The sequence below is a fragment of the Phalacrocorax carbo genome, chromosome 9 (assembly GCF_963921805.1).
Source record: "Phalacrocorax carbo chromosome 9, bPhaCar2.1, whole genome shotgun sequence".
Classification (NCBI taxonomy): Eukaryota; Metazoa; Chordata; class Aves; order Suliformes; family Phalacrocoracidae; genus Phalacrocorax; species Phalacrocorax carbo.
This window is the reverse complement of record NC_087521.1, coordinates 32,987,474-33,047,756: the sequence shown is the minus strand read 5'-3', so window position 1 is coordinate 33,047,756 and position 60,283 is coordinate 32,987,474. Positions and strand designations below refer to the sequence as shown.

The following is a 60,283-nucleotide window of genomic DNA, read 5'->3' as shown; positions in this document are numbered from 1 at the left end:
TGAGTTTTGGCTCCGGGCCCCAACATTTGTTGCGCTACACTAGATTGCATTGGTGACGTTTAACTATGCATTCCCTGAATCAACCCCTCCGCCTCGCCTGCCCTGCCTCTCTCTCCTGAAGAGCCCGTAAGCGTCTGCCACGTCACGGCACACCAGTCACAGGACTCATCCCACCAGCTTTTGCGTACGCCGATGACGTTCTAGCTCTGGGACTGGGCCAAAGCTTCTAGCTCCTCTTCTTTATTCCTCCTGCTGTGCGCATTAGCGTAAAGATATTTCAGACGTGCTCCGCTGTACTCAGCACATCAGTCAGAGTGGTACGCGATGGTATCTTCCCCAACACCCTTTTTCCCTTAACCTAATTTATACTATTTTTTACCTTTCAGGTGGAGCTTGAGTGACTCTAGTCATACGCACCTTTATTATGATTGGTGTAAAATTCCCTTGCTTTGCCCAGTGAGGGGTGGTTGCATCTTAGAGGCAGGTAGTGAAAGGACTAAACCCCTGACAGTCCCTGACTCAGACCTAATTGTACGCATCCTTCTTGTCTTGTGGCTTCCTCCCTTGCAAAGATAGTGTTAGGTATTTGAAGAATGCCACTTGGTGCCTGATAGGATTAAAAGGACCTTGACTAAGCTCGTAAATTCATCGATAACATAGACTCGGGACATCAGTGCCGAGATAAGCATCAGCCTCTTGTGATAGTCCAAGGCCAAAGGACTGATGAGATGATTCAGTGACTATATATAGGCAAAGGAAACCCAAAGTTCAACCATCGGACAGGTGAGGAAGACCATCGGAGACCACTGGAGGACCCCCGAAGACCACTAAAAAGACAACTATGCACGCGGATTGAACTTTTCCATACGTTAATGAATCCTCGGGAACCTTATGACTATGCATGACTTTATAGCATAATAATCTGTGGAAGTTTACCGAATCACTGGAGCACTCGTGGTGGAGCAATCCCCAGTGCTGCCCAGCGCTGTAATAAAGAATGCCTGCTTAATAGTGACTTTGTTGCTATTGAGTTTTATTTTGGGAACTTTCTGGATACGCCGCTTCCTCTTACGGGGAGGCTCGGACCTTGAAGGATAGTATCCGCAAACTTTTGTAGCAGTAGCTTTTGGGACGGAGGTGTGTTTTGGTATTATAATGATAAAAAGGACAGCATTTTGTCAAAACCATGACAGACTGTTGGCTCGGGGTAGCAAACGTGCAGTGTACCAGCTCCGTGGTCACGGAGCCTGGGCAAATGTGCAGTGTACCAGCTCCGTGGTCACGGAGCCTGGCCATGGTGTCTCCACACCGTTCCACCCTCCGGACAAATCCTCCTAGAGTCAGAACACCAAGTTCTCCTGGCATCGCTGACATCTAAGGTTACGAGCCTAGGGGACTTCCATGGAATGGATTGCTCACCTGTCAGCCGCACGCTACCCTGCAAGACTCTTCCATGCTGTACCTTTTCTAAAAACATAAGTTTAATTTCTAAGTCACCCCCACCGATTATTCCACACATCTTCCACTGGGTCAGGTTGCTCGGCGCCCTGTCCAACCTGACCTTGAATGTTTCCAGGGGTGGGGCATCTACCACCTCTCTGGGCAACCTGTTCCAGTGTTTCGCCACACTCATAGAATCTCCAATTGCTAATACCTGACGTGCTTTCCTGGTGGCACCGGTTCTAATGCAGGTGATGGCTCAACTTTGCCCGCTTGAAGTTCCTGGATGCTGTCCGTTACTCCCGTGCTCTGAATTCTCCAATCCCACACGGTCACATCTGCATCCAAGCCCCTCTAACAAACACCTCTGTGAAAGCCTCCCGTTAGCTGGCGTCATAGATAAGTACCTGTAGCAAGACCAACTCCAGGGTCGTTTAGATCCAGAAAGAACAGGTGGATGGTGATGCCACAGAACGACGGCTGCTTTGCAAAATAGTAGTATGTGCGTGTTAAGTAGCGCTTGGTCAAATCACGTTGTGCCTGAATGCTAGAGAAAGGTATAAGAACCTCGTGTAAAACCACGTTTGGAGTGCCCCAGTTTGCATGGGACACCTCATGCGCATGAATAAAGAATTTCTCTTGTAATTCTGTACTTTGCACCCTAGCCTCTCTCCTGAGTCGGTGCGGGACAGTTGCAAAAGTTTCCTAGCACTTCCAAAGGTTGGAAGCGGTTGCGGGGACAGCCAGCACCGCCCAACTCTCCCAAGACCTGCTGCCTGCTGGCCAGGGCCTCCCGCGCGCAGCCCAAGGCCGTCAGGCGCACAGATGTTGTCCGAAAAGCGGATTCGCTGCCCGGTGTGCAACGAGTCGATAATCACACCCTCAGGAGAGACATTGCTAATTTACTTCAGGGTTGCGCAAGCCTGGCTGCTCGGTGGTTTTCCACAAATCAAGCATAACGTAGCCGGCTACCTCATTATATTTATACAATAGGTCCAGACATATTCTACCTATCCAATACCTACCCATTCTCATCTACAGAGGCATTTGCGAAGCAGTATCTCAGATGCTGTGGCAGGCTTTCATTTCCCAAAGCCCTTCTGCAGGATGAGGCCCATGGCAGGAGCACGGACAGGGCGGGCCATAGTTAAACAATCAGCGAAACCAGAGCCCACTGCATCAGCTCTTCTGCAAAATGCTCTCTAACTGCGCCAGCTGAGCAGGGAGCACCCCGTGCCCATGTTCCCCAACAAAGTGGTGCACAGACACTCGCAGAATCAGCGTTTATTCAAAGACACGATTTATTGGCACCTTGGCACAGAGTAAAGGTCCCGGAGGGGACAGTGTCTCTCACAGAGGAAGGGCAGTCACCGTCCAGCAGGCAACGGGTGTCTCTGTCGCAAGCCTCCTTGCAACGGCCCCTTCAGCTGCATGGGGCCCCACTCCCCAGGGCGTGCTTCTTCTGCGCAGGAAAGGCGCAGCAGCAATTCCCACAGCTGACGGAGCTGTGTGTTCTCCGTGTCCAGCGTGCTTGGTTCTGCAGGACCAGCTCCCCGGGGAGTGCCGCCACGCCTGGCCCTGTGCGTGAAGATGTGCACCTCTGCCATAGCACAGCTCTCTGGCCACGTCCCGCTGATGGTAAGCCTGGCCTCTGCCTACTCGATGCTCAGGAAGGTGTCCGAGTCACCTTGCTGCACCCCAAACAGCATCTCAATCAGGAGGAGACTATCAGAAGCATCCACAACCCGGAGCTTGCAGGAGCGCCTGGAGGGCAGCACTGTGAGGCGGCTGTGTCGCGACCGAGGCAAAACCTGCCAGGCTGCACGTACCAATGTCTGGAACCAACGTGTGGTTTTCTCCACGTCTAGGTAGGGGCCGGTGCAGAGGGTGCCTAGCAGGCTGGGACCCTGATTTCTCCTCAGCTCCTCCTTGGGGTGGTGGAGGAAGCACAGCATGTCCTTCACCAGCCGCTCCCTCGTGCAGGTACACACCAGCTCCACGCGGAGGCGGGAGTTCCTTGCCGGCATCTCCTCATCAGTGCCCAGCTCGAGGTGGAAGGCGTGCCCGTGGGGGGCCTGCAGGGGCACGAGCAGGCGGTAGACGGCGTCATCCTCACGGGGACTCCAGCCTTGGCAGAAACTACCCTCCCCAATGGCTGGCATCAGTCGCGGCATGAAACTATTCCTGCAGAGTCTTCGGCAGGTACGCAGAAGTTCATCCACCAGCTCCTCCACCATGACAAATGATTCTGGCACGTCCAGAAGGCGCTCCGCCAAAATTCTGCCCACATCCAGAGCAACACTGGGTTTTCCTTCTTGCTCCTGCCTGTGCCCCTTCTTTCTGCAACTGCCTTTCTTGCTGCATGTGTCGGTCTCATGGCTCCTTCTGCTGAGCCACCACCAGAGCCCAAAGAGCAGGACCAGGACTCCAGCAATGGCCCAGAACTGTCGCTGCTGCAAGGCAGCAAAGAGCAGAGCTCCCCAGGCCACATTGCTCTGCTCCTGGCTGCTCTGCTCCAGCTCCTGCAGCAGCCGAGACATCTCCAGGCTCAGCAGCTGCGCACGTTGCTGCATGCGCTCACGCGTGGCCTCATCCAGCTCATCACCGACCTTCTGCGGGTACCAAATGGTCCCTAGCAGAACCCGGATGAGGAATTCTGTGGCAGCCATGGCCTGCGGGAGGAGGGAGAGAAGGGGTTGAGTGTGGCTGGAAGGGAGGGAGGTGGTGGCGGGGGGAGCTGGGGGCAGGGAGGAGAGGGGGCAAGGCAGCTGGGAGGCAGCAAGGCCTGCGCCCACCCGCGGCAGCGGCATCACCGTGCCCTGCCCAAGGCGCTCCCACGAGCGGCTGTGCCCTCGATGCAGGGTGAGAACCCACCCCACCGGGGGCGCGCGCTTCTGCCCCGGCCCTCGTCCAGCCCAGCCTCTGCCTGCGTGCGCACTCACCGCTGGCCCAGGCTGTACTGGGGCAGGGCGTCCTGCTGGCGCCCCTGATAACCGCCCCCATTGTGACTCGTCCCCTCTGCTGTCACAGGCGCCAGAGCGCATCACGGGCACGCCCGCCGGCCAGCCCCGCCCCTCAGCCCCACCCCGGAGCAGCAACTCACAGCTGCTTCAAGCATCCATAGCTTGATAGCCCAATGGCTCCCCTTACAAAGCAGACAAAAGACCCCTGAAACCCTCACCAAACCTAAGATCCGGTGACATGTGCCATGGATACTGTCAGTGGTTGAGCACAGCTGGGCACCAGGTCTCACCAAACCGCTCAATCATTTCCACTCCACATCACTGCAGGAGGAGAAAATTACAACAAAATGCAGTGCTTTTCGATAAAGACAGGGAGATCACTCAGCAATTACCACCACTGGCAAAACAGTGACTCGATTAGGGGAAATTACTTCATTAATTTATTACTTTATTACCAATCAACTGCATTACTGGAATCCCTAATGTATACGATGAACAAAGAAAGAGCCAGCACAGATCCCCAGATGAGCTATTAGTGGTGGCAGGTATACCCCTGAGGAAAAGGAGGTGCTGTTTACAGTCGCTAACACTGAGGCCAGGAGTCACCCAGCATTGGGCAGTTTTCCGTGCTAGGCTGCCTGGCACAGCGGCCCATACCTCCTGCATCCTAGAGCTCTTATCTCAGTATCAGCCAGCCAGCAAAGGCAAGCGACCAGCTTCAGCATTCTCTTTGTTCATGGAAATCAACCTATTTCCTTGACAGTTAATAGTTATCAGCAGGAATTTGGCTTTGCAGTTCTTAAATAACAAACCAGGAAGTCCGAGGACGTCTGTTGCAGAAAGCTTTAGCATAAGTGTTTAACAGCTTGGCATAAGATCACAGCATAAAAACCAAAATGACCTGTGTTAGAAGACTGAACATTCTGTCCGCAGTTTTGAGTAACAGATATCTATAGAACTGTAAGCAAGTGTAAAAACAAGGCTCGTCTAATGGTTTCAGCCCTAAGCACAACAGGAAGTACAACCACAATCACATGGTAAGGCATTTCCATGGCAACTGATAACCTTTTCCATTAAACTGGAGTTAATTTCAGGCTATAATCTGCCAAAGGACAGGGAATGCACAAGGACGAAGCAAGATAGCTAACACCATATGTAGAAAAAGGAAATGGCTGAACTGTGGGCGTGATGGGAGTGGAAAGGAGCAAGAGCAGGACTCGGCATAAGAAAACCCTGTCTCAGCGTGTCATGTCACAGGCAGGAAATGCTCCCTGCACTCCATTGCCACTGGATGTCACTACGTGGGTTTCCCTGCAATCGACTGTGTAAATAACGCACGTGCAAGAAGTCTGCATCGCTTCGCTTTCCCTGGTCCCTAAACGGTGTCATGGGTCTCTCCTAGCTTAGGAGCAAAAAGTATTAATTAACTGGCTTACGAGATACGCTGCCTCCATGGTTGCCAGGGCCCTGACCAGCCCCCCCAGGCCTTCCCTCCGCCCTGTCCATGGCCCAGAATCCCCCTGCAGCTCAAACCAGGGCTGTCAGTCCCTGTCAGAGCGACACTTCAGGTTGTCAGTTTCCAGCTTCCCCCAGCCTTGCCTGGCCTGGCCATGGGCTCCGTTGAGCCAGGCCCACCAGTGGGCCACTATCCCAGCCTGGCCTCGGCCTGGCCTTGTCCCCACAGCCCTGAGCTGCAGGTTGACTTCCTGGCCTGAACTCATCCTGCCTCATCACCGTGAACCTGCTTGATGATCTGCAGGCATGAGTGAACCTGCCAAGGGTCTCCAGGCCTGCCCCACTACCTGGGTGGAGGTGGTGGGACAGGCCTTTGTCTTAGCACACTCAGCTCCTGACTTCCAGGCCCTGAGGGAGCGGCTGGCCCTCGCTGTACCCTGGCACAAGTGTCCAGAGTGCCATGATGCCTAGGTTCTGCTGTAAGTCCTTCCCAGGAAACTGCACCCCAACCCCCCACAATCCTCTGCACCCTAATAGATCCTGTTGTTGCGGTACCTGAAAGCTACAGATTAAGTGGCCGTGGGGCAGTCCCAAAGGAAGGTTGAACTGGACCACCAGAAGCCCTCCTGTCAATTTAAGAGCCGTGGAGAAGTGTCACTGCTTGATAGCTGGACCTGTTGGTTTCCCACAACTGCAAACTACAGTGATGATGCCTTACAGCCACTTCTCCACATCCCTCTTGAGGAAAAAGCAGCATTGAATAGGTCTACCACTCCAGCTGGCCCAAGGTCACGGGGAATGTGAGAGAAGAGCTTCCCTAACCAGCAATTTGTTTTAATTAACTAGCGTTCCTTCCTGGGAAAGGTTGAGGGGTTCAGCTGTTTGGAAGGCAGGGGGCAAGATGATCTCCTGGGGCATGTTCTCATTGCCAAAGAAGAGGTGGTCAAGGCGATTCTCCTCCAGGCAGCAGCGCAGGTATCTCATGGTATCCTGCAGCCGCAGCAGGAAATCCCTCCTGCGCCAGCCTGACAGGGGTATGGTGGTCAGGAGGGGCATCACAGCTGTCATCAAGGTGTCGGTGGAAAAGCCTGCGCCCACCGTGATATCGACTTACCCAAGTGAACCGAGTTGATTGTCAATAAAGTAATTTCCCCAAATCGAGTCACCCGGCCTTGTCCTGCCGGGTGGGTCTGCGCTTTCTGGCTGTCAGGGCTCTGGCTGCCTGGGGAGCTGTGAGTTGCTGCTCCGGGGTGGGGCCGAGGGGCGGGGCTGGCCGGCGGGCATGCCCGTGATGCGCTCTGGCGCCTGTGACAGCAGAGGGGACGAGTCACAATGGGGGCGGTTATCAGGGGCGCCAGCAGGACGCCCTGCCCCAGTACAGCCTGGGCCAGCGGTGAGTGCGCACGCAGGCAGAGGCTGGGCTGGACGAGGGCCGGGGCAGAAGCGCGCGCCCCCGGTGGGGTGGGTTCTCACCCTGCATCGAGGGCACAGCCGCTCGTGGGAGCGCCTTGGGCAGGGCACGGTGATGCCGCTGCCGCGGGTGGGCGCAGGCCTTGCTGCCTCCCAGCTGCCTTGCCCCCTCTCCTCCCTGCCCCCAGCTCCCCCCACCACCACCTCCCTCCCTTCCAGCCACACTCAACCCCTTCTCTCCCTCCTCCCGCAGGCCATGGCTGCCACAGAATTCCTCATCCGGGTTCTGCTAGGGACCATTTGGTACCCGCAGAAGGTTGGTGATGAGCTGGATGAGGCCACGCGCGAGCGCATGCAGCAACGTGCGCAGCTGCTGAGCTTGGAGATGTCTCGGCTGCTGCAGGAGCTGAAGCAGAGCAGCCAGAGGCAAAGGAGCCAGGTTCAGACGAGCCAAGAGCCAAGCGTCATGACCTGGGGAGCTCTGCTCTTTGCTGCCTTGCAGCAGCGACAGTTCTGGGCCATTGCTGGAGTCCTGGTCCTGCTCTTTGGGCTCTGGTGGTGGCTCAGCAGAAGGAGCCATGAGACCGACACATGCAGCAAGAAAGGCAGTTGCAGAAAGAAGGGGCACAGGCAGGAGCAAGAAGGAAAACCCAGTGTTGCTCTGGATATGGGCAGAATTTTGGCGGAGCGCCTTCTGGACGTGCCAGAATCATTTGTCATGGTGGAGGAGCTGGTGGATGAACTTCTGCGTACCTGCCGAAGACTCTGCAGGAATAGTTTCATGCCGCGACTGATGCCAGCCATTGGGGAGGGCAGTTTCTGCCAAGGCTGGAGTCCCCGTGAGGATGACGCCGTCTACCGCCTGCTCGTGCCCCTGCAGGCCCCCCACGGGCACGCCTTCCACCTCGAGCTGGGCACTGATGAGGAGATGCCGGCAAGGAACTCCCGCCTCCGCGTGGAGCTGGTGTGTACCTGCATGAGGGAGCGGCTGGCAAAGGACATGCTGTGCTTCCTCCACCACCCCAAGGAGGAGCTGAGGAGAAATCAGGGTCCCAGCCTGCTAGGCACCCTCTGCACCGGCCCCTACCTAGACGTGGAGAAAACCACACGCTGGTTCCAAATATTGGTACGTGCAGCCTGGCGGGTTTTGCCTCGGTCGCGACACAGCCGCCTCACAGTGCTGCCCTCCAGGCGCTCCTGCAAGCTCCGGGTTGTGGATGCTTCTGATAGTCTCCTCCTGATTGAGATGCTGTTTGGGGTGCAGCAAGGTGACTCGGACACCTTCCTGAGCATCGAGTAGGCAGAGGCCAGGCTTACCATCAGCGGGACGTGGCCAGAGAGCTGTGCTATGGCAGAGGTGCCAACATGCCAATAAATCACTTGTTGAACACACAAGCGCTGCGTCCCTGAGGTTCCATGCATCACTTTGCTGGGGAATGCAGGCGTGGGGTGCTGACAGCTCAGCTGCCACACAGTCGGCCAACATTTTGCAGAAGAGCGGGTGCAGTGCCCTCTGGTTTCAGTGATTCATTGGGCCTTGCCTTCCCAGGTGGTGCAGGCTAATCCTAGTAGGCAGCTTGGCATCACGCAGCTGCTCAATCCCTTGCCAACAGTGGGCAGGCTGAGTGCATCAGCAGGGTGAAAGGGGGAAGACTTGTGGGTTGAGAGAGGACAGTTTAGCAGCAAAAGCTACGTGGCCAGGTAAAGCAAAACAAAGAAGCCGTTCACTACTGCCCTGTTCTGCTGAGCAGACCTGCCTTTACAGGAAGCGTTCACCTCCCTGCGGCTTGGGTTACCAGGAAACTTGCTAGCCTTGTACAGCGGCCCTCAGATTATTGTCAAAGAGCCATAGAATAGCTCAAGTTGGAAGGGACCCATAAGGATCATTGTGTCCAACTCCCTGCTCCTTGCAGGGCTACCTAAAACTAAGTCATATGACTAAAGAGCATCATCCAGACGCCCCTTGAACTCTGGCAGGCTTGCTGCCGTGACCGCTTCCCCGGGGAGCCTGTTCCAGTGACCAGCCACCCTCTTAGTGAAGAACCTTTTCCTAATGTCCAATCTGAAATTCCCCTGACGCAGCGTCAGTCCATTTCCTCATGTCCTAGTGCTGGCCAGCTTGAACTCTAACGGAGCTTTGGCTGCACAGATTTTCCCCCTACAGTGGCAAGCCCCATCTCTGTCGTCTTCTCGTGTCGCCTCTCTTTCCTTGCTTCCAGTGTCCGTACACTTTCCTTCTCCACCTATGTTCTTGAAGAGGATCCCTGTTCAGCCAAGCCGGCCCTCTGCCCCACTTGCTTGACTTCTGACACCTTGGAATTGCCTGCTCCTGCGCTCTTAAGAGATGGCTCTTACAAAGTGGCCAGCATCCATGGACAGCCAATACCCGTGAAAGCAGATTCCCAGGGAACCTTACTAACTAGCTGCTTCAGCAGCCCCAAGTCACCTCTCCCCGCATCCAGGCTCCAAGTTCTGCTGGCAGCTTTCCTCTATCGCCAACGCCTGGGAACTCCGTTACTTCGTGGTCACTGTAACTAGTGACCAAGACAGCCACCAATCACCACATTGCCCACCACTCCCTCTTTCTTTACAAGCAACAAATCTAGTGTAGGGGAATAGACAGGGATCGGCGACCGGAAGATTACGGGATGTCACGGAAAGATAGACTCCTCCCCATAGGAGTGGCAGGAACAGGAACCGCAAGAGCTATATAAGCGTGTGACGCAGCCAAATAAACGGACATTTTGTATCCATCATGTTGATGTCTGTGCATCACTGTCCCCAGGGCGGGCAGAGCCCTGTGTCCCGGAGGTATGCGGCCCAAGATAAGTTCTCCCGTAGAAGCGTACAGCTACAAGTGGTGACCCCGACGTGATTAGCGGGGAGGCTTGGCAGGTTCGCCGGGGGGAAAGAGAGCTTGGGGCACGCAGGGGCGGGACGGGGAGCCGCAGGTCGGCGGGCGCGCCATGGATTCAGTCGTGAAGGTACTGAAGGGATTGGGGAAGGAATATGGTACTTCGATATCGAAGGCGCCTACCTCAAAGGCCATCCAATGGATGATTACGCAGGGGCTCATACGAGGTCCTGCAGACATATTTGATACGGATAAGTGGGTGAGGATTAAAGAGGAGTTAGCCGAAAGGGCTATGATGGGGAAACCCCACTACATACAGGTCTGGGGAAAAATACACGGATTACTATTGAAAGCTCGGGATGATCAGGAGACGTGGCGGCAGGCGCGGCAGTGCCTGCACGGTGTTACGGGCGACAGTAGCCCGGAAAGAGACCCAGGAGGGGCAGTGGGGACGCAGACAGGGGCAAGCATCGCGGGGGGTGGGGAAGAAGGGGAGAGTTCGGACGGAGTAGCCTGGCCAGCGACTCAGTCTGAGGCTCCCAAAGAGGTGGATCGGGAAGTGGCGGTGTTCCCTGTTGGGCCAACAGGGCCTTTTGAGTCCCCCCCCGCATACCCCTGGGATGATTTGGTACGCGCGCGGGAGGCCGCGCGCGGGGAGGGTGACGTGGCAGTAGACGCAGCGGGAGTGACGGAGCGGAAGGAGGAAGATGACCGGCGCCGGAAGCAGCGCCGGCAGCGGCGCAGCCCTCTGCCCGACCCTCGAGACTGGCTCCCGGGGCAACCCTTGAGATGGGAGTCGGACGAGGAGGGGGATTGGGATGCCTGGAGGGGAGGGCAGGGGGAGTATAGAACAACTTCGAGCAGCAGCGAATCAGAAATTGGGGGAGAAACCGATGCCCATATGTGGGAAGAGAGAGCAGCTTGCCTGCGGCGCGCAAAAAAGAGGCATAAGGCAGCAGAGACTCGGAGGACCAATCAGAAGGAGGGAGGAAAGGGACCGTCAAAAGGGGAGGTCCAGGGTGCTGCAGCTCCGGAGGGGTCTGCGGAGGACGTGCTGCGGCAGCTGCAGCAGGTTATGCGCGCACTAGGGGAAGTAACTCGGCAGCAGACAGGACTTTTAACGAAGGGTGCACCCCAGCGACAGTCAGTTGAGTTACCTAACTGGCGGCTGATAGCTAGAGATTGTAGCCTCGATGGAGTAAGGATAGAGATGCCCGGGATCTTCCCTGTCCGATTAGCTCCAGGAGGAGGAGTGGAGTGGACGCCGATAGATGCCAAACTAGTGCGAACTTTATGGCAAGAAATTAAAGAAAAGGGGCTGAAAGATGAAGGAGTAAGATTGCTGCTGGACGCTGCGCATGCAGCGCCATTGACCCCCTCTGATGCTAAGCAGTTGGCAAAAGCAATATTAGCTCCCACAATGTACATACTTTGGAAGGAGGCAATGCACAGTGCTTGCCACGCCCTTGTACAGCAAGCGGTGGCAATTCCGAGCCACCCGCTGCGGGGGACCACCCTTGACCGGCTCACTGGCAGAAGTCGTGGGCTGGAAACCTCGCAGTTGCAAGCAGCAGAATTAAGGGGCAGGGAGCTACAAGCGGTAACGGAGAGTTCCCGCAAAGCGTATAGTGAAGTGGGCAGGTATGAGAAAAAAGCAGAACCTTGGCAAAAGATACAGCAAGGTCTAGCAGAGCCATTTACAACGTTTTGTGATAGGTTGCAAAAAGCTATTATGGAATCAGACTTGCCATCAGCAGCCAGGGAGGCAGTCCTTATGGATTGCCTCCGAAGTCAGGCAAATCCGCAAACACAAGATATCCTCCGCACCCTGGCGGTAGGGGCGCCATTGGGCCAAACCATCAGGCATGTCTTGCGCCAGGAGGCGTTGAACCAGCATGGCGGTACGGGAGCGCACGTCTGCCAGAACACTGACTGTGGAAGTGAAGAAAGGGCAATGGTGCAAGCAGCCGGGGTGGGGCCGATATGTCACTTGTGTGGTCGGCGAGGGCACTTTAAAGCTGGGTGCCCGCTAGCGGAAAGGGGAGGACGTAATGGAGGAGGAGTACGCCCAGTAGGGAGGTGCTGGGTGTGTGGGAAGCCAGGACACCTGGCAAGAGATTGTCCAACTACGAGGCCGGGAAACGGCCAAGGGAGGGCGAAGCGAGGGGGATTCGCGCCTCCTATGAGTCAAATGACCCCCATCACGGTGCCAACGCCAGGAGCTTGGCCCACCGTAGCGAGCCAAGGGGGAGTGAACCGTCACGCAGGGGGGCAAGATTTGCAGGTTACAGCCCCCGCGTGGCCTTGGTCATAGGCTGTGATGAGAGACCCATGGCAGCAGTGATGATTACCCCGCAAGAACCGAGTTACCCGGCACGAATATGCCTGGGAATGTTAGTGGATACCGGGGCAGATGTCACCATAATGTCACTCAAACGGTGGCCATCAACTTGGCCCCTCGCCATGGGAAAACGTATAATAGGGGTAGGAGGAGAGCAACAGACGAGAACAAGTACTTGCCCTGTGAAACTCGAAGTCATGGACGAGGACGCAGGGAAGCTCCTCACGGCTGTAGTGACCATATTAGTAGCAGATGGGGTAGCAAGCCCCTTGTTAGGGCGAGACGCCCTTGCCCAGATGGGGATCGGGTTGAAAAATTTATCATAAGGGCCACTGCCTCAGAGAGGCTTCATCAGCACAAGTTAGTGTGGAAAACCGAACAGCCCGTCTGGGTGGAGCAGTGGCCCCTGACAACAGAGAAAACAGAGGCTGTAAGAGCTATAGTAAAACGAGAGCACGAAGCAGGGCACCTAGAGCCCTCAATGAGCCCGTGGAACACCCCTATATTTGCTATAAGAAAGAAAGATAAAAACCAATGGAGGATGCTGCATGATCTTAGAGCAGTAAATCAGCAAATGGAGGACATGGGGCCTCTCCAACCTGGCCTACCAGATCTGAGTGCTGTCCCAAGAGGATGGCAAGTTATTGTTTTAGATATCAAAGACTGCTTCTTCAGCATTCCGCTACATCCAGATGATAGAAAGAGATTTGCCTTTACTCTGCCTGCGGTGAACCGCACAGAACCAGGTAGTAGATGGCAGTGGACAGTACTTCCGCAGGGGATGAAAAATTCTCCAGCGATCTGCCAGAGGTATGTGGCTTCTGCATTGCAGCAAGTAAGGCAGCAGTATCAGGAGCAAATCTACATGATCCACTACATGGATGACGTCCTCATAGCTGCGCCCACCGAGGCGCTGTGTGAACAGGTCTTTGCAGACGCCCAAAGGGGCCTTGCGGAACAGGGCCTCAAGATAGCTGAGGCAAAAGTACAGCGAGGACCAGTGTGTGGATTTCTGGGTGCTAGAATAGAAGGGGATTCCATACGAGCTCAGCCTATTAAACTTACACCTAAGGTTAAAAATTTACACGATGTCCAGAAGCTGGTAGGAGCACTGCAGTGGTTGCGGACATTCGTGCGCGTCACCGGTGAGGAGATGCAACCTTTCTATGCGTTGCTGAAAGGGATCAACCCATGGGAGCCCAGGAGTTTAGACGCTGAGGCAGTTCAGCAGTTGCAGGTGATAGAACGTCGAATGCAAAAGGAAGGAGTATGGCGGTGGGACCCCCAGGAGGAATTAATTGCGGGTTGGATTCTGACCGCCTGTGGCGGGTTAGGATTGCTATATCAAATACGAGCAGGGGAGGAAAAACCACTGCGATGGGTATATCAGAAGGTTCCCAAGGATGCATTCTCCACAAAAGTTAAGGTAGCCGGGGGAATGATTTGGCGGCTGCGACGGGAAAGCAAGGTAATTTTTGGGAAAGAGCCAGATAAGCTGACAGTGCCGTGGAATGGGGAGAAATGGCAGAAGGTGGTAGAGAGTGAAGAAGATATCCAATTGGCAGTATACTCATACCCAGGGAAAATCGTCACAGGCACAGTACAGAGGTGGGCCGAAACAGCCAAAGTGGTAGATTTGAGTGTGGATAGTAGAGTTTTGGATACCCCTCACCCAGGACCAACATATTTCACAGATGCTTCCTCAAAGACAAACAGAGCGGCGGTAGTGTGGAAAGAAGGGAATAGTTGGATGCGACAGACGTATGAGGAGCAGGGTAAAAGTGTGCAGTGGCTGGAGGCGAAAGCGCTAGAGATGGCCCTGCGAAAGGATATAGATCGGCATATAAATGTGTGCACAGACTCCTTATATGTGTATAAGTTAGTCATGTCCATGAAACGAGAGGGTGTACCACACACGGAAATTGCCTTGATGCTAGAGATTGCTTTATCACGGCGAGGAGCAACGGTGACAGTAATTCACATTCGCAGTCATCAGACAGGGCCTGGACCACTGATTGAGGGGAATCGCATGGCTGATGAGGCAGCCGCGGGAGTCTGGACCTTGGCGGAGGCAAAGAAACTGCATGAACAACTGCACCTGGGTGCTAAAGCCTTGGCAAAGGAGTGTGGCATCTCAATAAGAGCAGCGAGAGAAGTAGTAGCCACCTGTCCTTACTGTCAGCGCTCGCCATTGTGGGAGGCAGGAGTCAACCCTCGAGGCCTGGAAGCAAATGCTGTCTGGCAGACTGACTTTACTGAATGCCCACAGTTGGCCCCCGGAAAGCACCTGGCAGTTACAATTGATACTTATAGTGGAGTCATCATGGCTACTCAACATCGGAAGCAGACCGCAACGCACTTGACTACGCATTGGACCACGGTGATGGCGTGGCTTGGAAAGCCTACCGAGATAAAAACAGATAATGGCCCATGCTTTCGCGCTCGAAATACCCAAGAATGGTGTAAGGCTTGGAATATTATATTGAAACACGGCATTGCTTACAATAGCACAGGGCAGGCTATAGTAGAACGCGCTCATCGCACCTTGAAGGCAAAAATAATACAGCTTGGGGAGGGGGAGGGGTATAAGGGAACTATACCCATAGCAGCTCAGCAAACTATTTTAATGCGTGCACTATATTCGCTTAATCATTTTATACGCGGGCAGGAGCAAGTTACAGCAGTGGAGAAGCACTTTGGCAAAGCTCAAGCAGGCGAGCGCTATCCACAGGTACGAGTAAGGTTCCCAGGCAGTGAGCAATGGGAGAGAGGATGGAAACTGAGATGCCTGGGGAGGGGCTACGCCGCGGTTGAGAATGAAGGGCGCATAGAATGGGTGCCTGCAAAGTGTGTGAAAGCAGAACTGTGCAAGGATGTACAATGAATAATCCCTTTCTGAGTTGTCTCTTGCAGGGTCTGCTGACATGGATCCTCATGCTAGCCGTACCATTGGGAAAAGAAATGAGCTCCTTGACAAGATCACAAGCAGTATTGCAACGAGAGCGACACTGGAAAGGGCGGCAAAAGAGAGATATAAACTGGAACTGGATAGTAATAACTGGGGGATCTTGTTGTGTGTAGTAATCATGGTTACTTGTGGGCTACCATTGTTATGCTGTGTTATAAGACAAATCAAAGAGCGCCTGCGAGCGTTACATGAATATAGATCTGACCGCAATATGTATCCGCTTATGCAAGTAGCTTCGTAGAATTTTAAGTAGCATGGGGAGGGGGAGATGTAGGGGAATAGACAGGGATCGGCGACCGGAAGATTACGGGATGTCACGGAAAGATAGACTCCTCCCCATAGGAGTGGCAGGAACAGGAACCGCAAGAGCTATATAAGCGTGTGACGCAGCCAAATAAACGGACATTTTGTATCCATCATGTTGATGTCTGTGCATCACTGTCCCCAGGGCGGGCAGAGCCCTGTGTCCCGGAGGTATGCGGCCCAAGATAAGTTCTCCCGTAGAAGCGTACAGCTACAGTCTAGGAGGGCACCTTTCCTGGTCGGCCCCCCTTAGCACCTGCTAAGATAACCAAGAAGTTATCTTCAGTGTGCTTCAGGAATTTCCTGGACCTGTTTGCGTCCACTGTACGATATTCCCAGTTGACGCCTGGGAAGTTCAAACCACCCATAAGGAAGAGGGCAGTTGATCCAGAGATATCCCTTACTTCCTAGTCCAATAATTCATCGGTGGCATCGCCCTGGCTGGATGGTCAGTGGTAGGCTGCCACAAAAGCATCCGCTTTATTTGCTTTCCCCTTCACCCTTAGGCGGCGGCTCTCAACCATGCCGTCCCCAGCTGCAAGCCCTGTGCACAGTCCAGCCCCTCCTTTCCACCCAGTGCTACCCTGAGGCGCGGAAACAAACTCTACAACTCACGGAGAGTTATAAAGCAGGTAGGTTTATTGCAGCCCTGGGTGCAAGGGGCGTCGCTCCTCCTGACTTGCACACTGCAAGTCCTGATGGACAAAGCTTATATTGCTCAGTTATATACATACGCATTAGATTTCCTGGCACTAATTATAATACTTGCCTCTTAATTACGCATGCATTTTAAGTCCCTTCTTCCACATATGGTCGGTCATGAGTTGGCCCATCCAGTAATCTTGCCAGTGTATTGCAAGGGGTGTTGGTTTCAACGGGTGTTCTGACTCTTATCTAGATGGAGATGTCCTTAGCTCCTTTTGTCTTGGTTTTGAGTGGCACCTGCTGCTAGGTTGTTTGCATCCCCCCCAGGATGTTCCCCATCAGGCTTGGGAAGATTACATCCTTGGGTGCATTCTTGCCTGAGGCCCCTTACAGCAGTGGCAGTCTGAGGCTGTTGCCTGTTTGTCCCGGGTGCTTCTGAGGGGAACCTCAGGGATCACGGGGTGGTTTCCAGACAGGAGTTTGGTAGTTCTGCAGCGTCCTTATAACTTTGTTTAGGCGCTTCTTGTCCTGACGCCCCTCTGACTCCCCCAAAGCAACAAGTTTCCGTCATCGTGCAAGCTCTGCCTGTTACCTTACAGCCCAAGGCTACCTCGTTATCCTGGCTGAGTTTTGGCTCCGGGCCCCAACATTTGTTGCGCTACACTAGATTGCATTGGTGACGTTTAACTATGCATTCCCTGAATCAACCCCTCCGCCTCGCCTGTCCTGCCTCTCTCTCCTGAAGAGCCCGTAAGCGTCTGCCACGTCACGGCACACCAGTCACAGGACTCATCCCACCAGCTTTTGCGTACGCCGATGACGTTCTAGCTCTGGGACTGGGCCAAAGCTTCTAGCTCCTCTTCTTTATTCCTCCTGCTGTGCGCATTAGCGTAAAGATATTTCAGACGTGCTCCGCTGTACTCAGCACATCAGTCAGAGTGGTACGCGATGGTATCTTCCCCAACACCCTTTTTCTCTTAACCTAATTTATACTATTTTTTACCTTTCAGGTGGAGCTTGAGTGACTCTAGTCATACGCACCTTTATTATGATTGGTGTAAAATTCCCTTGCTTTGCCCAGTGAGGGGTGGTTGCATCTTAGAGGCAGGTAGTGAAAGGACTAAACCCCTGACAGTCCCTGACTCAGACCTAATTGTACGCATCCTTCTTGTCTTGTGGCTTCCTCCCTTGCAAAGATAGTGTTAGGTATTTGAAGAATGCCACTTGGTGCCTGATAGGATTAAAAGGACCTTGACTAAGCTCGTAAATTCATCGATAACATAGACTCGGGACATCAGTGCCGAGATAAGCATCAGCCTCTTGTGATAGTCCAAGGCCAAAGGACTGATGAGATAATTCAGTGACTATATATAGGCAAAGGAAACCCAAAGTTCAACCATCGGACAGGTGAGGAAGACCATCGGAGACCACTGGAGGACCCCCGAAGACCACTAAAAAGACAACTATGCACGCGGATTGAACTTTTCCATACGTTAATGAATCCTCGGGAACCTTATGACTATGCATGACTTTATAGCATAATAATCTTTGGAAGTTTACCGAATCACTGGAGCACTCGTGGTGGAGCAATCCCCAGTGCTGCCCAGCGCTGTAATAAAGAATGCCTGCTTAATAGTGACTTTGTTGCTATTGAGTTTTATTTTGGGAACTTTCTGGATACGCCGCTTCCTCTTACGGGGAGGCTCGGACTTTGAAGGATAGTATCCGCAAACTTTTGTAGCAGTAGCTTTTGGGACGGAGGTGTGTTTTGGTATTATAATGATAAAAAGGACAGCATTTTGTCAAAACCATGACAGACTGTTGGCTCGGGGTAGCAAACGTGCAGTGTACCAGCTCCGTGGTCACGGAGCCTGGGCAAATGTGCAGTGTACCAGCTCCATGGTCACGGAGCCTGGGCAAATGTGCAGTGTACCAGCTCCGTGGTCACGGAGCCTGGCCATGGTGTCTCCACACCGTTCCACCCTCCGGACAAATCCTCCTAGAGTCAGAACACCAAGTTCTCCTGGCATCGCTGACATCTAAGGTTACGAGCCTAGGGGACTTCCATGGAATGGATTGCTCACCTGTCAGCCGCACGCTACCCTGCAAGACTCTTCCATGCTGTACCTTTTCTAAAAACATAAGTTTAATTTCTAAGTCACCCCCACCGATTATTCCACACATCTTCCACTGGGTCAGGTTGCTCGGCGCCCCGTCCAACCTGACCTTGAATGTTTCCAGGGGTGGGGCATCTACCACCTCTCTGGGCAACCTGTTCCAGTGTTTCGCCACACTCATAGAATCTCCAATTGCTAATACCTGACGTGCTTTCCTGGTGGCACCGGTTCTAATGCAGGTGATGGCTCAACTTTGCCCGCTTGAAGTTCCTGGATGCTGTCCGTTACTCCCGTGCTCTGAATTCTCCAATCCCACACGGTCACATCTGCATCCAAGCCCCTCTAACAAACACCTCTGTGAAAGCCTCCCGTAAGCTGGCGTCATAGATAAGTACCTGTAGCAAGACCAACTCCAGGGTCGTTTAGATCCAGAAAGAACAGGTGGATGGTGATGCCACAGAACGACGGCTGCTTTGCAAAATAGTAGTATGTGCGTGTTAAGTAGCGCTTGGTCAAATCACGTTGTGCCTGAATGCTAGAGAAAGGTATAAGAACCTCGTGTAAAACCATGTTTGGAGTGCCCCAGTTTGCATGGGACACCTCATGCGCATGAATAAAGAATTTCTCTTGTAATTCTGTACTTTGCACCCTAGCCTCTCTCCTGAGTCGGTGCGGGACAGTTGCGAAAGTTTCCTAACACTTCCCATGGTTGGAAGCGGTTGCGGGGACAGCCAGCACCGCCCAACTCTCCCAAGACCTGCTGCCTGCTGGCCAGGGCCTCCCGCGCGCAGCCCAAGGCCGTCAGGCGCACAGATGTTGTCCGAAAAGCGGATTCGCTGCCCGGTGTGCAACGAGTCGATAATCACACCCTCAGGAGAGACATTGTTAATTTACTTCAGGGTTGCGCAAGCCTGGCTGCTCGGTGGTTTTCCACAAATCAAGCATAACGTAGCCGGCTACCTCATTATATTTATACATAGGTCCAGACATATTCTACCTATCCAATACCTACCCATTCTCATCTACAGAGGCATTTGCGAAGCAGTATCTCAGATGCTGTGGCAGGCTTTCATTTCCCAAAGCCCTTCTGCAGGATGAGGCCCATGGCAGGAGCACGGACAGGGCAGGCCATAGTTAAACAATCAGCGAAACCAGAGCCCACTGCATCAGCTCTTCTGCAAAATGCTCTCTAACTGCGCCAGCTGAGCAGGGAGCACCCCGTGCCCGTGTTCCCCAACAAAGTGGCGCACAGACACTCGCAGAATCAGCGTTTATTCAAAGACACGATTTATTGGCACCTTGGCACAGAGTAAAGGTCCCGGAGGGGACAGTGTCTCTCAGAGAGGAAGGGCAGTCACCGTCCAGCAGGCAACGGGTGTCTCTGTCGCAAGCCTCCTTGCAACGGCCCCTTCAGCTGCATGGGGCCCCGCTCCCCAGGGCGTGCTTCTTCTGTGCAGGAAAGGCGCAGCAGCAATTCCCACTGCTGACGGAGCTGTGTGTTCTCCGTGTCCAGCGTGCTTGGTTCTGCAGGACCAGCTCCCCGGGGAGTGCCGCCACGCCTGGCCCTGTGCGTGAAGATGTGCACCTCTGCCATAGCACAGCTCTCTGGCCACGTCCCGCTGATGGTAAGCCTGGCCTCTGCCTACTCGATGCTCAGGAAGGTGTCCGAGTCACCTTGCTTCACCCCAAACAGCATCTCAATCAGGAGGAGACTATCAGAAGCATCCACAACCCGGAGCTTGCAGGAGCGCCTGGAGGGCAGCACTGTGAAGCGGCTGTGTTGCGACCGAGGCAAAACCTGCCAGGCTGCACGTACCAATGTCTGGAACCAACGTGTGGTTTTCTCCACGTCTAGGTAGGGGCCGGTGCAGAGGGTGCCTAGCAGGCTGGGACCCTGATTTCTCCTCAGCTCCTCCTTGGGGTGGTGGAGGAAGCACAGCATGTCCTTCACCAGCCGCTCCCTCGTGCAGGTACACACCAGCTCCACGCGGAGGCGGGAGTTCCTTGCCGGCATCTCCTCATCAGTGCCCAGCTCGAGGTGGAAGGCGTGCCCGCGGGGGGCCTGCAGGGGCACGAGCAGGCGGTAGACGGCGTCATCCTCACGGGGACTCCAGCCTTGGCAGAAACTACCCTCCCCAATGGCTGGCATCAGTCGCGGCATGAAACTATTCCTGCAGAGTCTTCGGCAGGTACGCAGAAGTTCATCCACCAGCTCCTCCACCATGACAAATGATTCTGGCACGTCCAGAAGGCGCTCTGCCAAAATTCTGCCCACATCCAGAGCAACACTGGGTTTTCCTTCTTGCTCCTGCCTGTGCCCCTTCTTTCTGCAACTGCCTTTCTTGCTGCATGTGTCGGTCTCATGGCTCCTTCTGCTGAGCCACCACCAGAGCCCAAAGAGCAGGACCAGGACTCCAGCAATGGCCCAGAACTGTCGCTGCTGCAAGGCAGCAAAGAGCAGAGCTCCCCAGGCCACATTGCTCTGCTCCTGGCTGCTCTGCTCCAGCTCCTGCAGCAGCCGAGACATCTCCAGGCTCAGCAGCTGCGCACGTTGCTGCATGCGCTCACGCGTGGCCTCATCCAGCTCATCACCGACCTTCTGCGGGTACCAAATGGTCCCTAGCAGAACCCGGATGAGGAATTCTGTGGCAGCCATGGCCTGCGGGAGGAGGGAGAGAAGGGGTTGAGTGTGGCTGGAAGGGAGGGAGGTGGTGGCGGGGGGAGCTGGGGGCAGGGAGGAGAGGGGGCAAGGCAGCTGGGAGGCAGCAAGGCCTGCGCCCACCCGCGGCAGCGGCATCACCGTGCCCTGCCCAAGGCGCTCCCACGAGCGGCTGTGCCCTCGATGCAGGGTGAGAACCCACCCCACCGGGGGCGCGCGCTTCTGCCCCGGCCCTCGTCCAGCCCAGCCTCTGCCTGCGTGCGCACTCACCGCTGGCCCAGGCTGTACTGGGGCAGGGCGTCCTGCTGGCGCCCCTGATAACCGCCCCCATTGTGACTCGTCCCCTCTGCTGTCACAGGCGCCAGAGCGCATCACGGGCACGCCCGCCGGCCAGCCCCGCCCCTCGGCCCCACCCCGGAGCAGCAACTCACAGCTGCTTCAAGCATCCATAGCTTGACAGCCCAATGGCTCCCCTTACAAAGCAGACAAAAGACCCCTGAAACCCTCACCAAACCTAAGATCCGGTGACATGTGCCATGGATACTGTCAGTGGTTGAGCACAGCTGGGCACCAGGTCTCACCAAACCGCTCAATCATTGCCGCTCCACATGACTGCAGGAGGAGAAAATGACAACAAAATGCAGTGCTTTTCGATAAAGACAGGGAGATCACTCAGCAATTACCACCACTGGCAAAACAGTGACTCGATTAGGGGAAATTACTTCATTAATTTATTACTTTATTACCAATCAACTGCATTACTGGAATCCCTAATATATACGATGAACAAAGAAAGAGCCAGCACAGATCCCCAGATGAGCTATTAGTGGTGGCAGGTATACCCCTGAGGAAAAGGAGGTGCTGTTTACAGTCGCTAACACTGAGGCCAAGAGTCACCCAGCATTGGGCAGTTTTCCGTGCTAGGCTGCCTGGCACAGCGGCCCATACCTCCTGCATCCTAGAGCTCTTATCTCAGTATCAGCCAGCCAGCAAAGGCAAGCGACCAGCTTCAGCATTCTCTTTGTTCATGGAAATCAACCTATTTCCTTGACAGTTAATAGTTATCAGCAGGAATTTGGCTTTGCAGTTCTTAAATAACAAACCAGGAAGTCTGAGGATGTCTGTTGCAGAAAGCTTTAGCATAAGTGTTTAACAGCTTGGCATAAGATCACAGCATAAAAACCAAAATGACCTGTGTTAGAAGACTGAACATTCTGTCCGCAGTTTTGAGTAACAGATATCTATAGAACTGTAAGCAAGTGTAAAAACAAGGCTCGTCTAATGGTTTCAGCCCTAAGCACAACAGGAAGTACAACCACAATCGCATGGTAAGGCATTTCCATGGCAACTGATAACCTTTTCCATTAAACTGGAGTTAATTTCAGGCTATAATCTGCCAAAGGACAGGGAATGCACAAGGACGAAGCAAGATAGCTAACACCATATGTAGAAAAAGGAAATGGCTGAACTGTGGGCGTGATGGGAGTGGAAAGGAGCAAGAGCAGGACTCGGCATAAGAAAACCCTGTCTCAGCGTGTCATGTCACAGGCAGGAAATGCTCCCTGCACTCCATTGCCACTGGATGTCACTACGTGGGTTTCCCTGCAATCGACTGTGTAAATAACGCACGTGCAAGAAGTCTGCATCGCTTCGCTTTCCCTGGTCCCTAAACGGTGTCATGGGTCTCTCCTAGCTTAGGAGCAAAAAGTATTAATTAACTGGCTTACGAGATACGCTGCCTCCATGGTTGCCAGGGCCCTGACCAGCCCCCCCAGGCCTTCCCTCCGCCCTGTCCATGGCCCAGAATCCCCCTGCAGCTCAAACCAGGGCTGTCAGTCCCCGTCAGAGCGACACTTCAGGTTGTCAGTTTCCAGCTTCCCCCAGCCTTGCCTGGCCTGGCCATGGGCTCCGTTGAGCCAGGCCCACCAGTGGGCCAATATCCCAGCCTGGCCTCGGCCTGGCCTTGTCCCCACAGCCCTGAGCTGCAGGTTGACTTCCTGGCCTGAACTCATCCTGCCTCATCACCGTGAACCTGCTTGATGATCTGCAGGCATGAGTGAACCTGCCAAGGGTCTCCAGGCCTGCCCCACTACCTGGATGGAGGTGGTGGGACAGGCCTTTGTCTTAGCACACTCAGCTCCTGACTTCCAGGCCCTGAGGGAGCGGCTGGCCCTCGCTGTACCCTGGCACAAGTGTCCAGAGTGCCATGATGCCTAGGTTCTGCTGTAAGTCCTTCCCAGGAAACTGCACCCCAACCCCCCACAATCCTCTGCACCCTAATAGATCCTGTTGTTGCGGTACCTGAAAGCTACAGATTAAGTGGCCGTGGGGCAGTCCCAAAGGAAGGTTGAACTGGACCACCAGAAGCCCTCCTGTCAATTTAAGAGCCGTGGAGAAGTGTCACTGCTTGATAGCTGGACCTGTTGGTTTCCCACAACTGCAAACTACAGTGATGACGCCTTACAGCCACTTCTCCACATCCCTCTTGAGGAAAAAGCAGCATTGAATAGGTCTACCACTCCAGCTGGCCCAAGGTCACGGGGAATGTGAGAGAAGAGCTTCCCTAACCAGCAATTTGTTTTAATTAACTAGCATTCCTTCCTGGGAAAGGTTGAGGGGTTCAGCTGTTTGGAAGGCAGGGGGCAAGATGATCTCCTGGGGCATGTTCTCATTGCCAAAGAAGAGGTGGTCAAGGCGATTCTCCTCCAGGCAGCAGCGCAGGTATCTCATGGTATCCTGCAGCCGCAGCAGGAAATCCCTCCTGCGCCAGCCTGACAGGGGTATGGTGGTCAGGAGGGGCATCACAGCTGTCATCAAGGTGTCGGTGGAAAAGCCTGCGCCCACCGTGATATCGACTTACCCAAGTGAACCGAGTTGATTGTTAATAAAGTAATTTCCCCAAATCGAGTCACCCGGCCTTGTCCTGCCGGGTGGGTCTGCGCTTTCTGGCTGTCAGGGCTCTGGCTGCCTGGGGAGCTGTGAGTTGCTGCTCCGGGGTGGGGCTGAGGGGCGGGGCTGGCCGGCGGGCGTGCCCGTGATGCGCTCTGGCGCCTGTGACAGCAGAGGGGACGAGTCACAATGGGGGCGGTTATCAGGGGCGCCAGCAGGACGCCCTGCCCCAGTACAGCCTGGGCCAGCGGTGAGTGCGCACGCAGGCAGAGGCTGGGCTGGACGAGGGCCGGGGCAGAAGCGCGCGCCCCCGGTGGGGTGGGTTCTCACCCTGCATCGAGGGCACAGCCGCTCGTGGGAGCGCCTTGGGCAGGGCACGGTGATGCCGCTGCCGCGGGTGGGCGCAGGCCTTGCTGCCTCCCAGCTGCCTTGCCCCCTCTCCTCCCTGCCCCCAGCTCCCCCCGCCACCACCTCCCTCCCTTCCAGCCACACTCAACCCCTTCTCTCCCTCCTCCCGCAGGCCATGGCTGCCACAGAATTCCTCATCCGGGTTCTGCTAGGGACCATTTGGTACCCGCAGAAGGTTGGTGATGAGCTGGATGAGGCCACGCGCGAGCGCATGCAGCAACGTGCGCAGCTGCTGAGCTTGGAGATGTCTCGGCTGCTGCAGGAGCTGAAGCAGAGCAGCCAGAGGCAAAGGAGCCAGGTTCAGACGAGCCAAGAGCCAAGCGTCATGACCTGGGGAGCTCTGCTCTTTGCTGCCTTGCAGCAGCGACAGTTCTGGGCCATTGCTGGAGTCCTGGTCCTGCTCTTTGGGCTCTGGTGGTGGCTCAGCAGAAGGAGCCATGAGACCGACACATGCAGCAAGAAAGGCAGTTGCAGAAAGAAGGGGCACAGGCAGGAGCAAGAAGGAAAACCCAGTGTTGCTCTGGATATGGGCAGAATTTTGGCGGAGCGCCTTCTGGACGTGCCAGAATCATTTGTCATGGTGGAGGAGCTGGTGGATGAACTTCTGCGTACCTGCCGAAGACTCTGCAGGAATAGTTTCATGCCGCGACTGATGCCAGCCATTGGGGAGGGCAGTTTCTGCCAAGGCTGGAGTCCCCGTGAGGATGACGCCGTCTACCGCCTGCTCGTGCCCCTGCAGGCCCCCCGCGGGCACGCCTTCCACCTCGAGCTGGGCACTGACGAGGAGATGCCGGCAAGGAACTCCCGCCTCCGCGTGGAGCTGGTGTGTACCTGCATGAGGGAGCGGCTGGTGAAGGACATGCTGTGCTTCCTCCACCACCCCAAGGAGGAGCTGAGGAGAAATCAGGGTCCCAGCCTGCTAGGCACCCTCTGCACCGGCCCCTACCTAGACGTGGAGAAAACCACACGCTGGTTCCAGATATTGGTACGTGCAGCCTGGCGGGTTTTGCCTCGGTCGCGACACAGCCGCCTCACAGTGCTGCCCTCCAGGCGCTCCTGCAAGCTCCGGGTTGTGGATGCTTCTGATAGTCTCCTCCTGATTGAGATGCTGTTTGGGGTGAAGCAAGGTGACTCGGACACCTTCCTGAGCATCAAGTAGGCAGAGGCCAGGCTTACCATCTGCGGGACGTGGCCAGAGAGCTGTGCTATGGCAGAGGTGCCAACATGCCAATAAATCACTTGTTGAACACACAAGCGCTGCGTCCCTGAGGTTCTATGCATCACTTTGCTGGGGAATGCGGGCATGGGGTGCTGACAGCTCAGCTGCCACACAGTCGGCCAACATTTTGCAGAAGAGCGGGTGCAGTGCCCTCTGGTTTCAGTGATTCATTGGGCCTTGCCTTCCCAGGTGGTGCAGGCTAATCCTAGTAGGTACAGCTTGGCATCACGCAGCTGCTCAATCCCTTGCCAACAGTGGGCAGGCTGAGTGCATCAGCAGGGTGAAAGGGGGAAGACTTGTGGGTTGAGAGAGGACAGTTTAGCAGCAAAAGCTACGTGGCCAGGTAAAGCAAAACAAAGAAGCCGTTCACTACTGCCCTGTTCTGCTGAGCAGACCTGCCTTTACAGGAAGCGTTCACCTCCCTGCGGCTTGGGTTACCAGGAAACTTGCTAGCCTTGTACAGCGGCCCTCAGATTATTGTCAAAGAGCCATAGAATAGCTCAAGTTGGAAGGGACCCATAAGGATCATTGTGTCCAACTCCCTGCTCCTTGCAGGGCTACCTAAAACTAAGTCATATGACTAAAGAGCATCATCCAGACGCCCCTTGAACTCTGGCAGGCTTGCTGCCGTGACCGCTTCCCCGGGGAGCCTGTTCCAGTGACCAGCCACCCTCTTAGTGAAGAACCTTTTCCTAATGTCCAATCTGAAATTCCCCTGACGCAGCGTCAGTCCATTTCCTCATGTCCTAGTGCTGGCCAGCTTGAACTCTAACGGAGCTTTGGCTGCACAGATTTTCCCCCTACAGTGGCAAGCCCCATCTCTGTCGTCTTCCCGTGTCGCCTCTCTTTCCTTGCTTCCAGTGTCCGTACACTTTCCTTCTCCACCTATGTTCTTGAAGAGGATCCCTGTTCAGCCAAGCCGGCCCTCTGCCCCACTTGCTTGACTTCTGACACCTTGGAATTGCCTGCTCCTGCGCTCTTAAGAGATGGCTCTTACAAAGTGGCCAGCATCCATGGACAGCCAATACCCGTGAAAGCAGATTCCCAGGGAACCTTACTAACTAGCTGCTTCAGCAGCCCCAAGTCACCTCTCCCCGCATCCAGGCTCCAAGTTCTGCTGGCAGCTTTCCTCTATCGCCAACGCCTGGGAACTCCGTTACTTCGTGGTCACTGTAACCAGTGACCAAGACAGCCACCAATCACCACGTTGCCCACCACTCCCTCTTTCTTTACAAGCAACAAATCTAGGAGGGCACCTTTCCTGGTCGGCCCCCTTAGCACCTGCTAAGATAACCAAGAAGTTATCTTCAGTGTGCTTCAGGAATTTCCTAGACCTGTTTGCGTCCACTGTACGATATTCCCAGTTGACGCCTGGGAAGTTCAAACCACCCATAAGAAAGAGGGCAGTTGATCCAGAGATATCCCTTACTTCCTAGTCCAATAATTCATCGGTGGCATCGCCCTGGCTGGATGGTCAGTGGTAGGCTGCCACAAAAGCATCCGCTTTATTTGCTTTCCCCTTCACCCTTAGGCGGCGGCTCTCAACCATGCCGTCCCCAGCTGCAAGCCCTGTGCACAGTCCAGCCCCTCCTTTCCACCCAGTGCTACCCTGAGGCGCGGAAACAAACTCTACAACTCACGGAGAGTTATAAAGCAGGTAGGTTTATTGCAGCCCTGGGTGCAAGGGGGGTCGCTCCTCCTGACTTGCACACTGCAAGTCCTGATGGACAAAGCTTATATTGCTCAGTTATATACATACGCATTAGATTTCCTGGCACTAATTATAATACTTGCCTCTTAATTACGCATGCATTTTAAGTCCCTTCTTCCACATATGGTCGGTCATGAGTTGGCCCATCCAGTAATCTTGCCAGTGTATTGCAAGGGGTGTTGGTTTCAACGGGTGTTCTGACTCTTATCTAGATGGAGATGTCCTTAGCTCCTTTTGTCTTGGTTTTGAGTGGCACCTGCTGCTAGGTTGTTTGCATCCCCCCCAGGATGTTCCCCATCAGGCTTGGGAAGATTACATCCTTGGGTGCATTCTTGCCTGAGGCCCCTTACAGCAGTGGCAGTCTGAGGCTGTTGCCTGTTTGTCCCGGGTGCTTCTGAGGGGAACCTCAGGGATCACGGGGTGGTTTCCAGACAGGAGTTTGGTAGTTCTGCAGCGTCCTTATAACTTTGTTTAGGCGCTTCTTGTCCTGACGCCCCTCTGACTCCCCCAAAGCAACAAGTTTCCGTCATCATGCAAGCTCTGCCTGTTACCTTACAGCCCAAGGCTACCTCGTTATCCTGGCTGAGTTTTGGCTCCGGGCCCCAACATTTGTTGCGCTACACTAGATTGCATTGGTGACGTTTAACTATGTATTCCCTGAATCAACCCCTCCGCCTCGCCTGCCCTGCCTCTCTCTCCTGAAGAGCCCGTAAGCGTCTGCCACGTCACGGCACACCAGTCACAGGACTCATCCCACCAGCTTTTGCGTACGCCGATGACGTTCTAGCTCTGGGACTGGGCCAAAGCTTCTAGCTCCTCTTCTTTATTCCTCCTGCTGTGCGCATTAGCGTAAAGATATTTCAGACGTGCTCCGCTGTACTCAGCACATCAGTCAGAGTGGTACGCGATGGTATCTTCCCCAACACCCTTTTTCTCTTAACCTAATTTATACTATTTTTTACCTTTCAGGTGGAGCTTGAGTGACTCTAGTCATACGCACCTTTATTATGATTGGTGTAAAATTCCCTTGCTTTGCCCAGTGAGGGGTGGTTGCATCTTAGAGGCAGGTAGTGAAAGGACTAAACCCCTGACAGTCCCTGACTCAGACCTAATTGTACGCATCCTTCTTGTCTTGTGGCTTCCTCCCTTGCAAAGATAGTGTTAGGTATTTGAAGAATGCCACTTGGTGCCTGATAGGATTAAAAGGACCTTGACTAAGCTCGTAAATTCATCGATAACATAGACTCGGGACATCAGTGCCGAGATAAGCATCAGCCTCTTGTGATAGTCCAAGGCCAAAGGACTGATGAGATAATTCAATGACTATATATAGGCAAAGGAAACCCAAAGTTCAACCATCGGACAGGTGAGGAAGACCATCGGAGACCACTGGAGGACCCCCGAAGACCACTAAAAAGACAACTATGCACGCGGATTGAACTTTTCCATACGTTAATGAATCCTCGGGAACCTTATGACTATGCATGACTTTATAGCATAATAATCTGTGGAAGTTTACCGAATCACTGGAGCACTCATGGTGGAGCAATCCCCAGTGCTGCCCAGCGCTGTAATAAAGAATGCCTGCTTAATAGTGACTTTGTTGCTATTGAGTTTTATTTTGGGAACTTTCTGGATACGCCGCTTCCTCTTACGGGGAGGCTCGGACCTTGAAGGATAGTATCCGCAAACTTTTGTAGCAGTAGCTTTTGGGACGGAGGTGTGTTTTGGTATTATAATGATAAAAAGGACAGCATTTTGTCAAAACCATGACAGACTGTTGGCTCGGGGTAGCAAACGTGCAGTGTACCAGCTCCGTGGTCACGGAGCCTGGGCAAATGTGCAGTGTACCAGCTCCGTGGTCACGGAGCCTGGGCAAATGTGCAGTGTACCAGCTCCGTGGTCACGGAGCCTGGCCATGGTGTCTCCACACCGTTCCACCCTCCGGACAAATCCTCCTAGAGTCAGAACACCAAGTTCTCCTGGCATCGCTGACATCTAAGGTTACGAGCCTAGGGGACTTCCATGGAATGGATTGCTCACCTGTCAGCCGCACGCTACCCTGCAAGACTCTTCCATGCTGTACCTTTTCTAAAAACATAAGTTTAATTTCTAAGTCACCCCCACCGATTATTCCACACATCTTCCACTGGGTCAGGTTGCTCGGCGCCCCGTCCAACCTGACCTTGAATGTTTCCAGGGGTGGGGCATCTACCACCTCTCTGGGCAACCTGTTCCAGTGTTTCGCCACACTCATAGAATCTCCAATTGCTAATACCTGACGTGCTTTCCTGGTGGCACCGGTTCTAATGCAGGTGATGGCTCAACTTTGCCCGCTTGAAGTTCCTGGATGCTGTCCGTTACTCCCGTGCTCTGAATTCTCCAATCCCACACGGTCACATCTGCATCCAAGCCCCTCTAACAAACACCTCTGTGAAAGCCTCCCGTTAGCTGGCGTCATAGATAAGTACCTGTAGCAAGACCAACTCCAGGGTCGTTTAGATCCAGAAAGAACAGGTGGATGGTGATGCCACAGAACGACGGCTGCTTTGCAAAATAGTAGTATGTGCGTGTTAAGTAGCGCTTGGTCAAATCACGTTGTGCCTGAATGCTAGAGAAAGGTATAAGAACCTCGTGTAAAACCACGTTTGGAGTGCCCCAGTTTGCATGGGACACCTCATGCGCATGAATAAAGAATTTCTCTTGTAATTCTGTACTTTGCACCCTAGCCTCTCTCCTGAGTCGGTGCGGGACAGTTGCGAAAGTTTCCTAACACTTCCCATGGTTGGAAGCGGTTGCGGGGACAGCCAGCACCGCCCAACTCTCCCAAGACCTGCTGCCTGCTGGCCAGGGCCTCCCGCGCGCAGCCCAAGGCCGTCAGGCGCACAGATGTTGTCCGAAAAGCGGATTCGCTGCCCGGTGTGCAACGAGTCGATAATCACACCCTCAGGAGAGACATTGCTAATTTACTTCAGGGTTGCGCAAGCCTGGCTGCTCGGTGGTTTTCCACAAATCAAGCATAACGTAGCCGGCTACCTCATTATATTTATACAATAGGTCCAGACATATTCTACCTATCCAATACCTACCCATTCTCATCTACAGAGGCATTTGCGAAGCAGTATCACAGATGCTGTGGCAGGCTTTCATTTCCCAAAGCCCTACTGCAGGATGAGGCCCATGGCAGGAGCACGGACAGGGCGGGCCATAGTTAAACAATCAGCGAAACCAGAGCCCACTGCATCAGCTCTTCTGCAAAATGCTCTCTAACTGCGCCAGCTGAGCAGGGAGCACCCCGTGCCCATGTTCCCCAACAAAGTGGTGCACAGACACTCGCAGAATCAGCGTTTATTCAAAGACACGATTTATTGGCACCTTGGCACAGAGTAAAGGTCCCGGAGGGGACAGTGTCTCTCAGAGAGGAAGGGCAGTCACCGTCCAGCAGGCAACGGGTGTCTCTGTCGCAAGCCTCCTTGCAACGGCCCCTTCAGCTGCATGGGGCCCCACTCCCCAGGGCGTGCTTCTTCTGCGCAGGAAAGGCGCAGCAGCAATTCCCACTGCTGATGGAGCTGTGTGTTCTCCGTGTCCAGCGTGCTTGGTTCTGCAGGACCAGCTGCCCGGGGAGTGCCTCCACGCCTGGCCCTGTGCGTGAAGATGTGCACCTCTGCCATAGCACAGCTCTCTGGCCACATCCCGCTGATGGTAAGCCTGGCCTCTGCCTACTCGATGCTCAGGAAGGTGTCCGAGTCACCTTGCTTCACCCCAAACAGCATCTCAATCAGGAGGAGACTATCAGAAGCATCCACAACCCGGAGCTTGCAGGAGCGCCTGGAGGGCAGCACTGTGAGGCGGCTGTGTTGCGACCGAGGCAAAACCTGCCAGGCTGCACGTACCAATGTCTGGAACCAACGTGTGGTTTTCTCCACGTCTAGGTAGGGGCCGGTGCAGAGGGTGCCTATCAGGCTGGGACCCTGATTTCTCCTCAGCTCCTCCTTGGGGTGGTGGAGGAAGCACAGCATGTCCTTCACCAGCCGCTCCCTCATGCAGGTACACACCAGCTCCACGCGGAGGCGGGAGTTCCTTGCCGGCATCTCCTCGTCAGTGCCCAGCTCGAGGTGGAAGGCGTGCCCGCGGGGGGCCTGCAGGGGCACGAGCAGGCGGTAGACTGCCTCATCCTCACGGGAACTCCAGCCTTGGCAGAAACTGCCCTCCCCAATGGCTGGCATCAGTTGCGGCATGAAACTATTCCTGCAGAGTCTTCGGCAGGTACGCAGAAGTTCATCCACCAGCTCCTCCACCATGACAAATGATTCTGGCACGTCCAGAAGGCGCTCCGCCAAAATTCTGCCCACATCCAGAGCAACACTGGGTTTTCCTTCTTGCTCCTGCCTGTGCCCCTTCTTTCTGCAACTGCCTTTCTTGCTGCATCTGTCGGTCTCATGGCTCCTTCCGCTGAGCCACCACCAGAGCCCAAAGAGCAGGACCAGGACTCCAGCAATGGCCCAGAACTGTCGCTGCTGCAAGGCAGCAAAGAGCAGAGCTCCCCAGGCCACATTGCTCTGCTCCTGGCTGCTCTGCTCCAGCTCCTGCAGCAGCCGAGACATCTCCAGGCTCAGCAGCTGCGCACGTTGCTGCATGCGCTCGCGCGTGGCCTCATCCAGCTCATCACCAACCTTCTGCGGGTACCAAATGGTCCCTAGCAGAACCCGGATGAGGAATTCTGTGGCAGCCATGGCCTGCGGGAGGAGGGAGAGAAGGGGTTGAGTGTGGCTGGAAGGGAGGGAGGTGGTGGCGGGGGGAGCTGGGGGCAGGGAGGAGAGGGGGCAAGGCAGCTGGGAGGCAGCAAGGCCTGCGCCCACCCGCGGCAGCGGCATCACCGTGCCCTGCCCAAGGCGCTCCCACGAGCGGCTGTGCCCTCGATGCAGGGTGAGAACCCACCCCACCGGGGGCGCGCGCTTCTGCCCCGGCCCTCGTCCAGCCCAGCCTCTGCCTGCGTGCGCACTCACCGCTGGCCCAGGCTGTACTGGGGCAGGGCGTCCTGCTGGCGCCCCTGATAACTGCCCCCATTGTGACTCGTCCCCTCTGCTGTCACAGGCGCCAGAGCGCATCACGGGCACGCCCGCCGGCCAGCCCCGCCCCTCGGCCCCACCCTGGAGCAGCAACTCACAGCTGCTTCAAGCATCCATAGCTTGATAGCCCAATGGCTCCCCTTACAAAGCAGACAAAAGACCCCTGAAACCCTCACCAAACCTAAGATCCGGTGACATGTGCCATGGATACTGTCAGTGGTTGAGCACAGCTGGGCACCAGGTCTCACCAAACCGCTCAATCATTGCCGCTCCACATGACTGCAGGAGGAGAAAATGACAACAAAATGCAGTGCTTTTCGATAAAGACAGGGAGATCACTCAGCAATTACCACCACTGGCAAAACAGTGACTCGATTAGGGGAAATTACTTCATTAATTTATTACTTTATTACCAATTACTTTATTACCAATCAACTGCATTACTGGAATCCCTAATGTATACGATGAACAAAGAAAGAGCCAGCACAGATCCCCAGATGAGCTATTAGTGGTGGCAGGTATACCCCTGAGGAAAAGGAGGTGCTGTTTACAGTCGCTAACACTGAGGCCAAGAGTCACCCAGCATTGGGCAGTTTTCCGTGCTAGGCTGCCTGGCACAGCGGCCCATACCTCCTGCATCCTAGAGCTCTTATCTCAGTATCAGCCAGCCAGCAAAGGCAAGCGACCAGCTTCAGCATTCTCTTTGTTCATGGAAATCAACCTATTTCCTTGACAGTTAATAGTTATCAGCAGGAATTTGGCTTTGCAGTTCTTAAATAACAAACCAGGAAGTCTGAGGATGTCTGTTGCAGAAAGCTTTAGCATAAGTGTTTAACAGCTTGGCATAAGATCACAGCATAAAAACCAAAATGACCTGTGTTAGAAGACTGAACATTCTGTCCGCAGTTTTGAGTAACAGATATCTATAGAACTGTAAGCAAGTGTAAAAACAAGGCTTGTCTAATGGTTTCAGCCCTAAGCACAACAGGAAGTACAACCACAATCACATGGTAAGGCATTTCCATGGCAACTGATAACCTTTTCCATTAAACTGGAGTTAATTTCAGGCTATAATCTGCCAAAGGACAGGGAATGCACAAGGACGAAGCAAGATAGCTAACACCATATGTAGAAAAAGGAAATGGCTGAACTGTGGGCGTGATGGGAGTGGAAAGGAGCAAGAGCAGGACTCGGCATAAGAAAACCCTGTCTCAGCGTGTCATGTCACAGGCAGGAAATGCTCCCTGCACTCCATTGCCACTGGATGTCACTACGTGGGTTTCCCTGCAATCAACTGTGTAAATAACGCACGTGCAAGAAGTCTGCATCGCTTCGCTTTCCCTGGTCCCTAAACGGTGTCATGGGTCTCTCCTAGCTTAGGAGCAAAAAGTATTAATTAACTGGCTTACGAGATGCGCTGCCTCCATGGTTGCCAGGGCCCTGACCAGCCCCCCCAGGCCTTCCCTCCGCCCTGTCCATGGCCCAGAATCCCCCTGCAGCTCAAACCAGGGCTGTCAGTCCCTGTCAGAGCGACACTTCAGGTTGTCAGTTTCCAGCTTCCCCCAGCCTTGCCTGGCCTGGCCATGGGCTCCGTTGAGCCAGGCCCACCAGTGGGCCAATATCCCAGCCTGGCCTCGGCCTGGCCTTGTCCCCACAGCCCTGAGCTGCAGGTTGACTTCCTGGCCTGAACTCATCCTGCCTCATCACCGTGAACCTGCTTGATGATCTGCAGGCATGAGTGAACCTGCCAAGGGTCTCCAGGCCTGCCCCACTACCTGGATGGAGGTGGTGGGACAGGCCTTTGTCTTAGCACACTCAGCTCCTGACTTCCAGGCCCTGAGGGAGCGGCTGGCCCTCGCTGTACCCTGGCACAAGTGTCCAGAGTGCCATGATGCCTAGGTTCTGCTGTAAGTCCTTCCCAGGAAACTGCACCCCAACCCCCCACAACCCTCTGCACCCTAATAGATCCTGTTGTTGCGGTACCTGAAAGCTACAGATTAAGTGGCCGTGGGGCAGTCCCAAAGGAAGGTTGAACTGGACCACCAGAAGCCCTCCTGTCAATTTAAGAGCCGTGGAGAAGTGTCACTGCTTGATAGCTGGACCTGTTGGTTTCCCACAACTGCAAACTACAGTGATGACGCCTTACCGCCACTTCTCCACATCCCTCTTGAGGAAAAAGCAGCATTGAATAGGTCTACCACTCCAGCTGGCCCAAGGTCACGGGGAATGTGAGAGAAGAGCTTCCCTAACCAGCAATTTGTTTTAATTAACTAGCATTCCTTCCTGGGAAAGGTTGAGGGGTTCAGCTGTTTGGAAGGCAGGGGGCAAGATGATCTCCTGGGGCATGTTCTCATTGCCAAAGAAGAGGTGGTCAAGGCGATTCTCCTCCAGGCAGCAGCGCAGGTATCTCATGGTATCCTGCAGCCGCAGCAGGAAATCCCTCCTGCGCCAGCCTGACAGGGGTATGGTGGTCAGGAGGGGCATCACAGCTGTCATCAAGGTGTCGGTGGAAAAGCCTGCGCCCACCGTGATATCGACTTACCCAAGTGAACCGAGTTGATTGGTAATAAAGTAATTTCCCCAAATCGAGTCACCCGGCCTTGTCCTGCCGGGTGGGTCTGCGCTTTCTGGCTGTCAGGGCTCTGGCTGCCTGGGGAGCTGTGAGTTGCTGCTCCGGGGTGGGGCCGAGGGGCGGGGCTGGCCGGCGGGCGTGCCCGTGATGCGCTCTGGCGCCTGTGACAGCAGAGGGGACGAGTCACAATGGGGGCGGTTATCAGGGGCGCCAGCAGGACGCCCTGCCCCAGTATAGCCTGGGCCAGCGGTGAGTGCGCATGCAGGCAGAGGCTGGGCTGGACGAGGGCCGGGGCAGAAGCGCGCGCCCCCGGTGGGGTGGGTTCTCACCCTGCATCGAGGGCACAGCCGCTCGTGGGAGCGCCTTGGGCAGGGCACGGTGATGCCGCTGCCGCGGGTGGGCGCAGGCCTTGCTGCCTCCCAGCTGCCTTGCCCCCTCTCCTCCCTGCCCCCAGCTCCCCCCGCCACCACCTCCCTCCCTTCCAGCCACACTCAACCCCTTCTCTCCCTCCTCCCGCAGGCCATGGCTGCCACAGAATTCCTCATCCGGGTTCTGCTAGGGACCATTTGGTACCCGCAGAAGGTTGGTGATGAGCTGGATGAGGCCACGCGCGAGCGCATGCAGCAACGTGCGCAGCTGCTGAGCTTGGAGATGTCTCGGCTGCTGCAGGAGCTGAAGCAGAGCAGCCAGAGGCAAAGGAGCCAGGTTCAGACGAGCCAAGAGCCAAGCGTCATGACCTGGGGAGCTCTGCTCTTTGCTGCCTTGCAGCAGCGACAGTTCTGGGCCATTGCTGGAGTCCTGGTCCTGCTCTTTGGGCTCTGGTGGTGGCTCAGCAGAAGGAGCCATGAGACCGACAGATGCAGCAAGAAAGGCAGTTGCAGAAAGAAGGGGCACAGGCAGGAGCAAGAAGGAAAACCCAGTGTTGCTCTGGATATGGGCAGAATTTTGGCGGAGCGCCTTCTGGACGTGCCAGAATCATTTGTCATGGTGGAGGAGCTGGTGGATGAACTTCTGCGTACCTGCCGAAGACTCTGCAGGAATAGTTTCATGCCGCGACTGATGCCAGCCATTGGGGAGGGCAGTTTCTGCCAAGGCTGGAGTCCCCGTGAGGATGACGCCGTCTACCGCCTGCTCGTGCCCCTGCAGGCCCCCCGCGGGCACGCCTTCCACCTCGAGCTGGGCACTGATGAGGAGATGCCGGCAAGGAACTCCCGCCTCCGCGTGGAGCTGGTGTGTACCTGCATGAGGGAGCGGCTGGTGAAGGACATGCTGTGCTTCCTCCACCACCCCAAGGAGGAGCTGAGGAGAAATCAGGGTCCCAGCCTGCTAGGCACCCTCTGCACCGGCCCCTACCTAGACGTGGAGAAAACCACACGCTGGTTCCAAATATTGGTACGTGCAGCCTGGCGGGTTTTGCCTCGGTCGCAACACAGCCGCCTCACAGTGCTGCCCTCCAGGCGCTCCTGCAAGCTCCGGGTTGTGGATGCTTCTGATAGTCTCCTCCTGATTGAGATGCTGTTTGGGGTGCAGCAAGGTGACTCGGACACCTTCCTGAGCATCGAGTAGGCAGAGGCCAGGCTTACCATCAGCGGGACGTGGCCAGAGAGCTGTGCTATGGCAGAGGTGCCAACATGCCAATAAATCACTTGTTGAACACACAAGCGCTGCGTCCCTGAGGTTCCATGCATCACTTTGCTGGGGAATGCGGGCATGGGGTGCTGACAGCTCAGCTGCCACACAGTCGGCCAACATTTTGCAGAAGAGCGGGTGCAGTGCCCTCTGGTTTCAGTGATTCATTGGGCCTTGCCTTCCCAGGTGGTGCAGGCTAATCCTAGTAGGTACAGCTTGGCATCACGCAGCTGCTCAATCCCTTGCCAACAGTGGGCAGGCTGAGTGCATCAGCAGGGTGAAAGGGGGAAGACTTGTGGGTTGAGAGAGGACAGTTTAGCAGCAAAAGCTACGTGGCCAGGTAAAGCAAAACAAAGAAGCCGTTCACTACTGCCCTGTTCTGCTGAGCAGACCTGCCTTTACAGGAAGCGTTCACCTCCCTGCGGCTTGGGTTACCAGGAAACTTGCTAGCCTTGTACAGCGGCCCTCAGATTATTGTCAAAGAGCCATAGAATAGCTCAAGTTGGAAGGGACCCATAAGGATCATTGTGTCCAACTCCCTGCTCCTTGCAGGGCTACCTAAAACTAAGTCATATGACTAAAGAGCATCATCCAGACGCCCCTTGAACTCTGGCAGGCTTGCTGCCGTGACCGCTTCCCCGGGGAGCCTGTTCCAGTGACCAGCCACCCTCTTAGTGAAGAACCTTTTCCTAATGTCCAATCTGAAATTCCCCTGACGCAGCGTCAGTCCATTTCCTCATGTCCTAGTGCTGGCCAGCTTGAACTCTAACGGAGCTTTGGCTGCACAGATTTTCCCCCTACAGTGGCAAGCCCCATCTCTGTCGTCTTCTCGTGTCGCCTCTCTTTCCTTGCTTCCAGTGTCCGTACACTTTCCTTCTCCACCTATGTTCTTGAAGAGGATCCCTGTTCAGCCAAGCCGGCCCTCTGCCCCACTTGCTTGACTTCTGACACCTTGGAATTGCCTGCTCCTGCGCTCTTAAGAGATGGCTCTTACAAAGTGGCCAGCATCCATGGACAGCCAATACCCGTGAAAGCAGATTCCCAGGGAACCTTACTAACTAGCTGCTTCAGCAGCCCCAAGTCACCTCTCCCCGCATCCAGGCTCCAAGTTCTGCTGGCAGCTTTCCTCTATCGCCAACGCCTGGGAACTCCGTTACTTCGTGGTCACTGTAACCAGTGACCAAGACAGCCACCAATCACCACGTTGCCCACCACTCCCTCTTTCTTTACAAGCAACAAATCTAGGAGGGCACCTTTCCTGGTCGGCCCCCTTAGCACCTGCTAAGATAACCAAGAAGTTATCTTCAGTGTGCTTCAGGAATTTCCTGGACCTGTTTGCGTCCACTGTACGATATTCCCAGTTGACGCCTGGGAAGTTCAAACCACCCATAAGGAAGAGGGCAGTTGATCCAGAGATATCCCTTACTTCCTAGTCCAATAATTCATCGGTGGCATCGCCCTGGCTGGATGGTCAGTGGTAGGCTGCCACAAAAGCATCCGCTTTATTTGCTTTCCCCTTCACCCTTAGGCGGCGGCTCTCAACCATGCCGTCCCCAGCTGCAAGCCCTGTGCACAGTCCAGCCCCTCCTTTCCACCCAGTGCTACCCTGAGGCGCGGAAACAAACTCTACAACTCACGGAGAGTTATAAAGCAGGTAGGTTTATTGCAGCCCTGGGTGCAAGGGGCGTCGCTCCTCTTGACTTGCACACTGCAAGTCCTGATGGACAAAGCTTATATTGCTCAGTTATATACATACGCATTAGATTTCCTGGCACTAATTATAATACTTGCCTCTTAATTACGCATGCATTTTAAGTCCCTTCTTCCACATATGGTCGGTCATGAGTTGGCCCATCCAGTAATCTTGCCAGTGTATTGCAAGGGGTGTTGGTTTCAACGGGTGTTCTGACTCTTATTTAGATGGAGATGTCCTTAGCTCCTTTTGTCTTGGTTTTGAGTGGCACCTGCTGCTAGGTTGTTTGCATCCCCCCCAGGATGTTCCCCATCAGGCTTGGGAAGATTACATCCTTGGGTGCATTCTTGCCTGAGGCCCCTTACAGCAGTGGCAGTCTGAGGCTGTTGCCTGTTTGTCCCGGGTGCTTCTGAGGGGAACCTCAGGGATCACGGGGTGGTTTCCAGACAGGAGTTTGGTAGTTCTGCAGCGTCCTTATAACTTTGTTTAGGCGCTTCTTGTCCTGACGCCCCTCTGACTCCCCCAAAGCAACAAGTTTCCGTCATCATGCAAGCTCTGCCTGTTACCTTACAGCCCAAGGCTACCTCGTTATCCTGGCTGAGTTTTGGCTCCGGGCCCCAACATTTGTTGCGCTACACTAGATTGCATTGGTGACGTTTAACTATGTATTCCCTGAATCAACCCCTCCGCCTCGCCTGCCCTGCCTCTCTCTCCTGAAGAGCCCGTAAGCGTCTGCCACGTCACGGCACACCAGTCACAGGACTCATCCCACCAGCTTTTGCGTACGCCGATGACGTTCTAGCTCTGGGACTGGGCCAAAGCTTCTAGCTCCTCTTCTTTATTCCTCCTGCTGTGCGCATTAGCGTAAAGATATTTCAGACGTGCTCCGCTGTACTCAGCACATCAGTCAGAGTGGTACGCGATGGTATCTTCCCCAACACCCTTTTTCTCTTAACCTAATTTATACTATTTTTTACCTTTCAGGTGGAGCTTGAGTGACTCTAGTCATACGCACCTTTATTATGATTGGTGTAAAATTCCCTTGCTTTGCCCAGTGAGGGGTGGTTGCATCTTAGAGGCAGGTAGTGAAAGGACTAAACCCCTGACAGTCCCTGACTCAGACCTAATTGTACGCATCCTTCTTGTCTTGTGGCTTCCTCCCTTGCAAAGATAGTGTTAGGTATTTGAAGAATGCCACTTGGTGCCTGATAGGATTAAAAGGACCTTGACTAAGCTCGTAAATTCATCGATAACATAGACTCGGGACATCAGTGCCGAGATAAGCATCAGCCTCTTGTGATAGTCCAAGGCCAAAGGACTGATGAGATAATTCAATGACTATATATAGGCAAAGGAAACCCAAAGTTCAACCATCGGACAGGTGAGGAAGACCATCGGAGACCACTGGAGGACCCCCGAAGACCACTAAAAAGACAACTATGCACGCGGATTGAACTTTTCCATACGTTAATGAATCCTCGGGAACCTTATGACTATGCATGACTTTATAGCATAATAATCTGTGGAAGTTTACCGAATCACTGGAGCACTCGTGGTGGAGCAATCCCCAGTGCTGCCCAGCGCTGTAATAAAGAATGCCTGCTTAATAGTGACTTTGTTGCTATTGAGTTTTATTTTGGGAACTTTCTGGATACGCCGCTTCCTCTTACGGGGAGGCTCGGACCTTGAAGGATAGTATCCGCAAACTTTTGTAGCAGTAGCTTTTGGGACGGAGGTGTGTTTTGGTATTATAATGATAAAAAGGACAGCATTTTGTCAAAACCATGACAGACTGTTGGCTCGGGGTAGCAAACGTGCAGTGTACCAGCTCCGTGGTCACGGAGCCTGGGCAAATGTGCAGTGTACCAGCTCCGTGGTCACGGAGCCTGGCCATGGTGTCTCCACACCGTTCCACCCTCCGGACAAATCCTCCTAGAGTCAGAACACCAAGTTCTCCTGGCATCGCTGACATCTAAGGTTACGAGCCTAGGGGACTTCCATGGAATGGATTGCTCACCTGTCAGCCGCACGCTACCCTGCAAGACTCTTCCATGCTGTACCTTTTCTAAAAACATAAGTTTAATTTCTAAGTCACCCCCACCGATTATTCCACACATCTTCCACTGGGTCAGGTTGCTCGGCGCCCTGTCCAACCTGACCTTGAATGTTTCCAGGGGTGGGGCATCTACCACCTCTCTGGGCAACCTGTTCCAGTGTTTCGCCACACTCATAGAATCTCCAATTGCTAATACCTGACGTGCTTTCCTGGTGGCACCGGTTCTAATGCAGGTGATGGCTCAACTTTGCCCGCTTGAAGTTCCTGGATGCTGTCCGTTACTCCCGTGCTCTGAATTCTCCAATCCCACACGGTCACATCTGCATCCAAGCCCCTCTAACAAACACCTCTGTGAAAGCCTCCCGTTAGCTGGCGTCATAGATAAGTACCTGTAGCAAGACCAACTCCAGGGTCGTTTAGATCCAGAAAGAACAGGTGGATGGTGATGCCACAGAACGACGGCTGCTTTGCAAAATAGTAGTATGTGCGTGTTAAGTAGCGCTTGGTCAAATCACGTTGTGCCTGAATGCTAGAGAAAGGTATAAGAACCTCGTGTAAAACCACGTTTGGAGTGCCCCAGTTTGCATGGGACACCTCATGCGCATGAATAAAGAATTTCTCTTGTAATTCTGTACTTTGCACCCTAGCCTCTCTCCTGAGTCGGTGCGGGACAGTTGCAAAAGTTTCCTAGCACTTCCAAAGGTTGGAAGCGGTTGCGGGGACAGCCAGCACCGCCCAACTCTCCCAAGACCTGCTGCCTGCTGGCCAGGGCCTCCCGTGCGCAGCCCAAGGCCGTCAGGCGCACAGATGTTGTCCGAAAAGCGGATTCGCTGCCCGGTGTGCAACGAGTCGATAATCACACCCTCAGGAGAGACATTGCTAATTTACTTCAGGGTTGCGCAAGCCTGGCTGCTCGGTGGTTTTCCACAAATCAAGCATAACGTAGCCGGCTACCTCATTATATTTATACAATAGGTCCAGACATATTCTACCTATCCAATACCTACCCATTCTCATCTACAGAGGCATTTGCGAAGCAGTATCTCAGATGCTGTGGCAGGCTTTCATTTCCCAAAGCCCTTCTGCAGGATGAGGCCCATGGCAGGAGCACGGGCAGGGCGGGCCATAGTTAAACAATCAGCGAAACCAGAGCCCACTGCATCAGCTCTTCTGCAAAATGCTCTCTAACTGCGCCAGCTGAGCAGGGAGCACCCCGTGCCCATGTTCCCCAACAAAGTGGTGCACAGACACTCGCAGAATCAGCGTTTATTCAAAGACACGATTTATTGGCACCTTGGCACAGAGTAAAGGTCCCGGAGGGGACAGTGTCTCTCAGAGAGGAAGGGCAGTCACCGTCCAGCAGGCAACGGGTGTCTCTGTCGCAAGCCTCCTTGCAACGGCCCCTTCAGCTGCATGGGGCCCCACTCCCCAGGGCGTGCTTCTTCTGCGCAGGAAAGGCGCAGCAGCAATTCCCACTGCTGACGGAGCTGTGTGTTCTCCGTGTCCAGCGTGCTTGGTTCTGCAGGACCAGCTCCCCGGGGAGTGCCGCCACGCCTGGCCCTGTGCGTGAGGATGTGCACCTCTGCCATAGCACAGCTCTCTGGCCACGTCCCGCTGATGGTAAGCCTGGCCTCTGCCTACTCGATGCTCAGGAAGGTGTCCGAGTCACCTTGCTGCACCCCAAACAGCATCTCAATCAGGAGGAGACTATCAGAAGCATCCACAACCCGGAGCTTGCAGGAGCGCCTGGAGGGCAGCACTGTGAGGTGGCTGTGTCGCGACCGAGGCAAAACCCGCCAGGCAGCACGTACCAATGTCTGGAACCAACGTGTGGTTTTCTCCACGTCTAGGTAGGGGCCGGTGCAGAGGGTGCCTAGCAGGCTGGGACCCTGATTTCTCCTCAGCTCCTCCTTGGGGTGGTGGAGGAAGCACAGCATGTCCTTCACCAGCCGCTCCCTCGTGCAGGTACACACCAGCTCCACGCGGAGGCGGGAGTTCCTTGCCGGCATCTCCTCATCAGTGCCCAGCTCGAGGTGGAAGGCGTGCCCGCGGGGGGCCTGCAGGGGCACGAGCAGGCGGTAGACGGCGTCATCCTCACGGGAACTCCAGCCTTGGCAGAAACTGCCCTCCCCAATGGCTGGCATCAGTCGCGGCATGAAACTATTCCTGCAGAGTCTTCGGCAGGTACGCAGAAGTTCATCCACCAGCTCCTCCACCATGACAAATGATTCTGGCACGTCCAGAAGGCGCTCCGCCAAAATTCTGCCCACATCCAGAGCAACACTGGGTTTTTCTTCTTGCTCCTGCCTGTGCCCCTTCTTTCTGCAACTGCCTTTCTTGCTGCATGTGTCGGTCTCATGGCTCCTTCTGCTGAGCCACCACCAGAGCCCAAAGAGCAGGACCAGGACTCCAGCAATGGCCCAGAACTGTCGCTGCTGCAAGGCAGCAAAGAGCAGAGCTCCCCAGGCCACATTGCTCTGCTCCTGGCTGCTCTGCTCCAGCTCCTGCAGCAGCCGAGACATCTCCAGGCTCAGCAGCTGCGCACGTTGCTGCATGCGCTCACGCGTGGCCTCATCCAGCTCATCACCAACCTTCTGCGGGTACCAAATGGTCCCTAGCAGAACCCGGATGAGGAATTCTGTGGCAGCCATGGCCTGCGGGAGGAGGGAGAGAAGGGGTTGAGTGTGGCTGGAAGGGAGGGAGGTGGTGGCGGGGGGAGCTGGGGGCAGGGAGGAGAGGGGGCAAGGCAGCTGGGAGGCAGCAAGGCCTGCGCCCACCCGCGGCAGCGGCATCACCGTGCCCTGCCCAAGGCGCTCCCATGAGCGGCTGTGCCCTCGATGCAGGGTGAGAACCCACCCCACCGGGGGCGCGCGCTTCTGCCCCGGCCCTCGTCCAGCCCAGCCTCTGCCTGCGTGCGCACTCACCGCTGGCCCAGGCTGTACTGGGGCAGGGCGTCCTGCTGGCGCCCCTGATAACCGCCCCCATTGTGACTCGTCCCCTCTGCTGTCACAGGCGCCAGAGCGCATCACGGGCACGCCCGCCGGCCAGCCCCGCCCCTCGGCCCCACCCTGGAGCAGCAACTCACAGCTGCTTCAAGCATCCATAGCTTGATAGCCCAATGGCTCCCCTTACAAAGCAGACAAAAGACCCCTGAAACCCTCACCAAACCTAAGATCCGGTGACATGTGCCATGGATACTGTCAGTGGTTGAGCACAGCTGGGCACCAGGTCTCACCAAACCGCTCAATCATTTCCGCTCCACATCACTGCAGGAGGAGAAAATTACAACAAAATGCAGTGCTTTTCGATAAAGACAGGGAGAACACTCAGCAATTACCACCACTGGCAAAACAGTGACTTGATTAGGGGAAATTACTTCATTAATTTATTACTTTATTACCAATTACTTTATTACCAATCAACTGCATTACTGGAATCCCTAATGTATACGATGAACAAAGAAAGAGCCAGCACAGATCCCCAGATGAGCTATTAGTGGTGGCAGGTATACCCCTGAGGAAAAGGAGGTGCTGTTTACAGTCGCTAACACTGAGGCCAAGAGTCACCCAGCATTGGGCAGTTTTCCGTGCTAGGCTGCCTGGCACAGTGGCCCATACCTCCTGCATCCTAGAGCTCTTATCTCAGTATCAGCCAGCCAGCAAAGGCAAGCGACCAGCTTCAGCATTCTCTTCGTTCATGGAAATCAACCTATTTCCTTGACAGTTAATAGTTATCAGCAGGAATTTGGCTTTGCAGTTCTTAAATAACAAACCAGGAAGTCTGAGGATGTCTGTTGCAGAAAGCTTTAGCATAAGTGTTTAACAGCTTGGCATAAGATCACAGCATAAAAACCAAAATGACCTGTGTTAGAAGACTGAACATTCTGTCCGCAGTTTTGAGTAACAGATATCTATAGAACTGTAAGCAAGTGTAAAAACAAGGCTCGTCTAATGGTTTCAGCCCTAAGCACAACAGGAAGTACAACCACAATCACATGGTAAGGCATTTCCATGGCAACTGATAACCTTTTCCATTAAACTGGAGTTAATTTCAGGCTATAATCTGCCAAAGGACAGGGAATGCACAAGGACGAAGCAAGATAGCTAACACCATATGTAGAAAAAGGAAATGGCTGAACTGTGGGCGTGATGGGAGTGGAAAGGAGCAAGAGCAGGACTCGGCATAAGAAAACCCTGTCTCAGCGTGTCATGTCACAGGCAGGAAATGCTCCCTGCACTCCATTGCCACTGGATGTCACTACGTGGGTTTCCCTGCAATCGACTGTGTAAATAATGCACGTGCAAGAAGTCTGCATCGCTTCGCTTTCCCTGGTCCCTAAACGGTGTCATGGGTCTCTCCTAGCTTAGGAGCAAAAAGTATTAATTAACTGGCTTACGAGATACGCTGCCTCCATGGTTGCCAGGGCCCTGACCAGCCCCCCCAGGCCTTCCCTCCGCCCTGTCCATGGCCCAGAATCCCCCTGCAGCTCAAACCAGGGCTGTCAGTCCCCGTCAGAGCGACACTTCAGGTTGTCAGTTTCCAGCTTCCCCCAGCCTTGCCTGGCCTGGCCATGGGCTCCGTTGAGCCAGGCCCACCAGTGGGCCACTATCCCAGCCTGGCCTCGGCCTGGCCTTGTCCCCACAGCCCTGAGCTGCAGGTTGACTTCCTGGCCTGAACTCATCCTGCCTCATCACCGTGAACCTGCTTGATGATCTGCAGGCATGAGTGAACCTGCCAAGGGTCTCCAGGCCTGCCCCACTACCTGGATGGAGGTGGTGGGACAGGCCTTTGTCTTAGCACACTCAGCTCCTGACTTCCAGGCCCTGAGGGAGCGGCTGGCCCTCGCTGTACCCTGGCACAAGTGTCCAGAGTGCCATGATGCCTAGGTTCTGCTGTAAGTCCTTCCCAGGAAACTGCACCCCAACCCCCCACAATCCTCTGCACCCTAATAGATCCTGTTGTTGCGGTACCTGAAAGCTACAGATTAAGTGGCCGTGGGGCAGTCCCAAAGGAAGGTTGAACTGGACCACCAGAAGCCCTCCTGTCAATTTAAGAGCCGTGGAGAAGTGTCACTGCTTGATAGCTGGACCTGTTGGTTTCCCACAACTGCAAACTACAGTGATGACGCCTTACAGCCACTTCTCCACATCCCTCTTGAGGAAAAAGCAGCATTGAATAGGTCTACCACTCCAGCTGGCCCAAGGTCACGGGGAATGTGAGAGAAGAGCTTCCCTAACCAGCAATTTGTTTTAATTAACTAGCGTTCCTTCCTGGGAAAGGTTGAGGGGTTCAGCTGTTTGGAAGGCAGGGGGCAAGATGATCTCCTGGGGCATGTTCTCATTGCCAAAGAAGAGGTGGTCAAGGCGATTCTCCTCCAGGCAGCAGCGCAGGTATCTCATGGTATCCTGCAGCCGCAGCAGGAAATCCCTCCTGCGCCAGCCTGACAGGGGTATGGTGGTCAGGAGGGGCATCACAGCTGTCATCAAGGTGTTGGTGGAAAAGCCTGCGCCCACTGTGATATCGACTTACCCAAGTGAACCGAGTTGATTGTTAATAAAGTAATTTCCCCAAATCGAGTCACCCGGCCTTGTCCTGCCGGGTGGGTCTGCGCTTTCTGGCTGTCAGGGCTCTGGCTGCCTGGGGAGCTGTGAGTTGCTGCTCCGGGGTGGGGCCGAGGGGCGGGGCTGGCCGGCGGGCGTGCCCGTGATGCGCTCTGGCGCCTGTGACAGCAGAGGGGACGAGTCACAATGGGGGCGGTTATCAGGGGCGCCAGCAGGACGCCCTGCCCCAGTACAGCCTGGGCCAGCGGTGAGTGCGCACGCAGGCAGAGGCTGGGCTGGACGAGGGCCGGGGCAGAAGCGCGCGCCCCCGGTGGGGTGGGTTCTCACCCTGCATCGAGGGCACAGCCGCTCGTGGGAGCGCCTTGGGCAGGGCACGGTGATGCCGCTGCCGCGGGTGGGCGCAGGCCTTGCTGCCTCCCAGCTGCCTTGCCCCCTCTCCTCCCTGCCCCCAGCTCCCCCCGCCACCACCTCCCTCCCTTCCAGCCACACTCAACCCCTTCTCTCCCTCCTCCCGCAGGCCATGGCTGCCACAGAATTCCTCATCCGGGTTCTGCTAGGGACCATTTGGTACCCGCAGAAGGTTGGTGATGAGCTGGATGAGGCCACGCGCGAGCGCATGCAGCAACGTGCGCAGCTGCTGAGCTTGGAGATGTCTCGGCTGCTGCAGGAGCTGAAGCAGAGCAGCCAGAGGCAAAGGAGCCAGGTTCAGACGAGCCAAGAGCCAAGCGTCATGACCTGGGGAGCTCTGCTCTTTGCTGCCTTGCAGCAGCGACAGTTCTGGGCCATTGCTGGAGTCCTGGTCCTGCTCTTTGGGCTCTGGTGGTGGCTCAGCAGAAGGAGCCATGAGACCGACAGATGCAGCAAGAAAGGCAGTTGCAGAAAGAAGGGGCACAGGCAGGAGCAAGAAGAAAAACCCAGTGTTGCTCTGGATATGGGCAGAATTTTGGCGGAGCGCCTTCTGGACGTGCCAGAATCATTTGTCATGGTGGAGGAGCTGGTGGATGAACTTCTGCGTACCTGCCGAAGACTCTGCAGGAATAGTTTCATGCCGCGACTGATGCCAGCCATTGGGGAGGGCAGTTTCTGCCAAGGCTGGAGTCCCCGTGAGGATGACGCCGTCTACCGCCTGCTCGTGCCCCTGCAGGCCCCCCGCGGGCACGCCTTCCACCTCGAGCTGGGCACTGATGAGGAGATGCCGGCAAGGAACTCCCGCCTCCGCGTGGAGCTGGTGTGTACCTGCATGAGGGAGCGGCTGGTGAAGGACATGCTGTGCTTCCTCCACCACCCCAAGGAGGAGCTGAGGAGAAATCAGGGTCCCAGCCTGCTAGGCACCCTCTGCACCGGCCCCTACCTAGACGTGGAGAAAACCACACGCTGGTTCCAGATATTGGTACGTGCAGCCTGGCGGGTTTTGCCTCGGTCGCGACACAGCCGCCTCACAGTGCTGCCCTCCAGGCGCTCCTGCAAGCTCCGGGTTGTGGATGCTTCTGATAGTCTCCTCCTGATTGAGATGCTGTTTGGGGTGCAGCAAGGTGACTCGGACACCTTCCTGAGCATCGAGTAGGCAGAGGCCAGGCTTACCATCAGCGGGACGTGGCCAGAGAGCTGTGCTATGGCAGAGGTGCCAACATGCCAATAAATCACTTGTTGAACACACAAGCGCTGCGTCCCTGAGGTTCCATGCACCACTTTGCTGGGGAATGCGGGCATGGGGTGCTGACAGCTCAGCTGCCACACAGTCGGCCAACATTTTGCAGAAGAGCGGGTGCAGTGCCCTCTGGTTTCAGTGATTCATTGGGCCTTGCCTTCCCAGGTGGTGCAGGCTAATCCTAGTAGGCAGCTTGGCATCACGCAGCTGCTCAATCCCTTGCCAACAGTGGGCAGGCTGAGTGCATCAGCAGGGTGAAAGGGGGAAGACTTGTGGGTTGAGAGAGGACAGTTTAGCAGCAAAAGCTACGTGGCCAGGTAAAGCAAAACAAAGAAGCCGTTCACTACTGCCCTGTTCTGCTGAGCAGACCTGCCTTTACAGGAAGCGTTCACCTCCCTGCGGCTTGGGTTACCAGGAAACTTGCTAGCCTTGTACAGCGGCCCTCAGATTATTGTCAAAGAGCCATAGAATAGCTCAAGTTGGAAGGGACCCATAAGGATCATTGTGTCCAACTCCCTGCTCCTTGCAGGGCTACCTAAAACTAAGTCATATGACTAAAGAGCATCATCCAGACGCCCCTTGAACTCTGGCAGGCTTGCTGCCGTGACCGCTTCCCCGGGGAGCCTGTTCCAGTGACCAGCCACCCTCTTAGTGAAGAACCTTTTCCTAATGTCCAATCTGAAATTCCCCTGACGCAGCGTCAGTCCATTTCCTCATGTCCTAGTGCTGGCCAGCTTGAACTCTAACGGAGCTTTGGCTGCACAGATTTTCCCCCTACAGTGGCAAGCCCCATCTCTGTCGTCTTCTCGTGTCGCCTCTCTTTCCTTGCCTCCAGTGTCCGTACACTTTCCTTCTCCACCTATGTTCTTGAAGAGGATCCCTGTTCAGCCAAGCCGGCCCTCTGCCCCACTTGCTTGACTTCTGACACCTTGGAATTGCCTGCTCCTGCGCTCTTAAGAGATGGCTCTTACAAAGTGGCCAGCATCCATGGACAGCCAATACCCGTGAAAGCAGATTCCCAGGGAACCTTACTAACTAGCTGCTTCAGCAGCCCCAAGTCACCTCTCCCCGCATCCAGGCTCCAAGTTCTGCTGGCAGCTTTCCTCTATCGCCAACGCCTGGGAACTCCGTTACTTCGTGGTCACTGTAACCAGTGACCAAGACAGCCACCAATCACCACGTTGCCCACCACTCCCTCTTTCTTTACAAGCAACAAATCTAGGAGGGCACCTTTCCTGGTCGGCCCCCTTAGCACCTGCTAAGATAACCAAGAAGTTATCTTCAGTGTGCTTCAGGAATTTCCTGGACCTGTTTGCATCCACTGTACGATATTCCCAGTTGACGCCTGGGAAGTTCAAACCACCCATAAGGAAGAGGGCAGTTGATCCAGAGATATCCCTTACTTCCTAGTCCAATAATTCATCGGTGGCATCGCCCTGGCTGGATGGTCAGTGGTAGGCTGCCACAAAAGCATCCGCTTTATTTGCTTTCCCCTTCACCCTTAGGCGGCGGCTCTCAACCATGCCGTCCCCAGCTGCAAGCCCTGTGCACAGTCCAGCCCCTCCTTTCCACCCAGTGCTACCCTGAGGCGCAGAAACAAACTCTACAACTCACGGAGAGTTATAAAGCAGGTAGGTTTATTGCAGCCCTGGGTGCAAGGGGCGTCGCTCCTCCTGACTTGCACACTGCAAGTCCTGATGGACAAAGCTTATATTGCTCAGTTATATACATACGCATTAGATTTCCTGGCACTAATTATAATACTTGCCTCTTAATTACGCATGCATTTTAAGTCCCTTCTTCCACATATGGTCGGTCATGAGTTGGCCCATCCAGTAATCTTGCCAGTGTATTGCAAGGGGTGTTGGTTTCAACGGGTGTTCTGACTCTTATCTAGATGGAGATGTCCTTAGCTCCTTTTGTCTTGGTTTTGAGTGGCACCTGCTGCTAGGTTGTTTGCATCCCCCCCAGGATGTTCCCCATCAGGCTTGGGAAGATTACATCCTTGGGTGCATTCTTGCCTGAGGCCCCTTACAGCAGTGGCAGTCTGAGGCTGTTGCCTGTTTGTCCCGGGTGCTTCTGAGGGGAACCTCAGGGATCACGGGGTGGTTTCCAGACAGGAGTTTGGTAGTTCTGCAGCGTCCTTATAACTTTGTTTAGGCGCTTCTTGTCCTGACGCCCCTCTGACTCCCCCAAAGCAACAAGTTTCCGTCATCATGCAAGCTCTGCCTGTTACCTTACAGCCCAAGGCTACCTCGTTATCCTGGCTGAGTTTTGGCTCCGGGCCCCAACATTTGTTGCGCTACACTAGATTGCATTGGTGACGTTTAACTATGCATTCCCTGAATCAACCCCTCCGCCTCGCCTGCCCTGCCTCTCTCTCCTGAAGAGCCCGTAAGCGTCTGCCACGTCACGGCACACCAGTCACAGGACTCATCCCACCAGCTTTTGCGTACGCCGATGACGTTCTAGCTCTGGGACTGGGCCAAAGCTTCTAGCTCCTCTTCTTTATTCCTCCTGCTGTGCGCATTAGCGTAAAGATATTTCAGACGTGCTCCGCTGTACTCAGCACATCAGTCAGAGTGGTACGCGATGGTATCTTCCCCAACACCCTTTTTCCCTTAACCTAATTTATACTATTTTTTACCTTTCAGGTGGAGCTTGAGTGACTCTAGTCATACGCACCTTTATTATGATTGGTGTAAAATTCCCTTGCTTTGCCCAGTGAGGGGTGGTTGCATCTTAGAGGCAGGTAGTGAAAGGACTAAACCCCTGACAGTCCCTGACTCAGACCTAATTGTACGCATCCTTCTTGTCTTGTGGCTTCCTCCCTTGCAAAGATAGTGTTAGGTATTTGAAGAATGCCACTTGGTGCCTGATAGGATTAAAAGGACCTTGAATAAGCTCGTAAATTCATCGATAACATAGACTCGGGACATCAGTGCCGAGATAAGCATCAGCCTCTTGTGATAGTCCAAGGCCAAAGGACTGATGAGATGATTCAGTGACTATATATAGGCAAAGGAAACCCAAAGTTCAACCATCGGACAGGTGAGGAAGACCATCGGAGACCACTGGAGGACCCCCGAAGACCACTAAAAAGACAACTATGCACGCGGATTGAACTTTTCCATACGTTAATGAATCCTCGGGAACCTTATGACTATGCATGACTTTATAGCATAATAATCTGTGGAAGTTTACCGAATCACTGGAGCACTCATGGTGGAGCAATCCCCAGTGCTGCCCAGCGCTGTAATAAAGAATGCCTGCTTAATAGTGACTTTGTTGCTATTGAGTTTTATTTTGGGAACTTTCTGGATACGCCGCTTCCTCTTACGGGGAGGCTCGGACCTTGAAGGATAGTATCCGCAAACTTTTGTAGCAGTAGCTTTTGGGACGGAGGTGTGTTTTGGTATTATAATGATAAAAAGGACAGCATTTTGTCAAAACCATGACAGACTGTTGGCTCGGGGTAGCAAACGTGCAGTGTACCAGCTCCGTGGTCACGGAGCCTGGGCAAATGTGCAGTGTACCAGCTCCGTGGTCACGGAGCCTGGCCATGGTGTCTCCACACCGTTCCACCCTCCGGACAAATCCTCCTAGAGTCAGAACACCAAGTTCTCCTGGCATCGCTGACATCTAAGGTTACGAGCCTAGGGGACTTCCATGGAATGGATTGCTCACCTGTCAGCCGCACGCTACCCTGCAAGACTCTTCCATGCTGTACCTTTTCTAAAAACATAAGTTTAATTTCTAAGTCACCCCCACCGATTATTCCACACATCTTCCACTGGGTCAGGTTGCTCGGCGCCCTGTCCAACCTGACCTTGAATGTTTCCAGGGGTGGGGCATCTACCACCTCTCTGGGCAACCTGTTCCAGTGTTTCGCCACACTCATAGAATCTCCAATTGCTAATACCTGACGTGCTTTCCTGGTGGCACCGGTTCTAATGCAGGTGATGGCTCAACTTTGCCCGCTTGAAGTTCCTGGATGCTGTCCGTTACTCCCGTGCTCTGAATTCTCCAATCCCACACGGTCACATCTGCATCCAAGCCCCTCTAACAAACACCTCTGTGAAAGCCTCCCGTTAGCTGGCGTCATAGATAAGTACCTGTAGCAAGACCAACTCCAGGGTCGTTTAGATCCAGAAAGAACAGGTGGATGGTGATGCCACAGAACGACGGCTGCTTTGCAAAATAGTAGTATGTGCGTGTTAAGTAGCGCTTGGTCAAATCACGTTGTGCCTGAATGCTAGAGAAAGGTATAAGAACCTCGTGTAAAACCACGTTTGGAGTGCCCCAGTTTGCATGGGACACCTCATGCGCATGAATAAAGAATTTCTCTTGTAATTCTGTACTTTGCACCCTAGCCTCTCTCCTGAGTCGGTGCGGGACAGTTGCAAAAGTTTCCTAACACTTCCCATGGTTGGAAGCGGTTGCGGGGACAGCCAGCACCGCCCAACTCTCCCAAGACCTGCTGCCTGCTGGCCAGGGCCTCCCGCGCGCAGCCCAAGGCCGTCAGGCGCACAGATGTTGTCCGAAAAGCGGATTCGCTGCCCGGTGTGCAACGAGTCGATAATCACACCCTCAGGAGAGACATTGCTAATTTACTTCAGGGTTGCGCAAGCCTGGCTGCTCGGTGGTTTTCCACAAATCAAGCATAACGTAGCCGGCTACCTCATTATATTTATACAATAGGTCCAGACATATTCTACCTATCCAATACCTACCCATTCTCATCTACAGAGGCATTTGCGAAGCAGTATCTCAGATGCTGTGGCAGGCTTTCATTTCCCAAAGCCCTTCTGCAGGATGAGGCCCATGGCAGGAGCACGGACAGGGCAGGCCATAGTTAAACAATCAGCGAAACCAGAGCCCACTGCATCAGCTCTTCTGCAAAATGCTCTCTAACTGCGCCAGCTGAGCAGGGAGCACCCCGTGCCCATGTTCCCCAACAAAGTGGTGCACAGACACTCGCAGAATCAGCGTTTATTCAAAGACACGATTTATTGGCACCTTGGCACAGAGTAAAGGTCCCGGAGGGGACAGTGTCTCTCAGAGAGGAAGGGCAGTCACCGTCCAGCAGGCAACGGGTGTCTCTGTCGCAAGCCTCCTTGCAACGGCCCCTTCAGCTGCATGGGGCCCCGCTCCCCAGGGCGTGCTTCTTCTGCGCAGGAAAGGCGCAGCAGCAATTCCCACTGCTGACGGAGCTGTGTGTTCTCCGTGTCCAGCGTGCTTGGTTCTGCAGGACCAGCTCCCCGGGGAGTGCCGCCACGCCTGGCCCTGTGCGTGAAGATGTGCACCTCTGCCATAGCACAGCTCTCTGGCCACGTCCCGCTGATGGTAAGCCTGGCCTCTGCCTACTCGATGCTCAGGAAGGTGTCCGAGTCACCTTGCTGCACCCCAAACAGCATCTCAATCAGGAGGAGACTATCAGAAGCATCCACAACCCGGAGCTTGCAGGAGCGCCTGGAGGGCAGCACTGTGAGGCGGCTGTGTCGCGACCGAGGCAAAACCTGCCAGGCAGCACGTACCAATATCTGGAACCAACGTGTGGTTTTCTCCACGTCTAGGTAGGGGCCGGTGCAGAGGGTGCCTAGCAGGCTGGGACCCTGATTTCTCCTCAGCTCCTCCTTGGGGTGGTGGAGGAAGCACAGCATGTCCTTCGCCAGCCGCTCCCTCGTGCAGGTACACACCAGCTCCACGCGGAGGCGGGAGTTCCTTGCCGGCATCTCCTCATCAGTGCCCAGCTCGAGGTGGAAGGCGTGCCCGCGGGGGGCCTGCAGGGGCACGAGCAGGCGGTAGACGGCGTCATCCTCACGGGGACTCCAGCCTTGGCAGAAACTACCCTCCCCAATGGCTGGCATCAGTCGCGGCATGAAACTATTCCTGCAGAGTCTTCGGCAGGTACGCAGAAGTTCATCCACCAGCTCCTCCACCATGACAAATGATTCTGGCACGTCCAGAAGGCGCTCCGCCAAAATTCTGCCCACATCCAGAGCAACACTGGGTTTTCCTTCTTGCTCCTGCCTGTGCCCCTTCTTTCTGCAACTGCCTTTCTTGCTGCATGTGTCGGTCTCATGGCTCCTTCTGCTGAGCCACCACCAGAGCCCAAAGAGCAGGACCAGGACTCCAGCAATGGCCCAGAACTGTCGCTGCTGCAAGGCAGCAAAGAGCAGAGCTCCCCAGGCCACATTGCTCTGCTCCTGGCTGCTCTGCTCCAGCTCCTGCAGCAGCCGAGACATCTCCAGGCTCAGCAGCTGCGCACGTTGCTGCATGCGCTCACGCGTGGCCTCATCCAGCTCATCACCGACCTTCTGCGGGTACCAAATGGTCCCTAGCAGAACCCGGATGAGGAATTCTGTGGCAGCCATGGCCTGCGGGAGGAGGGAGAGAAGGGGTTGAGTGTGGCTGGAAGGGAGGGAGGTGGTGGCGGGGGGAGCTGGGGGCAGGGAGGAGAGGGGGCAAGGCAGCTGGGAGGCAGCAAGGCCTGCGCCCACCCGCGGCAGCGGCATCACCGTGCCCTGCCCAAGGCGCTCCCATGAGCGGCTGTGCCCTCGATGCAGGGTGAGAACCCACCCCACCGGGGGCGCGCGCTTCTGCCCCGGCCCTCGTCCAGCCCAGCCTCTGCCTGCGTGCGCACTCACCGCTGGCCCAGGCTGTACTGGGGCAGGGCGTCCTGCTGGCGCCCCTGATAACCGCCCCCATTGTGACTCGTCCCCTCTGCTGTCACAGGCGCCAGAGCGCATCACGGGCACGCCCGCCGGCCAGCCCCGCCCCTCGGCCCCACCCTGGAGCAGCAACTCACAGCTGCTTCAAGCATCCATAGCTTGATAGCCCAATGGCTCCCCTTACAAAGCAGACAAAAGACCCCTGAAACCCTCACCAAACCTAAGATCCGGTGACATGTGCCATGGATACTGTCAGTGGTTGAGCACAGCTGGGCACCAGGTCTCACCAAACCGCTCAATCATTTCCGCTCCACATGACTGCAGGAGGAGAAAATGACAACAAAATGCAGTGCTTTTCGATAAAGACAGGGAGATCACTCAGCAATTACCACCACTGGCAAAACAGTGACTCGATTAGGGGAAATTACTTCATTAATTTATTACTTTATTACCAATCAACTGCATTACTGGAATCCCTAATGTATACGATGAACAAAGAAAGAGCCAGCACAGATCCCCAGATGAGCTATTAGTGGTGGCAGGTATACCCCTGAGGAAAAGGAGGTGCTGTTTACAGTCGCTAACACTGAGGCCAAGAGTCACCCAGCACTGGGCAGTTTTCCGTGCTAGGCTGCCTGGCACAGTGGCCCATACCTCCTGCATCCTAGAGCTCTTATCTCAGTATCAGCCAGCCAGCAAAGGCAAGCAACCAGCTTCAGCATTCTCTTTGTTCATGGAAATCAACCTATTTCCTTGACAGTTAATAGTTATCAGCAGGAATTTGGCTTTGCAGTTCTTAAATAACAAACCAGGAAGTCTGAGGACGTCTGTTGCAGAAAGCTTTAGCATAAGTGTTTAACAGCTTGGCATAAGATCACAGCATAAAAACCAAAATGACCTGTGTTAGAAGACTGAACATTCTGTCCGCAGTTTTGAGTAACAGATATCTATAGAACTGTAAGCAAGTGTAAAAACAAGGCTCGTCTAATGGTTTCAGCCCTAAGCACAACAGGAAGTACAACCACAATCACATGGTAAGGCATTTCCATGGCAACTGATAACCTTTTCCATTAAACTGGAGTTAATTTCAGGCTATAATCTGCCAAAGGACAGGGAATGCACAAGGACGAAGCAAGATAGCTAACACCATATGTAGAAAAAGGAAATGGCTGAACTGTGGGCGTGATGGGAGTGGAAAGGAGCAAGAGCAGGACTCGGCATAAGAAAACCCTGTCTCAGCGTGTCATGTCACAGGCAGGAAATGCTCCCTGCACTCCATTGCCACTGGATGTCACTACGTGGGTTTCCCTGCAATCGACTGTGTAAATAACGCACGTGCAAGAAGTCTGCATCGCTTCGCTTTCCCTGGTCCCTAAACGGTGTCATGGGTCTCTCCTAGCTTAGGAGCAAAAAGTATTAATTAACTGGCTTACGAGATACGCTGCCTCCATGGTTGCCAGGGCCCTGACCAGCCCCCCCAGGCCTTCCCTCCGCCCTGTCCATGGCCCAGAATCCCCCTGCAGCTCAAACCAGGGCTGTCAGTCCCCGTCAGAGCGACACTTCAGGTTGTCAGTTTCCAGCTTCCCCCAGCCTTGCCTGGCCTGGCCATGGGCTCCGTTGAGCCAGGCCCACCAGTGGGCCACTATCCCAGCCTGGCCTCGGCCTGGCCTTGTCCCCACAGCCCTGAGCTGCAGGTTGACTTCCTGGCCTGAACTCATCCTGCCTCATCACCGTGAACCTGCTTGATGATCTGCAGGCATGAGTGAACCTGCCAAGGGTCTCCAGGCCTGCCCCACTACCTGGGTGGAGGTGGTGGGACAGGCCTTTGTCTTAGCACACTCAGCTCCTGACTTCCAGGCCCTGAGGGAGCGGCTGGCCCTCGCTGTACCCTGGCACAAGTGTCCAGAGTGCCATGATGCCTAGGTTCTGCTGTAAGTCCTTCCCAGGAAACTGCACCCCAACCCCCCACAATCCTCTGCACCCTAATAGATCCTGTTGTTGCGGTACCTGAAAGCTACAGATTAAGTGGCCGTGGGGCAGTCCCAAAGGAAGGTTGAACTGGACCACCAGAAGCCCTCCTGTCAATTTAAGAGCCGTGGAGAAGTGTCACTGCTTGATAGCTGGACCTGTTGGTTTCCCACAACTGCAAACTACAGTGATGACGCCTTACAGCCACTTCTCCACATCCCTCTTGAGGAAAAAGCAGCATTGAATAGGTCTACCACTCCAGCTGGCCCAAGGTCACGGGGAATGTGAGAGAAGAGCTTCCCTAACCAGCAATTTGTTTTAATTAACTAGCGTTCCTTCCTGGGAAAGGTTGAGGGGTTCAGCTGTTTGGAAGGCAGGGGGCAAGATGATCTCCTGGGGCATGTTCTCATTGCCAGAGAAGAGGTGGTCAAGGCGATTCTCCTCCAGGCAGCAGCGCAGGTATCTCATGGTATCCTGCAGCCGCAGCAGGAAATCCCTCCTGCGCCAGCCTGACAGGGGTATGGTGGTCAGGAGGGGCATCACAGCTGTCATCAAGGTGTCGGTGGAAAAGCCTGCGCCCACCGTGATATCGACTTACCCAAGTGAACCGAGTTGATTGTTAATAAAGTAATTTCCCCAAATCGAGTCACCCGGCCTTGTCCTGCCGGGTGGGTCTGCGCTTTCTGGCTGTCAGGGCTCTGGCTGCCTGGGGAGCTGTGAGTTGCTGCTCCGGGGTGGGGCCGAGGGGCGGGGCTGGCCGGCGGGCGTGCCCGTGATGCGCTCTGGCGCCTGTGACAGCAGAGGGGACGAGTCACAATGGGGGCGGTTATCAGGGGCGCCAGCAGGACGCCCTGCCCCAGTACAGCCTGGGCCAGCGGTGAGTGCGCACGCAGGCAGAGGCTGGGCTGGACGAGGGCCGGGGCAGAAGCGCGCGCCCCCGGTGGGGTGGGTTCTCACCCTGCATCGAGGGCACAGCCGCTCGTGGGAGCGCCTTGGGCAGGGCACGGTGATGCCGCTGCCGCGGGTGGGCGCAGGCCTTGCTGCCTCCCAGCTGCCTTGCCCCCTCTCCTCCCTGCCCCCAGCTCCCCCCGCCACCACCTCCCTCCCTTCCAGCCACACTCAACCCCTTCTCTCCCTCCTCCCGCAGGCCATGGCTGCCACAGAATTCCTCATCCGGGTTCTGCTAGGGACCATTTGGTACCCGCAGAAGGTTGGTGATGAGCTGGATGAGGCCACGCGCGAGCGCATGCAGCAACGTGCGCAGCTGCTGAGCTTGGAGATGTCTCGGCTGCTGCAGGAGCTGAAGCAGAGCAGCCAGAGGCAAAGGAGCCAGGTTCAGACGAGCCAAGAGCCAAGCGTCATGACCTGGGGAGCTCTGCTCTTTGCTGCCTTGCAGCAGCGACAGTTCTGGGCCATTGCTGGAGTCCTGGTCCTGCTCTTTGGGCTCTGGTGGTGGCTCAGCAGAAGGAGCCATGAGACCGACACATGCAGCAAGAAAGGCAGTTGCAGAAAGAAGGGGCACAGGCAGGAGCAAGAAGGAAAACCCAGTGTTGCTCTGGATATGGGCAGAATTTTGGCGGAGCGCCTTCTGGACGTGCCAGAATCATTTGTCATGGTGGAGGAGCTGGTGGATGAACTTCTGCGTACCTGCCGAAGACTCTGCAGGAATAGTTTCATGCCGCGACTGATGCCAGCCATTGGGGAGGGCAGTTTCTGCCAAGGCTGGAGTCCCCGTGAGGATGACGCCGTCTACCGCCTGCTCGTGCCCCTGCAGGCCCCCCGCGGGCACGCCTTCCACCTCGAGCTGGGCACTGATGAGGAGATGCCGGCAAGGAACTCCCGCCTCCGCGTGGAGCTGGTGTGTACCTGCATGAGGGAGCGGCTGGTGAAGGACATGCTGTGCTTCCTCCACCACCCCAAGGAGGAGCTGAGGAGAAATCAGGGTCCCAGCCTGCTAGGCACCCTCTGCACCGGCCCCTACCTAGACGTGGAGAAAACCACACGCTGGTTCCAGATATTGGTACGTGCAGCCTGGCGGGTTTTGCCTCGGTCGCGACACAGCCGCCTCACAGTGCTGCCCTCCAGGCGCTCCTGCAAGCTCCGGGTTGTGGATGCTTCTGATAGTCTCCTCCTGATTGAGATGCTGTTTGGGGTGCAGCAAGGTGACTCGGACACCTTCCTGAGCATCGAGTAGGCAGAGGCCAGGCTTACCATCAGCGGGACGTGGCCAGAGAGCTGTGCTATGGCAGAGGTGCCAACATGCCAATAAATCACTTGTTGAACACACAAGCGCTGCGTCCCTGAGGTTCCATGCATCACTTTGCTGGGGAATGCGGGCATGGGGTGCTGACAGCTCAGCTGCCACACAGTCGGCCAACATTTTGCAGAAGAGCGGGTGCAGTGCCCTCTGGTTTCAGTGATTCATTGGGCCTTGCCTTCCCAGGTGGTGCAGGCTAATCCTAGTAGGTACAGCTTGGCATCACGCAGCTGCTCAATCCCTTGCCAACAGTGGGCAGGCTGAGTGCATCAGCAGGGTGAAAGGGGGAAGACTTGTGGGTTGAGAGAGGACAGTTTAGCAGCAAAAGCTACGTGGCCAGGTAAAGCAAAACAAAGAAGCCGTTCACTACTGCCCTGTTCTGCTGAGCAGACCTGCCTTTACAGGAAGCGTTCACCTCCCTGCGGCTTGGGTTACCAGGAAACTTGCTAGCCTTGTACAGCGGCCCTCAGATTATTGTCAAAGAGCCATAGAATAGCTCAAGTTGGAAGGGACCCATAAGGATCATTGTCTCCAACTCCCTGCTCCTTGCAGGGCTACCTAAAACTAAGTCATATGACTAAAGAGCATCATCCAGACGCCCCTTGAACTCTGGCAGGCTTGCTGCCGTGACCGCTTCCCCGGGGAGCCTGTTCCAGTGACCAGCCACCCTCTTAGTGAAGAACCTTTTCCTAATGTCCAATCTGAAATTCCCCTGACGCAGCGTCAGTCCATTTCCTCATGTCCTAGTGCTGGCCAGCTTGAACTCTAACGGAGCTTTGGCTGCACAGATTTTCCCCCTACAGTGGCAAGCCCCATCTCTGTCGTCTTCTCGTGTCGCCTCTCTTTCCTTGCTTCCAGTGTCCGTACACTTTCCTTCTCCACCTATGTTCTTGAAGAGGATCCCTGTTCAGCCAAGCCGGCCCTCTGCCCCACTTGCTTGACTTCTGACACCTTGGAATTGCCTGCTCCTGCGCTCTTAAGAGATGGCTCTTACAAAGTGGCCAGCATCCATGGACAGCCAATACCCGTGAAAGCAGATTCCCAGGGAACCTTACTAACTAGCTGCTTCAGCAGCCCCAAGTCACCTCTCCCCGCATCCAGGCTCCAAGTTCTGCTGGCAGCTTTCCTCTATCGCCAACGCCTGGGAACTCCGTTACTTCGTGGTCACTGTAACTAGTGACCAAGACAGCCACCAATCACCACATTGCCCACCACTCCCTCTTTCTTTACAAGCAACAAATCTAGGAGGGCACCTTTCCTGGTCGGCCCCCTTAGCACCTGCTAAGATAACCAAGAAGTTATCTTCAGTGTGCTTCAGGAATTTCCTGGACCTGTTTGCGTCCACTGTACGATATTCCCAGTTGACGCCTGGGAAGTTCAAACCACCCATAAGGAAGAGGGCAGTTGATCCAGAGATATCCCTTACTTCCTAGTCCAATAATTCATCGGTGGCATCGCCCTGGCTGGATGGTCAGTGGTAGGCTGCCACAAAAGCATCCGCTTTATTTGCTTTCCCCTTCACCCTTAGGCGGCGGCTCTCAACCATGCCGTCCCCAGCTGCAAGCCCTGTGCACAGTCCAGCCCCTCCTTTCCACCCAGTGCTACCCTGAGGTGCGGAAACAAACTCTACAACTCACGGAGAGTTATAAAGCAGGTAGGTTTATTGCAGCCCTGGGTGCAAGGGGCGTCGCTCCTCCTGACTTGCACACTGCAAGTCCTGATGGACAAAGCTTATATTGCTCAGTTATATACATACGCATTAGATTTCCTGGCA

The 60,283-nt window shown here is 54.9% G+C and overlaps 5 protein-coding genes across 5 annotated transcripts; 4 read left to right on the top strand and 1 right to left on the bottom strand.

The window, feature by feature from the left end:
• The first annotated feature begins 7,524 nt into the window (after positions 1-7,524).
• LOC135314926 (inositol 1,4,5-trisphosphate receptor-interacting protein-like 1) lies at positions 7,525-8,568 on the top strand. The gene has a single exon (XM_064459980.1). The coding sequence runs from the start codon at positions 7,525-7,527 to the stop codon at positions 8,566-8,568; it is 1,044 nt and encodes a 347-aa protein (XP_064316050.1).
• Positions 8,569-24,567: 15,999 nt separating this feature from the next.
• Positions 24,568-25,611, top strand: LOC135314925 (inositol 1,4,5-trisphosphate receptor-interacting protein-like 1). The gene has a single exon (XM_064459979.1). The coding sequence runs from the start codon at positions 24,568-24,570 to the stop codon at positions 25,609-25,611; it is 1,044 nt and encodes a 347-aa protein (XP_064316049.1).
• A 20,871-nt stretch (positions 25,612-46,482) lies between these two features.
• LOC135314924 (inositol 1,4,5-trisphosphate receptor-interacting protein-like 1) lies at positions 46,483-47,526 on the top strand. The gene has a single exon (XM_064459978.1). It carries the CDS (start codon positions 46,483-46,485, stop codon positions 47,524-47,526), a length of 1,044 nt encoding a protein of 347 aa, XP_064316048.1.
• Positions 47,527-52,656: 5,130 nt separating this feature from the next.
• LOC135314923 (inositol 1,4,5-trisphosphate receptor-interacting protein-like) lies at positions 52,657-57,216 on the bottom strand. The gene is given in 4 exon segments (XM_064459977.1): positions 52,657-53,990; positions 56,580-56,761; positions 56,851-57,041; positions 57,116-57,216. Coding segments are annotated over 4 exon segments (1,779 nt in total). The 3' UTR covers positions 52,657-52,685.
• A 186-nt stretch (positions 57,217-57,402) lies between these two features.
• LOC135314922 (inositol 1,4,5-trisphosphate receptor-interacting protein-like 1) lies at positions 57,403-58,446 on the top strand. The gene has a single exon (XM_064459976.1). The coding sequence runs from the start codon at positions 57,403-57,405 to the stop codon at positions 58,444-58,446; it is 1,044 nt and encodes a 347-aa protein (XP_064316046.1).
• Positions 58,447-60,283: the final 1,837 nt, after the last annotated feature.

Coding starts and splice junctions, on each gene's coding strand:
- LOC135314926 (XM_064459980.1), top strand. CDS start 7,525: ATGGCTGCCACAGAATTCCTCATCCGGGTTCTGCTAGGGACCATTTGG.
- LOC135314925 (XM_064459979.1), top strand. CDS start 24,568: ATGGCTGCCACAGAATTCCTCATCCGGGTTCTGCTAGGGACCATTTGG.
- LOC135314924 (XM_064459978.1), top strand. CDS start 46,483: ATGGCTGCCACAGAATTCCTCATCCGGGTTCTGCTAGGGACCATTTGG.
- LOC135314922 (XM_064459976.1), top strand. CDS start 57,403: ATGGCTGCCACAGAATTCCTCATCCGGGTTCTGCTAGGGACCATTTGG.